Here is a 72089-nt window from a genome sequence, read left to right on the forward strand (position 1 = left end):
ATAGTCACCAATCCACTCTTAATCAAGCCTAGAAGCCTCGGTGTCTGTCGAGCAATTAGCCACACCAGGTAGGAAGTTATTATGAACACTTTCTCCTCCTTTTGGTCTTTTGATTGAACCAAATATGCCTACAATGTCCTGAGTCAGCCTCCAATTGAGCATAAAATGAGCGCAGCCCAGTTGAACTAAGTGGCCTATATGGTAATGCCAACTATAAAATCTCCCCAGAGAATGGAGAGGGTCATATTTCTATTCTCCTTCCTGGGCTTCTTTAGCCAAATTACATTGATAAGTGCCCTGACCTTGCCCTTGAGGGCTATGAATTGCTTCCTCGGTTTACCAGAAGTCGAGATCTAAGCGTTAAGTACATCTACACATTGAAAGCATTGAGTTCTTGTCACCCTATCCGTGGTCACAAAGGGATCACCTAAGACCCTAGTAACAATTTTCCTTGCTTGACCAAACCATTGTGAGTACAGTATCATCATCTCAAGGAACTCGACTACGTAAGGGAAGAACTTGGCTTGCAGAATACCACTAGCAAAAATCATCATGGTTATTGTCTCCCACTACCTCTCTCTTTCTACCAAGTCATCATGGAGTGCCTGGAAATCCTTCCATTCCCCGACATATGTGGTTGTGAAATATTTTACAAAGGTGTCCACCTTGGAGGGATGTAAACCCGTGTTGTCCTGATACTAGAGAACCTATCACAACTTTTCAAACACTTCATCTGCCTTGGTCTTGCTAGATGAGGAATGACCCAAATCTTGCATGCCTACAAACTCATTAGCGAATTGATGCATTGTTTTTCCTATAAGCACCTTACGCACATTAGTTATTTATCCTTATAATCATGCACATTAATTAACTAGGTTAAGGATTGGCCTTCCTTCCTCCAGGTTCCAAGATCACCCCCTTTATGTGTCTTTGTTGATGATATTGGGGAAGACCTTGAAACTTGAAACCCAAAATAATGCATTATCGCTTTGTCCAAAGTGGGATTTGGAAAGATAATACCTTATAGGAGAATTATCTCTAATGGAAGGGCAAAATAAGTAGCCCACACAAATCCAAGGACTTGTAGCATGATAACCAATCACTACAAGGTGATCCTACCTCATGAAACCAATCCCTATTGTCAAAATCAAAAACATGTACCACCAGTAAAAGAAACATGGTAGTACAAATCACTATGCTAGCTTGTACAATCAACAAGGAAAGATAAGTATTTAGTGTCTGCGTGTGTCATAGGTAAGATTGTGACACAATGTGTTCTAGTTCATCAAAAGGACACAATGCGTTCTAGTTCATCAAAAGGACACAATGTGAATCATTTCAATTCTTTTGAGCAACATGTTTGAAGTGGTGTTGTGAGATGCTCCACCAAAGGGAGAGCAACTACAAAATTGGTAGAATTAAAGGGGAAATCCTCACTCATTACCAATACCAACAAGAAACTTTGGAAAATGCCACCAAACCATCACTTCTTCGCCAAAGTTAAGGCCCATATTAGAGGAAGTTCAAAACATTTTCCCTAACCCTAAGAGAATTGAACCCTTATAGTGATGAAACCATACCCATGAAATCACACAAAGGTAGTGTTTACAATTTCGAACATTATAACGCGGGTGAAAACCACATAATTGCTCAAACTTTACTCACGTAAAGTCAAACAGTGCAAGTAAAAGAACGAGGGTGTATGAAAACACGCCTACAACAAGGACAAAACAAAACCAAGCCAAAAAGCCAGCACAATGCAAAAAGGAAAGGGAAAAAAAATACCAAATAAGGGGAATTATCCTCTCCTGGGCATGTAACCAGGTACATACTTTTAGCTCCAAGAACCCACAAAACAACACTTATTTAATGTCTGAAAAAAAAGGGGAAGATTCCACTCACCCTCCTACAAAATGAAATCAACACAAAAAGGGAGTTGAGCTTCGGCAAGACAAATGAAAGACCACACAAAAGGGCACAACACAACCACACCAGATAGAAAGACTAAAATTAGAAAACAAAAACAAAAGAGCCAACGAAGAACAAAGAAAACCACCAACCTAAAAGAAACAACACCAAGCCGAATGCACTACACAAATGACCACACTACCTCGTGAGCTTGCTTTACTGGAAGCAAATGAACCAAACAAACAAGGATATCACAGCATCTTGAGAATACAAAATTTGTCAAGAATTGCTTGTAAAGCACATTTTTAATCGCATGGTAAAGGTAAAAATGAGTTGTTTTAGTGTCTTAAAAAGCCCAGTAATTATTACATTTAGGGTGTATTAGTTACCCTTTACCTTTTGGGTGAGGTTTTTCCACATACCCTCCTAAGGTACTCTAGAAATCCCTCTCGCCATGTTAAAGAACATGAGGAGAGGGAAACTTTCAGATCCTATACTCTAGCCTACTTTTAATTAATTATTATCTTTATCCTTCACACAAGTGGGTGATCTCTGGCAACTACAACACAAGAGGATCCCATTTCTTCAACGAAGGAAGAGGAAACCCAAGAACAGAGACTGAAAGGCCAACAAAGGGGACCCCAATCGAGGCGCTAAAAAGTGGAAAGAGGGGACCCAACTTTTTCCTCACAAAAAAGTAGGGATGTGTGTGCAGGGCATAACAAGACCGAGCAATGTGAGCACGAAGTTTTACTTTCAAGCTAGCTAGTCAAACATAGTGAATAAAGCCACATCCAGCACTATCCAATTAAAGAAGATAGAGAAAGAAGAGAAGAAAGAAGAGAAAAAGAAAAATGAACAAGCAAAGAATGATTAAATGGGTGCCCAACCATCATAGCCACAAGAAAAAAAAAGGCCTACAGTTGAGGAGAGATAGATAGTAGTTGTTCAGACACCTGCTAAGGCAACAAATACTTCACCAGCAAGTACATCAAAGTCACCTCCTAAAGCACTTCTTACAAGTCTGATACAAGATGTTACCAAGATGCTTGATGGTAACATGGACATTCAGAAATACATTTAGCTAACAACATTTTCAATTGGAAAAATGGCTAAAGAATCCGGAAAGTTGAGCAAGAGAACATTAGGCACACTTTTTAAAATGACAAAGAAAATGTAGAATACTATTCAAGTACAGATCAATGAGCCTAATGTAGAAAAGAGAGTTGAGAAAACAATGGAGGAATTTGATAAGAAGTTCTCTACATTAGTGGAAGTTGCAGCAATAAAAGCCCAAACCTCACATGATGCACAATCATTCAACATTGTATGCAACAATGTCACCAGTGATTTATCAGTTCTTGATACTTGTATCAAGGAATTAAGGAGATGTCTACAAGAAGTAAAGGATCTACATGGAAAGTGTGAACTATCTTTTGCATACACTCAAAGCATTCAGAAAGAGATAAAGGACAAAGAAACGAAATTGAAAAGCATTGTCAATGAGTTGACAAATCCAAATGCACAGATCACTGATCTGGAAAGAAGAATAAACAATGTTCATGATGTGTTAAGGCTACTAGAACTGCAAAGCGAGAGAACCATGAAGAATTTTTCATTTTTAAGGTATCTCCTTACACTAAAAATTGATCAAGTAAATAGGCAGCTCCAGGAATGCATAGATGCAAAAGAATCTTATGGAAAAGTCGTATATTGTAATCTTAATGTAGTAGAAGTTCCATCGTATGGCTTATGTGCATTAATCAACATATCTAAGGCAATCAAGGATACATGGGAGAAAGAATTCACCTACTAGAGAAAGAAGACTAAGAAAGAAGAAGAGATGAAAGAAGAGGAAAATAGAGATGAAGAAAATGCAAAGAATGATCAGATGGATGCCCAACCATCCCAACCACAAGAAAAATAGAGGCCTACAAGTTGAGGTGAGACAAATAGCAATACAGACCCTTGCTAAGGCAGTACATACTTCACCAACAAGTACTTCAAAGTCACCTCTTGAAGCACTTTTTCAAGATTTTCCACAAGATGTTACCAAGATGTTTGATGGTAACATGGAAATTTAGAAATACATTCAACTAACAACATTTTCTATTGAGAAAGCAGTTGAAGAATCTAGAAAGATGAGAAAGATTGCATTAGGCAAACTTGATAGAATGGCTGAGAAAATACATGATACTATTCAAGTACATATCATGAGCCTGGTGTAGAAAAGAGAGCTGAGAAAACAATAGAGGCATTTGATAAGAAGTGGAAGTTGTAGTAGTAAAAGCCCAAACCCCACATGATGCAAAAATATTCAGCATTGTATGCAACAATATCACCAGTGACTTATCAATTCTTGATACTTGTATCAAGAAATTGAGGAGATGCCTACAAGAAAGCAAGGATCTATATGGCAAGTGTGCACTATTTTTTACTACACTCCAAGCATTCAGAAAGAGATCAAGTACAAGGAGACGGAATCAAAAAGCATTATAAATGAGTTGACAAATCCAAATGCACAGATCACTGATTTGGAAAGAAGAATCAGCAATGCTCATGACAACCTAAGGCTACTAGAACTACAAAAGGAGAGACCATGAAGAATTTTTCATTGTTGAGGGAACACCTTAGACTAAAAAAGTTGATCAAGTACACAGGCAACTCCAGGAATGCATAGATGCAAAAGAATCCTATGGAAAACTGGTATATTCTAACCTAATGTAGTAGAGGTTGCATCCTATGGCTTTTATGAATTAATCGGCTTATCTGAGGTAGTCAAGGATACATGGGAGAAAGGATTCACCAACTAGAGAAACAAGATAGAGACAAAAGAAGAGGGGAAAGAAGAGGAAAAGAAAGATGATGAACAAGAAAAGAATGATCAGATGGATGCCTAGCCACCACAGCCACAAGAAAAACAAAGGCCTGAAGTTTACGAGAGACAAATGGCAACTGTTCAAACACCTGCTCACACAGAACATACTTCACCAGCAAGTACTTCAAAGTCACCTCTTGAAGTACTTTTTACAAGTTTGCCACAAGTTGTTACCAAGATGTTTGATGGTAACATGGACATTTAGAAATACATTTAGCTAATAGCATTTTCTATTGGGCAAATAGTTGAAGAATCTCGAAAGATGACCAAGTGTGCATTAGGTATACTTGAAAGAATGACAAGAGAAAATGCAAAATGCCATACAACTACAAATCAATGAGCCTGGTGTAGAAAAGAGTTGGGAAAATAATGGAGGAATTTGATTAGTTCTCTACATAATGGAAGTTGCAACAGTGAAAGCCCAAACCCCACATGACGCAAAACTATTCAGCAAGGACAAGGAGATGGAATTAAAAAGCATTGTGAATGAGTTGACAAATCTAAATGCACATATCACTTATTTGGAAAGAGGAATCAACAATGCTCATAATGAGCTAAGGCTACTAGAACTATAAAAGGAGAGAACCATGAAGAAGTTTTCATTGTTAAGGGAAGACCTTACACTAAAAATTGATCAAATACACAAGCAGCTCCAAGAATACATAGATGCAACGAATCTTATGGAAAATTGGTATATTCTAATCTTGATGTAGTAGAAGTTACATCCTTTGGCTTATGTGCATTAATCAGTGTATCTGAGGCAATTAAGGATCCATGGGAGAAAGAATTCACCATCCTGAAGCAAAATTTTGGAGAGTGCATGGCACTCGTGAGCATTTGGCAAGCCTGAAGAAATGAAAGTAAAAACAATTTGACAATGCATATAGGTTTTGACTCACCTTTGCCATTGATGTCAAAGGGGTAGAGTATTGGAGAGGGAAATTGTTGTGTATACTTCATTGTAAGAAGTTACAAGTAGGATAAAGTATAGTCAAAAGGAGAGTATAGTATGAATACATTTTGAAGATGATCCACAATTTTGAAATTTTCACAAAGCCACAATTTTGAAGCCGTTTTGTAACTTAGCCAATTTTCTCATATGTTATCATCAATGCCAAAAGGGAAGATTGTCGAAAATTTGGCTAGGAGATGTATAAGGATGATCTAAAGTTGTCATTTATGGCAACATATACCTACCATGAAGAAGGAAAAATATACTAAGGAGTTTTAAATACTTGGACTTCAACAAAAGAGTGAACAATCTAAGTATATGATTTAGTGTGGTTTACGAGAAGCACTTGAGGCTATGTGGGGTTGAGGGAAAGTATTACAAGACGTATAGAGCACATAATTAAAAGCACACAAGAAGATTCAATGTACGGATAGAGTTATGAACATTTTTCTAGATACGGGTTATGACAGACAGAACAAAGCAAATAACAGAGTAAAAGTACTTTGGTTAAGGGATTGACTTAACAAGGTTGGGAAAATATTCTAGATGTTAACCCTCACTTAGCAAAAAGTAATTTCAAGTTTTCGGAAAAGTGCAAACTATTGAAGGTTGACTGGTGAAGCAGTCTTGTATAAAGGAAGACACTTTTGTTTGTTATAAGTGTAGCATTGTATTGTAATAATATAATGTTTGAATGCACACTTTACATTATCAGTATTGATGTGAGCTTAATTATAGTATAGTACAGTACAGATGTATGATCAATTTTGAGAAAGGAACTACGAAGGACACATCAAATATTGAAGATATTAGCACTGTAAAAAAGATTTCTGTATACCTTTTGTATGCAAATTGTAATCTTGTATATGCATGTTTGGGCAATGGGCTCAACTTGCTACTTATATTGTAATACCAACTTCTAACAGAGTTGAAGCTTCTAATAAGGCCTTGTCTTCTAATAAGGCCTTGTCTTCTAACAAGGACATATACACTATACGAATGTAATAGACTCCTAACAAGCTTAATATCTGTAGGAGATAATTTCCACAGCTAGTCAAATTGTGATATGAATATCAAGATTTAACTGTGTGATTTTTTAGTCAAACTCGATGGCCCATGTTTCATGAGTAGTGATTCAACATGAATCCATCTCTCATGAGAATAAATGGAACACTTAGCACTCATTGGATCTAGGTGATGCTCACAGGGGTGAAGCCCCGGTTGCAAGCTTTGGGTTTAACTAGGGAGGAAACTCTGTAGTTAAGCGCGCTCAGGCTAGAGTAGTACTGGGATGGGTGACCTCCCAAGAAGTCCCGGTGCTTCACCCCTGTGAGCATCACCTAGATCCAATGAGTGCTAAGTGTTCCATTTATTCTCATGAGAGATGGATTCGTGTTGAATCACTACTCATGGAACATGGGTCATCGAGTTTGACTCAAAAATCACACAATTAAATCCTTATATTCATATCACAAGCTTAATATCTTTCAAAAGATACTTTTGATTAGTCGATCATTGTCCATCGAGGATTTCCCGTGGCCAAGGTTTCCCTAGTTAACAAATAATGGTGTTGCGAGTTGCATTGTTTTATAGTCATATTTACTTTTCAATTTGATCATATATGAAAGTTTAACAATAGCCAAATATGGTCTTTCAGAGACCTTTTATGATTGATTTGTTAATAAAAAAAATTAATTAATATTATATTATACTGTACAATAAAGTAAAATATAGGGCCTAACATTATCATAACTCCACAATCCATTTCTAATGCAAGAATTATGTTTCTCATCATGATGATTGATCAGGAACTGTAATCCAAAATGCTAAAAATTTAAACTACATACACAATCAAATCCGAAAATAGAATTCTTTATTAAATAGAGCCTAGTCATGTCCACAATCAACAAAAAAGACCATTTAGTTATTACAATTCAAATTGAGCCAATACAGAAAGGGAATCAAATTGGAAATGTAAAATGCAGTAGCCATGATAGAAGTATTTCTTTTCTGTCTCATGAGAAACTCGAAGTGTAGTTGCAAACCCGCATATTTCTCCCACCTCTATCCTCTATATTATCACACTTTCTATTGTGTTCTGACAAAATTAAGCCCCTCTGAAACACTGTTTCTGAGATTATCAATTCATATACCAATAAATTTTGAACATTGAAATAGAACAGGCAATGCATAAACCAGCATTTCTCAAACATTTATAAGAAAAATATTATTGCCAAATCAAGGGCAGAACTCTATAACAAAACTAAAAAATTGCCCCTATAAGTAAAAAATCTGACCATCAGAGACTAAATTAATTCAGATAATGAACACCAATAAATTGGTATTGGCACTGCACAAAAATACTGACTGGAAGAGGACTAAACCTGTCATATCAGAATATTTAGATTCTAATTACCTTGACAATGTCCCTTCTGCAATACTGCTTACAGAAAGTCCAACACAGGTAAAGAATTCTGATCAGCATCAGCGAGCATGCACAGAAGCCCATGAATTTGATTCAACTGGCCTCCAACACAAGGACAAGTTCATCAAAGGAAATATAAATGTTACACACCTCTGCTCAATGCAAACACTCACAGCAGTTTCATCTTCTATTTTCTTTTGTAACTGTTAAAAGTATACAAAAGGTTTCTTTTCACGGACACATTTGCACTGCCACTGTATAGAATGCTTCTCCACATAATAATTAATATGTAATCCCGTAAATGGTTCGTATATAAGTTGAAGCACTCCATTTTGTTTTTATTTATGCAAATTAAGTTCCCACCATCCCCAAGTTGTCAAGTCAATCTTTTTAATTTATCTCCAAGTGGTGAGGGCAAACATAATCCTTGAGAATAGCAGTTTACTGTTTATTGAATAATTTACATTTAGATATAGGGATATAGGTCTTAATCGGTAGAGCATATAGCATGCCACTATAATTATGTACATATAACATCTATATATATATATATATATATATAAAGGCTGATAACAAATCTTGTGCTCATTGGAGCAACAACATGAGACTTACAATCTTATTTGAACTCCTTATGAGCAACCATACTAGATACAACAATGGGAAGACCAGAATCACAACTTACAATCCACCTTTTTACAATGAGACAAATACAACCAATGGAAGACCGTTAGTCATTACTTAGAATTCCACAAAGATGTCCCAATTGGGATTTCAACCAGAGTCTGCGCAGTGAGAACTCGCTTCAACCAAGCTAAACCCCTTGGACATACATATGACATCTAAAGATCATGTTTATTAAAATATTACTGAAATTTCAAAACCATTATAAAGAAGCTGGCATAAGAGCATGAAATGTTTTATTTAGCAGAACTTAAAATCAGTAAATGAACATTAACATCTAATGAAAATTTTCTTTAAGACAACTAGAGTATGACACGAAGTACCAATAATATTGATTCACTAGCATTCTTTCAAAATAAGAACTTGCATTTACTACATGTATAATTACTCTATTGGACGTGTCTGGTATTTTTACTGCTTGTGGATAACCGAAATTCACATGTTGCAGATGAAGATAAATCTGCTAGAAAGACATGATTCTCAAACTGTAAATATATCCTTAATTGACTGCTCTAAGCAGTGAAGCATTGCATTCTTGTGTAAGTAACAAATGTGACCTGACAGAATCACAAGCAATGTGTACTTGTAAACAATAAAAAAAAGTGTATACCACAAGCATAATAAAAAATGTATATATTAAGACCGTACATCATAACCAAAAAACCAAATGGAAGGCTTGTCTGTGAACCCTTGCAATGTTGAGAAGCAATGTATGAGCCTCACCATCATACACTCTAGCTCTTCCATATAGTTAGAAGATCTTCATCCAGATATGCATGCCATTCGCCATGTTCAAATTTATTGAACCTGTTAGTTTACATGTAGTTTATCCTGTAGATGCACATGTTGATTTTGCAAATCAAATATACGAGGGAATCACTGGGTTTAGTATCTATTTCTCAGGATTTATTATCTCCATATAAAGATCCCTTGTTATTGAATGTTATTGAATGTGTTAAGTCAAAGTAAGTCCTCTTTTGAGGAACGACCTCATGAGTAGCTGAAAGAATTAAAAGAATAACTGTGTTAAACTGATTTTTTATTTGTTGTAGCTCTGTGTTTCGTTCTTCTATGTTTGAGAATCTACAAATGGTATCAGAGCAGGCAAAGTCAAAGATTAACAAAAAATATTTGCAGGAGTGATTTGAATGGAGAATGTGTTGGCTTGCATTAGCAAGAAGAGAGACCGCTATTATTGCAGAGAGAGAAAAATGAATGAAAAATATTGCAAGAAAAAGATAAGAGAGATTGGTTGTTTTGAAGCAGCTGCCAAAATCTTTACTGTCAATGTTACAGCCAAAACAATTAGGATCTTTTTGTTTTTTAATCACTGCAAATAATTTTCCCAGTCAAGATCAAGGTGATTGAAGGGGGCTCAGGATTTCTAGGAACAAAGATCATAGCCTCTTCTATAGTATCTTCCACTTGAACAAAACAGTTCCTTCTGTGTAAGCAACATTTGGCACTGCCAAATCATACAATCTGAAGTCTGACTGTATAAAATAAATTTGAAAGAGGCACAAAAAGATGGGTCAACAGTCAAAGGTAAAAAGCAATACATAGATGGCTGTCCAATGAAGGTCAAACAATATATATTTAAGGTTATATTGCTGAGATCAGAGATATACAGAGATTAGAGAGTGTTCTAAAGGAGAAAAAGATGAATAGCTGATTTGTTTTACCACTATAAGAAGCCAAAATAAAATAAAATAAGCTGTTGAGATGATGTAATGATTGCACAGTAATTAAAATTGCCATCGTGTAAGGAAAGCTAAGGTAGGAGAAAAACTAAAGTGACAGTCTGGAAGAATGCAGCTGTAAAAAAAATCATCGGTTGAAGAACCAATTCGTGTGGCTTTAAGATTTACAACTGATGTGGCAATAGCTGTTAAAAGTGGAAATCAAAGGTTTGTTGGTGTTTAATTACAAGAGTTTGCAAAACTTGAAGAAATTATGAGAAGATTTTATTTATATATATATATATAGTATCTAAAACTAAGAAGTTATTGCAGATTCAAATAGCTAGATATTCAAAAGAGATCAAGAAGTTCCATGTTAAAAGCTTCAGGAGATATCCATAGATTCCATACACCTGATACAAATCTTCAGACAAACAAGTCGTGTGTATATGATGCTGCTGTCTATAGGATGCTGCTTATGTTCACTGCATTCATATTATTGTTTCTCTTCTGTGGTTGGGTCAAGCGAAAGACATTGGACACTTCAACTTTTATGACAAATAAAATGATATTTTTGTTGTGTGGTTGGGTTTTTTCCTTCATTCTAGCAGGGTTTTCCCAAGATATTTCTGGTGTTTATTGTTTCGGTTTTTGCTCTTTCTTATTGTTGTTTATTATCATTGATTTCTGGGCTCAAAATCCAACCTTATCAAGGTTGGGTCAGTGTTGGATGAAGAGTTTGCATCAGTAATAAAAGTGAGAAGACATATATTTGGGAGGGAAAAGCAAAGTCACTCGGTCGTATCTATTTCCGAATCACTGAATGATATCTAAGTGCCAGAATATCATTGTAAAAGCTGCTGGAAGCTGTTATAGTGAAGCTTTAATTTTTATTTTTATTTTTAATAATCAATTTTGTTACTTGCTCCTTATTGCTGAGAGTGAGGTATCGTATTGGTGTATCAATCCTACTGCTACGTCTGCTATGTGTGGGAAATATGAGGTTGGTGTTTCAAGCTCCAGTAGCTGTTGTTATGTTCTGCTTCCTCGGGGTTAGACTTAATCGAGACTGTTTTGGGTCATTCTGTCTCCATAGCCATCATGGTTGGAGGTTTGTTCCTATCATAAGAGGACACAAATATTGCTACCAATGATTATTCTTCAATATTGAGTCTGCAGCAAGGGTGCACTGAGCTTATTTATCTTTCAAACAGAGATCAAAGATGCATAAGAATGATGGGAGATTGCATTCAAGGGAGAAAGAACTTGATGCAGTCTATCAGGAAGTTATGCGGGCAGGAGAATAAGGACTCGAACTGTCATGTGATCAGTTTCTTATAAGACGAGGAGATCACATTCAGAGGGAGTTCAATTCCGAGAATTCAAGACATGAGTTAAGAAAATTAAAGATCTAAGCCTAATAGAGGGGAGTTCACATCGGAAAATTTCCTTGCAATCTCTAAGGTAGCAGGGATCAAGAGGGAGTTTGGTCAAGAAGTTAAGATTTTAGTTAAGACGGTTGCAGTGTTGCAGAGAAAATAATTGCACAGCAAATTTGGATTTGGCATTACTAGCTCCACAAACTTTCAGTATAGGACGATCTGTGATAAGGTCAAGGAGGACAGTACCACTCTTCTAGACTTCAGAGGTGTGTGTTAAATGCAGTTTTCTCTAATGCAAGCATTGCAAACAATATTTGAACAAGGAAGTCAGAAGGTTGATGTAAGTGCTTGAAGATTCAAAGGAAGCTTAAACGATAAATGGAGAATGCCAAGTGCTTTATAAAGGATCAACAAGCACATAAAGAAATGTGACCTTTGGTCAAAATTTTGAACCAACTGTAATTTATTGTAAAAATCAAAGCTCAAGCTCATAAAGAAAATTAGAGTTCTAAGTCTAATAGAGGGGAGTTCACATCCGGAAAATTTCCTTGCAATCTCTAAGGTAGCAGGGATCAAGAGGGAGTTTTGTGAAGAAGTTAAGATTTTAGTTAAGAAGGTTGCAGTGTTGCAGAGAAATAATTGCACAGCAAATTTGGATTTGACATTACTAGCTCCACAAACTTTCAGTATAGACCAATCTGCGATAAGGTCAAGGAGGACAGTTCCAGTCTTCTAGAGTTCAGAGGTGTGTGTTAAATGTAGTTTTCTCTATTGCAAGCATTGCAAACAATATTTGAACAAGGAAGTCAGAAGGTTGATGTAAGTGCTTGAAGATTCAAAGGAAGCTTAAATGACAAATGGAGAATGCCAAGTCCTTTGTAAAGGATCAACAAGCTCATAAAGAAATGTGACATTTGGTCGAAATTTTGAACCAACTGTAATTTATTGTAAAAATCAAAGCTCTGAGAATGTTGCCCCTACTGAGAGGGAGTCTCGGAATTATTGTTCTTACTATGTGCTATACTGCATTTTTCTCTCGGACAAAGTAATTTGAAGTGAAAACCCTTGTAATGCATTCTTCTCTGAGATGAAGAAATTTGAGGTGAAAGCCCTTGTTACTTTTTCCACTCATGGAATAAGCCATAGTGGATATCATGCTGAGAGACTCCATTAAAACATCATGTTGAGTGAGTCCCTGATGAGAGCTTGTGTTTATTCCGCTCATGGGAGTAGCCTTAGTGGATGTCATGTTGAAAGCCTCCATGACAACATCACCTTGAGTGACTTTGTGATAAGAGATTGTGTTTATTTCACTCATGGGAGTAGCCATGGTAAGCATCATGGTGAGTGAATCCATGGTGCTCTCACGTTGAGAGAATTCATGATAAAAAATTGTTTTTGAAACATATGGGTGCAGCCATTGTGTTTGTCATGTTGAGAGACTCCATGACATGAAAATCTGAAAATGATATGTCCTTTGCTAAGAGGGAGTGTTAAAGATTGTAGCTTCAAGATATATATATATATATATATATATATATATATATATATATATATGCCTGTTACAAATCTTCAGATGAACAGGTTGTGTGTATGTGATGCTATTATGGACAGGATGTTGCTTATGTTCACTGCTTTCATATTACTATTTCTTTTCTGTGGTTCCATATCATAATGGAAAATAAAGTGCTTCATGTTCAAGTTGTGAATTGGTTTATTATGGTAACAACAGGACTTGTTTATGGTTCATGAATTCTTTTTTGTCTTGGGGTTGTGGTCGATACACCTAGTGGCTCCCTTCAGTTCTTCATCATAACAGCAGCCAACTCATGTGCCAGTGTGTTAGTCTTGTGCCTATGTGTCTTGTGATATCTCATAATTGAGGCATTGAATGTTTGTGGAGATGAATTGGCACTTATTCAATAATTATCACCATCCATATTGAAGTTCAAGTATCATATTTTTTAAGCTTGTTTGGGATTACCGTGCATGCTGGAAAAGGCCTAGTTGAGAGTGTCTTCTATTATCATCAAAATTTGTTAATCTTGCAAGAGGTTCAATTAAGATAAGGACCATGTGGCAGATGGAACAAGGAATAATGTGGGTTGCAACTCCTGTCGAGCATTTAGCGTACATCAAGCATTGGTTTTTCAGATACCTTTGAGATAGATATTCTGGGTGATGTCTAGTTTCTCACAGAGCTTTTAGTGTGTGGTGTGAAGCAAAGTCTGGGTGACACAATATTGTATCTATAACTACAATTATTGTGTCTGTGAGTTACTGTAATATCTCCAACGATTTCTGTATCTGCTTCACAAATTTTGTGTATGATCTGTCCATAATCATTTGGTGTGTAAATAATTTTGTTTTCATTATCTGTGAGATACAAAAAGTGTAGTATGTATTGTAATTCCTAAGCAACTGTTGCTCTAACCGTTAAAAGGGAATATTTCCATTGATTGTTAAGAGTTCTCAATCCTTGATTAGAGTTATCAGCTTAATTAAGCCTGAGAGCATTGTTTGCAGATTGTGTGCTTCCAATAAAGGACTGAGTTTGGTGTGGCTGGGTTTTTCGCCATTAGGTAGAGATTTCTTCCAAGATAGATTTTGAGAATCTTGGAAAAGAGTTGGAGAAAGTTAAAAAGGAAAATTGAGAATTAATGGAAAATTTAATATCATTTGATGAAGTTTAAAAGAAAAGGTGAAGATTTAGAAGCATAACTCAAGCTGTTGGAAAAAGAAAATAAGCTTTTGAAATTAAAATCATTACTTTTTTGATGTCACATGTGGTACAAAAGATTTGTTTTTCTCTCCTGATCTCTCTGTTAATATGCATGGTGTGCCTAATGTTTCTTCAGATGAAGATGATGAAGCTCAAGGTAAAGATGTTTTTACATGTACAGGTGCAATTCATAATTCTGATAGCAAAAGTTGTTTCGGAAATAACATTGGTTTAAAGATCATGCAAAATATAGGATATGAAGCAAACATAGGACTAGGCAAACATAGGGAAGAAATAAGAAAGTCCTTCCAGTCACTTATGAAACCAAAATATGATGGTCTTAAATTTGGTGAGGGAGGAAGAAATGATGTCACATGTTGCAAGTTTAAACAAATCAACTAAAAGAATGTCATGTTCACATTGTTGCAGGAAAGTACAGTAATCTCCACCCTTGTTTAGTTTGTACATTGAAGGATCTTTGTGAAAAGTCGTGTTGGAATAGAGACTGTAGTGGACAATCTAAGAAACTTTGTATTTGTAAATTTTGTTGGCAAAGAATACCAAAGATGTTGAAAAGATTGTATAAACCTAAAAGCTTGCATGTGAAAGGGGATAACTCTCACCAAAAGTTCAGGTGTTTAAATCAAGTAGTTGATAACGACTTGCTATGATTGGTGCACTGAAAGATGTCACAAGTCTTCTCTATGTTAGGGAAAGGGCAAGAATACTAAGCCTTGTAGTCTCTCGTGAAGGAAAGAGATGAGGAAATGGGAACTAGACTTCTGCATGAAGTACTAAGAGGTTAGATATTGAATGGATGAAAATGTTGCACAGTGAGTTCCAAGGATTTGAAATTTGTCATATTAAGTTACCTTGTATAGGCAAGGTCACATCAAGTTCCAAAGCTCCAAATTTGAGTGCTTCAAGATCAAATTCTGAATCTTAGCATGGAGGGGTTGTTGTGAACTGTTGCATGAGCCTTACTGGCATACACTCTAGTACTTTGATGAAGTTAGGAGATCCTCATCCAATTATGCATGCTATTCACATGTCCAATTTTATTGGATAGTTAGTTTGCATGTAGTTTTTACTAATCTGCATATGTTGATTTTGGATAGGAGTCACTTTAGTTTACTATCTATTTTTAAGGGATTTTATTTCTATACAGAGATCACTTGTTATTTAATGTGTAAGTTAGAGTAAGTCCTCTTTCAAGGGACAATGTCATGAGAAGTTCAATAAATAAATAAACTGTTTTTGTGTTAAACTAATTTGTGCTTTGCTGTAGAGTAGCGGAACCAATACGTGTGCAGGGTCTAATACATGTTACAGTAGGTGGACCCTATGGTGACGCACTACAAATGTCTCATCAATGCATAATCCCAAAATTAATGCCTCTAAAGTTTAAAAAAATAACCACTCATGTAGGGTTACATGAACATGCCATTACACGACTTTGTCCACACCAATTGGTCTTATTACTTTTTAGGGCCTTCAAAAAAGGCATGCTGTTGTGACAGCATATTAACCATGTAGAATTGAAATTTGGTTTTTAAGTAGGGGACTTGACAATAAACTACTTTAAAAATTAAGAGTAATTTGAAATATCTACAAAAGATATCAAAAAGTGTTGAAACAGTAGCTTCGGTTGGATATGATAAGACAAGATTATCATATACATACATATATGTATATGTGTTGGATCTCTCTTACCAACCAACATTCTGTGATCAGATCGAACTGTATATATTCACCAAATCATTATATTCACCAAATATATTGTGATTGCTTGTCGTCGTATCGAAGACTGATGAAAACGATATTGCCACAGAATGGCACCTTGTATTAGACAAGTGACCATCATATGAGTGCCTGCCCATGGTTACTATCGGACTAGCAATCATATGACTGTTTCCATATGTTATCGGCATACATTATTATCATATGACAGTCCTCGGCATCACTGTCTGCATAAGACAGTTCACACACACACACACACACACACACACATATATATATCATGCTTAGTTCTGCCCAGGATTAATCATGCCGTAATACAATGTTGTTACAAAGTGACTAGCATAATGATCATGTCCATAGGGACATGTCTCTACAGACATAACTAAGTTATGTCCCGTAGAGACATGTCCCTACAGGCATGATCCTTCATTGATATATATATATATATATATATATATATATTATGATTTCATTTTGTGGAGAACAAATCAATCACACAATACATATTATTATCCACCAAGTGAAGTCCAGCAATTCTCATATCTAAATCTGCAGTCAAGCAAACAGTGAATATATTACTGTGATCAATAGCAGTAAAAAATATATATATATAGAGAGAGAGAGAGAGTATCACTACTATCAACAGTCCCTTCTTATATATATTGTTATTAAATCAAATTGGAATTACAAGATACACATCTGATCAAGTGAAATTGAAGTAAAATAAACTCTATCTCTGATCCTCGATTCCTTAACATGGTATCAGAGCCAGGTTGATAGAGAATAATTCAGACAGTGAAATTTTGAATCATAATATCAGACTTGCATTCAGAATTGAAGAAAGAGCATCATCATGAATAGTGTTCGAGTTGAGGATAGATTCGAAGGTACCTCCAACTTCGTTTCATATTGGGCACATACTTTCAGAAGGGAAAAATATTTACAATACAACTCTTAATATTGTTGTGAGGTTTTCACACCATTGCCCCAAAAATTTTGGGGACCCCCTTTTTCGAGCAAGCTTTGGCAATTTTCGCAGATTTTTGAAATTTTTTCAGTTGCCTTAGCAATAATTTTGGAAGTTGTCCAAAAATTTCCGATCATAGAAAATTTTACTTCTTGGACACCTTCGGGTCAAGAGGGAGGAGGTTAATTTTGTTTTTCACCCAGTTTTAAGCTTGATTTTTCAGAATGACTAATTTTATCCTTAGGCCGAACAAGTTTCAAAGAACAACACTTGGCAAGATAAAATTGTAAATTTTGTACTTAGACAAAAAAATTTTGAAAATTTGGATATAATTGTATAAACTTGAGTAGTTTTCAGAAATGAAATTTTTGTTCGATTTGGGTTTTTTGGAAAATCTTGAATTTTTTCAGTGAAAAAAAAAATAAAAAATTGTGATAGTGAAATCAAATTGCAAAATCGATTTTGGACTCTAGAGATGATTTATTTCTATTAAAAAATTAAAATTGCATAGCAAAATCGATTTAGATTAAATTGCAAAAATTGGCATTAAATGGATTAAATCTGCCTTGAAGATTTTAAAATATTTAAAGAAATTCATAATTTAAAAGTGAAAAAATCAATTTTGGCTTGCCAAATCCGATTTTTAATGATATATTGATTACTAAATCGTCATTAAATGAAAATGTTTAGCATCTCCAAGGCTTTGTTTATTTTATTTTTCTAATTTTGGTCTAAGTGGCAATTTAAAAATGCAAATTTCATTGTGGCAAAATTAATTTTTAGCTTATCATTTAATCCGGGTCAGAATTGTGCATTAATTAATGTTTTTTTTTCCCTCCTAGGTGCAAGTCAGCCAACTAGAGAAGGCAAGTGAATTGGGTATAAGAGGGATCTCCTTCCCCTTACCTCCTCATTCATTCCATCCTCCTCTTCCATGCTTGGGCAAATTTGGAGGAAGTCAACGAAAGGCTAGCTAGGTTCATTGCCTTAGCTAAAAGAACGAAAGAAAAAGAGAGATTTATATTAAAAGATCATTTGATGTAAGCCCAAGTGGCAATTTCTCTTTCTTCTAGGGTAGGACAAGTGTCTAATTCTGATTGGCCACCATTTTGATGCCTTCTCATTGGTTGCTACTTTTTCACTTTTTTCATTGGTCCATTGGCGAGGTGGCATCTTCTCATTCGCCGATGGGGTGGCAACCCTAATTAGGGTTTCTAGGATTCAATCTGGATCATCGGTTTTGCCTCTTTCTCTCTATCGTCGGTTGTACATTTTGGCCTTTATATAAGGCCATTTTGCTCTCATCTATGAGAGTTATATTGGAGAATTGTTGCCAAAATACTATCAAAATTGTTCTCTATTCATTGTTGTGGCTTGCATGGTGGATATACATGATCATTTTGGTGTATTACATGGTTCTTCTCATCTCTCAAATTAAAGTAGGATTTCATTTCATGTGGTTAGAGTAGAAGTAGATAGTTAATTGTATGGTGATGTTAGTGAACGTTTGATAGGGACCTATATACTACGCCACTAGCATCCTAGCAGCTTGTTGGGAAGCCTTGTGTGGTAAACTAGTGTTTTTTCCTTTGAATCATTGCATCTATGAGGGTGGAGCCGCTGGTAAACTTTCATTAGATTCAATCCCCATCCATTTGCTAATCTTTCCATTCATAGGAGTAGTAGAATAGTGAGTAGTTGATTAGTCGAGGTTTTGAAAAAGAAGATTAAGAAAGCATAAGCCATTCAAACACTCACCCTCCATCACACATTCACACCGAATCACCATCAACATTATCTGGCATTTACACCGAATCACCATCACCATCATTCCACCAAAGACCTAGTTATCTTCGAATGAATAACGTAAGCCCACCTACGTGATTACCAACAAATCACATTGATAACTGAGTTAGTATCCACAGGTATAAGGAATACTGGAGTTATTCTCATGTCTTCATGAGTGTTAACTTTTCAAGGGAGGAATTGAGGATTTGATATCCCATATAAAGTGTTCAATTGCTATATGTTATGTAGTGGTACAAAAACTGACATCAACAAATATGTTGGACATATCAATTGGCATTAACAATTATTATATTCTTCAAAAACAACAAGAAAGGCTGTCACGTTTTTCTTTCATAAATGGGGCCAAGTTGGTAACAATAAAATAGGTGGTCAGAAGCTGGAAAAGATGCCGAAATCTGATGCAGTTCATGAATTCAAAAAGTTATTCCTTGAAAAGAGAGGAAACACATGGGAAGCATAGTTAAGCAAGCAGTCTACAGCAACATTGAACACCATGGAAAAGATTGAATGGAATGTTTAGGAAAACAAAATCCAAAGGACATAGAAGGAAAGCATTGAACATAGATTATAAAAAAACGAATTAACAGATTTTCTTATTGCCAAGATCTAATGACTGTTCAGCTATCAACAAATATCTAAATATTACAATTGCGCTACTATCTGGTTATTGAATGCAAAGTCGATTCATAGAGCAGTGAGAATGAACGTGCTCACATTAAACTATCACCAAACACATTTTGCTAACTGACCATCTCAATACTATGTATATCAGCGTTAATGAAAAATGCAACTCAAAATGCCAAGTATCACAGCGGCTATGCACAAGTGGCAGAAATCAAAATATTAATAATTAATATGCTGGTTGGTAAACAAATATGTCTACCAGTATGAAGGACATTGATCCAACAAAGGCAAAAATGGAGACGTAAAGCAGTGATCTTTATCTGAAGATGATGGCGAACCTCATACTTATATATAGCAGTGACTCCAAGTGACATTTATGTTGATAGAATATATTTGTCATCATTGAAGGTGGTGATTAAACCAACAAACCAACACAAAGCCCAGTTACAATCATATTAAACAGTGATAAAAATAAATGTTTGAAGTCTATAACAATAACTATTAAGAAGATTAAAAGAGAAGCGATTGCAAAGGATGGTAAAACCTAAATGGGTCTGGAGTGTTCACAAAGTCAAAATAGATAGCAATTTTATATAGAAAAATAATTATATGTCACAGAAGTCTTAACTGCGGTAAAGTTTATATTAGAACAGACTACATTAAGAGTGGTGACTTCTTCAGCACTAAGTGACCATTTTAGAAGACAAGATCAAGATTAATTGAAATAAATACAGTTTGATTAACAATATGAAATAATGATTAATGAAAAGGGATAAGATTTGCAACACTCCAGTGTTGGCCTCACAAAACTTGCAACTGCCCTTTGAGGTTGAGACAGATGTAATTGAGTTACATATGTGCTACCTGCTACGCAATGTATGTGTAAAGTTCATTCCAGTCTTATCTTCCACAGCTACCCCTCTACATTAAATTGCTGTTTGGATAAAGCCATTTGTGGACAGCTCTGCGAAGTCAAAAAGCTGTATCATGGTCCACACAAACCACAACCATCTACAATACTTGTAAGTTCAAAAGAATTGCAACAAGTGCATCCTTACAAATGGCTGGCTTAAAGCAGTTTCACTTGTTATTCAAGTACAAATGTTGCAACATACATGTCTAAAAATACTGTTTGAAAACCCATATCAGCTCTTACTATTAATGTACACTTGGATCTATTTGCCCAGGAAGCCTATGAAAAAGAGTGCCAGACTTATATTTTAAAAGAGAGGTGACTTCTACCTCAAAGAAGGATTACTCTAGCACTAGGCAAGTTGTGTGTGCAAAGGCGTAGTATCTTCTGCTTATGAGGGAGGCACATAGCTCTAAAGTAGTGGCCACCTTGGCACTAGGAAAAAAATTGCCCACTTGCAAAAATATATGTATTGGCCTACAATGCAAGTATAAGAAGCAAAAGGTTACTCAAGGATGCAAGTTGTGTTCCATTTACAAATCAAATAAAAGAAATAAATAAAAGTCATAAAAGATGAGAAATAATTAAGAAGAGACCACATCAATATATTCATGGTTCAACTATTTATAATGGTACCAAGGAGTGAAATGAAGAAAGCATTGTAGAGCCTCTATCTTGAGGATTCTATCACGAGGATTTGTAGTAGGAGATACATTCATATCTAGTAATTGACGATTTGACTAATAGGAGCAACCATAGAAGAAATATGGAGGAAAGAAGTTTTCCATATTTGATATGATACAAAATTGTTCAACAATATCTAAATGGGAATTTGACATTGTGGGGGGAATAATGACCAATGTTCCATTCCCATTGACAAATATATAGAGGCATTTTCTGATTTGATGTTGCATATGGACCTTGATTAGAGAAACCTGTATCAAGGATATTGAAGTACAGATAAGTATTTTTAACCTTAAGTATTACATTTATCTACTTGTTGCAGTCTCTCTTATTTATAATTCTATCTACTATAAGAGTTATTTGCCTTAATCTTTTTGTTTATGTCTGAGGATGTTCTTGCAGGAAAAGAAGGTTGGTACTTTGCACATGCTACCAAATATTGTGCAGGCTCAATCTCTAAAAAAAAGTTGTGATCTAGAATTCATTAGTCTTCTGATGATTAGAGTAGCTAAAGTGAGGTCTTAAAGTGAATATCCTTGATGATTGAAGTTATGAGTATTCTTCCACTAAGAGGGAGTCTGACACTTCTTCAAAGACAACGTAGGAGCTTAGAAGATTGATATTCAAATGGAGTCTAAAAATACATGTGTGTGATTGCATGATTTTGATATCAGATTCAAAGGGACTGTGATAGTTTATCACAAGCATCTCCAAGACAAAGAGAGCCTCTAAGGGAGTAGCTAGAGGATTTGAATTCCCACGATCTTTGTTCAAAAAAAGAATTTGCAGGCGAAATTCCTTGTTAAAGAATTTTTCTCTATGAAAGAAAAGTTTGAAGTGAAATTCCTTGTAATACATTATTCTCTGTGAGAGAAAAGTTGAGGTGAAAGCCCTTGTTCAACCCTCTGAGTTGGTTCATGGTGGTTATTATGTTGCAATATTGCAGCTCCGGTTTATGTTATGAAAGTTGACGATCTTTCATATGTGTGAGGTCACTATGGTAAGGTGACAAACTTATCAATGGACTAACCATGTTATCATGATAAGACTTCATTAAAATTGTTGTCCCGAATTGTGCCAGAAATCATGGTAACTAAATTGTATCATGATTGACTACATTTATTTGTTGTCTCGGAATGTGCCAAAAATCATGATACTTTGGTGATTGTGTGCATTTTTTATCCATTGTCAATAACTTGTTGTTCCAAAAACAATGACAAATGAAAATCATGAGTAATTAATTTCAGTCCTGGGAAGAGCCAAAGATCATGATTCTTGATGAAGACTGACTATCTAATAAATTATGTTTTGTACCGGATTGTGTCGGAAATTAGATAGTCTATTGGTGAAATCTCAACTATGAGATTATTGAAAATTCTAATTTGATCATATCCTCCCTTACTAAGAGGGAGTGTTGAAATAATAGCTTCAATTCAATATGATAAGACAAGATTATCATATACATATACGTATGTATATGCATGCATATGTAGATACATATACATACATATATGTATATGTGTTGAATCTCTCTTACCAACCAACATTATGTGATCAGATCGAACAATAGTTCCAAGAATCACGATGATTCACGTGATTCATGCGATTCGGCGATTCGATTCAAGCCATACGATTTTTTGTGAATCTGTGAATCAAATCACCGATAAAGGGTTTATGGAATAAGTTACTAAATTTCAATGGCTTTTTTTAATTTGCCGATTCGTGGCCGATTCAATTCTGATTCATGGTCGATTCACAATTTGATTCGGCCTTGCCAATTCTAACTCTTGTTACTTTGGATCAAACCGTATATATTCACCAAATATATTTTGATTGCTTGTTGTCGTATCAAAGACTAATGAAAATGATCTTGCCACAAAATGGCACCTTGTATTAGACAAGTGAAAGTCATGAGTGTCGACCCATGGTTCTTATCAAGTTGACAATCATATGATTGTTTCCATATGTTATTGGCATACATTATTATCATATGTCAATCCTCAACATCACTGTCTGTATAAGAGAATCCACACGCGTGTGCACACACGCACACACACACATATATATCATGCTTAGTTCCGCCCAAGATTAATCAAGCCGTAATACAATGTTGTTACAAAGTGATTAGCATAATGATCATGTTCGTAGAGACATGTCTCTACGGGCATAACTAAGTTATGTCCCATAGGGACATAGGGACATGTCCCTATAGGCATGATCCTTCATATATATATATATATATATATATATATATATATATATATATATATATATATACGGGCATAACTAAGTTATGTCCCATAGGGACATAGGGACATGTCCCTATGGGCATGATCCTTCATTGATATATATATATATATAATGATTTCATTTTGTGGAGCACATATAAATCACACAATATATATTATTATCCACCAAGTGAAGTCCAACGATTCACATATCTAAATCTGCAGTCAAGCAAGTAAACAGTGTTAATATATTACTATGGTCAATAGCAGTAATATATATGCCAATATAAAGTATCATCAGTCCCTTCTTACTTATATTTTTATTGAATCAAATTAGAATTACAATATACATATCTGATCAACTGAAATTGAAGTAAAATAAACTCTATCTCTGATCCTAGATTCCTTAACAAAAAGCACAATGTTAGGCTAAGCATATATTGGCTTCCCTTCCCGAGCTCTTTGTGTTTCTAAATTGTGTGTTTGAGAACTTACAAACAAAACTCTACTCCACAAGTGAGAAATGGTCAATCCAGGGTCATTTAAAATAACTCAGAGTCAAAAACTACACTGACCATTGTTAAAGAGTACTAATTTGAATCCACATGTACAACATTAGCTAAGCCTCTAGGATCGGTTAAAAACCAGCGCATTGACTTTTTTGTGGAATTACTATAAATTCAAGTTCAAATGAAATGATAACAAAGTGGTTCAATTACGACACAATATCAAGCTATTGAAAGTTGAACAATTATCCCACTCCAATTTTAGTAATGAAAGCAATAGAAATCTCGCTTTACTAGTCTAACAATTGGTAAGCATACCTTGCTTGAAGAGGATTTCAACCAGCAAAAGACATTTCAGTAAAATTTGCATTGAGAAGGCTTGCTTGGCAGTTGTCTTTGCTTCCCAAAAGCTTAGACACTACATGTTGGCTCATTCTATCAAGCTAGTAGCAAAGACCAATCCATTAAAATATTTGTTGAGTAAAGCAACATTAACAGGGAAATTAGCTAAATGGGTTATGATCCTCAGTGCACATGACAATGAATATGTTGACCAGAAAGTTGTTAAAGGACAAGTCATTGCTGATCAGCTAGTAGAAGCACCATTGGACAATGATAAGGCCCTGAATATCAAGTTCCCTAATGAGTCTATAATGCATCTAATGCAACAAACATGGAAGATGTCCTTTGAAGGCTCTTTTACTAAGCAAGGACTGGAACTTTAGTTATCACCTCAACAGTACTCTCTACCCAAGGCGTACAAGATACTCTTTCCTTGTATTAACAACATCACGGAATATGAAGCCTTGATCAATGGTATGAAGATAGCCATCGAGATGAAGGTAGATGAGTTGCATATGTATGATGATTCCAATTAGTTATAAATTAAGTAAATGTTGTCTATCAAACAAAAGATTAAAAAAATACTGCCTTATAAGAGGATGGTAGACAATCAAGAAGTATTTTCTAATTGTGACTGTCCAACAAGTAGCCAAAGTTGATGCTATGGCAAGTTCACCTGGAGATGTTATTCTACCCTGCTTATGGTTCACCTAACACCCAAATGATCTATTCTATCATAGGACATGATTCAGCTCGCTACCATCATATCTATTCCTATCTACGTAACCAAATAATCACTAAAAAACTTACTCGAAATGAGAAACATTACCTTATCCAAAATGTTTCATGCTACATAAACATAGCAAACGACTTATACAGACAAGGTCTAGACGGTACCCTCCTTAGGTGTCTAGAACAAGATGAGTCTGAACGCACATCAATTGAGGTACATTAAGGAATTTGTGGATCTCATTCAAATGGCCAAACATTAGCTCGAAAACTAATTAAAGCTAGATATTATTAGCCTAACATGGAAAATGAAGCTATTAAATTCGCTAAATCTTGCAAGAAGTGCCAACCTCATGGTAATCTAATCCACGCTCCAACCCAAGAGCTCATACCATTTATCACAGAGTGGCCATTTTACCAATGGTCTTTTGATCTAGGACAGATTTACCCATCTTCATCTAGTGGACACAAGTTCATCATTACGACTATAGAGTACTCTAAACAGTGGGCAGAGGTAGTACCTCACTGAAGCCATAGAAAAAACTAGGCGTGTTCATCTTGAACTATATTATTTGTCGGTATGGCATTCCCTCATCTATCATCAAAAATAACAGGAAATAGTTCAAAAACAAAGATCTCAAGGAACTTTGTGCTAAGTTCAAGATTACACAACACTAGTCTTTCATTTACTATCCTCAAGCTAATGGACAAGAAGAGGCATCAAACAAGACCATACTGTAAATCCTACACCGCACAGTTAACAAATCTGGAAGGGACATAGTTAAGCGTGCTTGGTCCAGAGTAGAATTGAGATGGGTGACCTCTCGGGAAGTCCCAGTGTTGCACCCTTTTTTAGAGCCTCTAGCTGTGTCATTATATTTGAATTTCTATTTTAATTCTCAAAGCCCATTTTCAATCACACATCCCCCTTTTCTCCTGTTCCCCATTCTATCTCATACCTCAATTCAAGTCCATTTTGGGTCCCCGAGCCTACTTCTCGTCTCCTAGGTGTTAAGGAGATGATGTCCCAGCCTTGCAATAGCAAAAAGTCAACGACTCATTCCCAATGCAAGATAGGCACTTGTGTCTTTCTTCCTATTGACGCCTTTTGAGTGCTAGATGAGGTGCATTCTTAATGTCGTAGTGCTTTTAACTTGCTTTTTACTAGGCACCTTAAACTAAATCCAACTTTATGGGCTTATTGAACTAGTATAAGAACACACATTGGGGCAATGTCCTTTTCTATGATGTATGGAGCAGAAGTTATACTACCTATTGAGGTTGAGATCCCACTAAGGATTTCTCTAAGAGGTCTTATTACTAATGATGATTATGGAATATCTAGGCTACAAGAGCTTAAACTGTTGGATGAACATTGCCAAGTGGCAATCGATCACATGAGAGCTTATCAAAAGAGAATGTCTAAGAGACATAATAAAAAGGTGAAACCAAAGGAATTTCAAGTGGGTGATCTCGTGATCTCGTCTTGAGAGAGAACCCTAAAAACCAACAACACAGAGAACAAAAGGGTAAGTTTGAACCTAATTGGCTTGGTCCTTATGTTGCCACGACAATCTTTGAATAAGGCACATATCAACTTTCAACTACAAAAGGAGAACACCTCATGGAGCCTATTAATACCCTACATTTAAAAAAATTCTACAACCAATATTCTAATAAGCTCTTTTTGTATACGTCAAAATGTCAAAAAAAGAAATCCTTAAAAAAAGAAAAATCATGAAAAAAATATTATCCTAGTGAAAACCTAGCAATAGGTGCCTTGAAAATATCGGAAAAAATCAAAAGATCAAAAGGAACGAAAAAAATTGAAAACAACATTAAATAGAGAATTTGCATCAGTGAGAAAAGTGACAAGAATACAAATATTTGGAATGGAAAATGCAAAGTTACTCGTCATATCTATTTAGGAATCACTAAATGACATCCAAGTGGCATAACTTTGGGAAAATTGTTGGAAGTTGTTTTAATGAAGCCTTAATTTTATTTTTTAAGAATTAATTTCGCTACTTGCTCCTTACTGTTGTCCATGAGGTGTCATATTTGTGTATCAATCCTACTGCTACATCTGCATTGGTGTATCAATCCTACTACATCTGCTATGTGTAGGAAATATGAGTCTGTTGTTTCAAACTTCACTAGTTGTTGTTATGTTCTACTTCCTCAAGGTTGCAGACTTAATCGAGACTATTTTGGGTCATTTTCGAAGGTGTCTCTGTAGCCATTATGGTTGGAGGTTTGCTTCCTACTATAAGAGGACACAAATCATTGCTATTACTGATTATTCTTCAATATCTACTCCACAGCAAGGGCGTGCCGAGCTTATTTATCTGTCAAACTGACATAAAAGGTGCATAAGGATGTTGAGAGATTGCATTCAAGAAAGAAAAAACGTGATGCAGCCTATGAGGAAGTTATGCAGGCTGGAGAATGAAGACTCGAGCTGTCATGTGATCAGTTTCTTGTAAGAGGAGGAGATGACATTTAGAGGGAGTTCAATTCCGAGAACTCAAGACATAAGTTACGAAAACTAAAGTTCAAATTCTAATAGAGGGGAGTTCACTTCCGGCTAATTTCCTTGCAATCTCTAAGGCAACAGTGATAAAGAGGGAGTTTTGTGAATAAGTTAAGATATTAGTTAAGTGGGTTGCAGCGTTGCAAAGAATAAAATTGCACAGTACAATTAGATTTGACATTGGTAGCTCCACAAACTTTCAATAAAGGGCGATCTAAGATAAGGTCAAGGACATTCCTGGTCTTTAAAAGTTCAAGTGTGTGTTGAATACAGTTTCTCTATTGCAAGCATTGCAGACAATCTTTTAACAAGGAAGTCAGAAGGTTGATGTAAGTGCTTGAAGATTCAGAGGGAGCTTGAGACAAATGGAGAGTGCCAAGTCCTTTGCAAAGGATCAACAAGGTCGAAAAGGAATGTGACTATGGAAGTGAAATGTCCCCTTTGTGATTTTATATGATATTTAAAGTCTCTAATCAGATTTTTAAAATCAAACAACCAATATTTCAAAAATTCGCCAATTTCTCAAATAAACCCAAATCGGGTATGCCCAAAATAGTGCCATAAACTTCATAGCTTCACATATTATTAATAAATCTAAAAGTGGACATTTTTATAGAAATTTCACCAACATAACAGCCTACAAAATGACATTTCCAGATCTGAGTTTACAAAATAGCTCCCAAATGGAGGACAAAAACAATGCTCATCAAGCTCCCGGAAATAACACCAAATAGCCCGAAAACACCACTAAAACACTAATAATCTATCGCAGAAGTATAACCACGACCCAATACATATATTCAGCTCTATTTTAACCTCTAAATATATGTATTACAATAGCAACCCAAACTGATATGAAATACTCAACCGGAAACACCAAACTCTTACAAAAAACACACCCGAAAACCCACAAATCTGCACTGTTCAGCACAAGGGCAAACTCTGCATGAGCTTGCACATGGAATGGCTTTAAACTCCCATCCTTAGCCTTTCTGGAAACCTGCAAACTCTCGTCCTTGGGTCTCCTTCTCCACAGGTTTGGCAGCCTCTGAAGAACAACAAAGCAATGAGAAAAATCAAGTTCTAGAATGAGCCCAAAATGCCTCCAAATCCCTTAAAAGAGGGCATAACCCTAACTCACATCCAAGAGGGGTTAATAAAACATATTTTAATAATAATTTTCATTTATTAGTCCACTGGTTTCCAAAGATTAGCCCATTTTCCAAAACTTCACCTTTTGAGCCTACCTGCCTTAGCAAAGATTATTATTTTTTAATTATTTGAAAAGGGGACATGACAAGTCCTCCCCTCCCAAATATTGCTTGTCCTCAAGCAATGAAGGTTGGAATGCTCAAGAATATGTGCTCCTTTCCAAGTTGCATCCTCCAATGGTAATCCTTTCCATTTGACCAAATGCTCTATGATGCTCCTATTTCTCAATCTTTTCTCTCTTGTATCCAAAATCTCTTCTGGTATCAAAACTAATTTCCCTTTATCATCAAAAGGTGGTAATTCTGTAGATACTATGGTTTGCTGGCCTAGAACCTTCTTTAGGCAAGATACATGGAAAACAGTATGTATTTTGCTATTTGGTGGGAGCTCCAATTCATAAGCTACCTCTCCTACCTTCTTGGTAATCTTATAAGGCCCATAGAACCTTGGCTTGAGTTTCTCTACCCCACTCCTCTTCAAGGTGCATTGCTTATACGGCTGCAACCTGACAAATACCAAATCTCCCACCTCAAAAGATATTTCAATCCTTTTCCTATCAGCATACAACTTCTGTTGGTTCTGTGCATGTTGTAGATTATCCTTGAGGGACCTTATTATGTCTTGGCTTTGCTTGACGAAATCACTTGCTGCAGGTACTCTGCTATCTGAAAGTACTAGATTAACAAAAGAAAGGGTATCATAACCATAAAAAGCACGAAAAGGAGGCATACCAATAGACATGTGATGAGATGTATTGTAACAATACTCCCCTAGGTGCAACCATTTCACCCAAGCACGTTGTTGATTTGAAACATAGTTCCTCAAATATCCCTCTATCCATTTATTAACTATCTCTGTTTGTCCATCTGTTTGAGGGTGATAGCTAGTATTGGGAGTGAGTTCAATTCCTAACAAATGAAAGAGCTCCTTCCAAAAAGAGCTGAGGAATCCACTGTCTCGATCACTGACAATGTTTCTAGGCAAGCCATGTAATCTAAAAATTTCCTTGAAGAACAATTAGGCCACTTGTGATGCCTTGAAATCAGATGTGATAGGAAAGAAATGTGCATACTTAGTTTATCTACCACCACATATATGCAATCCTTACCTTGAACCTTCGGCAACCCAGTGATGAAGTCCATGGAAATACTTTCCCATTTTTGTTTAGAAATAGGATGTGGCTGCAACAACCCTGCAAGAAAATTTTGCTCACTCTTGCTTTGTTGGCATACCAGAGATTCCTTAATGTGTTTAAGGACATCCTCCTTCATACCCTTCCATGAAAACCGCTCACGAATTTGCCTGTATGTCTTAAGTATCTTTGATGACCAGCCAAAGGTGTGTCATGAAAGGCCCTCAATATCCTCTCCTTAGTTTTTGATCCTGGCACTAAGAAGATCCTGTTCTTGTAATAAATCAATTCATCAACAACCTTGTACCTGTTATCATCCACTAACTTATCCAAAATCTTGGTGGCAAAGGAAACTTTAGCATACTCTGAAATTATGGAGACTTTCCAATCAGCAGGGATAGATGTTAAGGAACACAGAGTGGGCTTTCTTGAGAGAGCATCAGCAACCACATTATTCTTTCCTTTCATGTATTCAATATCAAAATCATAAGTTTGCAATTTGCTTACCCATTTTTGTTGACGATTATTCAAATCCCTTTGGTTCAAGAAGAACCTGAGGCTATTATGGTCTGTCTTTACAATGAATCTCCCACATACCAAATATTGTCTAAACTTATGAAGTGCATGCATGATTGCCAACATTTCCTTATCATAGATGGAGTAACGTTTCTCTGATTGATTTAGTTTTCTACTCTCAAATGCTATTGGATGTCCCCTTTGAGTTAGGACAGCCCCTATACCTTCTCCAGAAGCATCACATTCAACAACAAAAGGTAAAGAGAAATCTGGAATTGCAAGCACAGGGTATGAACTCATTACCTCCTTAAGCTTATCAAATGTTTTTTGTGCCTCTTCTGTCCAAACAAAAGCTCCTTTCTTTGTCAAATCAGTCAAGGAGGCAGCAAGCTGAGAAAATCCCTTGGAAAATCTCCTATAGTAGCTACACAACCCGAAGAAACCTCTCAACTGTGTAAGATTAGTGGGTGGAGGCCAATCCAAAATTGCCTGAATTTTTTGTTGATCAACCTGTACTCCTTTAGAGCTTATAATATGTCCCAAATATAGGATCTCTGTCAAACCAAACTCACATTTAGACAGCTTAGCATAGAAAGATTGCTGCTCCAAGATTCCCAAAACAGTGTCTATGTGCTTTAGATGCTCTTCCCATGTTTTACTGTAAATCAAGATATCATCAAAAAATACCAAAACAAATTTTCGAAGAGGCTAGCTGAATACCTTATTCATACAAGATTGGAATGTTGTAGGTGCATTAGTGAGGCCAAATGGCATAACAAGAAATTCAAAGTGCCCATAGTGACATCTGAAAGCAATATTTTCCACATCTTCACTCCTCATTCGGATTTGATGGTACCCTGGCCTTACGTCAATTTTTTAGAAGTATACAGCACCATGTAACTCATCAATGAGTTCATCTATGCGTGGTATGGGATACTTATTTTTTATGGTCTTCTTGTTTAGAGCCCTATAGTCTATACACATTCTCATTGTACCATCCTTTTTCTTGACAAGTACCACAGATGATGCAAATGGACTAGAGTTAGGCCTTATGAATCCCATATCCAGGAGTTCCTTAATAGTTTTTTCAATTTTTTCCTTATAACCTCTTGGATGGCGATATGGGGTTGTTATAACTGGTTTGGCACCCTGTTCTAACTCTATAACATGCTCAAAACCTCTATCTAGTGGTAATCCTGAAGGCAAGTCATTGAAAACTATACTATGCTTATCAAGAATATTTTAAATTTCAAAATGGAAATTACCTTGATTCTTTGGAGAGCTTGTTGGATGAATTATGACTCCTGCTGCCCATGCTACTTGTCCTCTTCGGAAAGTCCTCTCCATCCTCTTTGCAGAGACCGCCTTAAGTGCTCCATTCGATAAGCCTCTCAATAAGACTTCTTTCCCATTGGAATGAAATTTAAACTCCATAGTTTGATGGTTCATCTAATAGCCTCCAATAGAGTGCAACCATTAAACACCCAATACAAGATCTGTCTCCCCAATGCCAACAACATAGAAGTCATCACATAACTCATAATCTCCTAGGGTCATCTTGAGTTGTTTCACCACCCGTGTGCAAGGCATAATGAATCCATCAGCTACAGTAACATTCAATCCCTCAAAATCTTCTACTTTAAGCCCTCTTTTCATGACAAATCCCTCATCAATAAAATTGTGAGTCGCCCCACTATCAAGAAGAACTGTCAACCTTTGCCCTGCTAGTACCCCTCGAATTCGAAAGGGATGGTATCTTGGGACTCCTGATAATGCTATTAAAGTGCCACCCTTGCTGCTTTCTTTTTCTTTCTCTTCTTCTTCCTCCTCCTTAGTGTCATGAAATTCCTCATGCTCATCTAAATCAGATTCTAAAGCAACTTCAATAGAGTGCACTTGACCTTTCCCCAAACATCTGTGTCCTGGAACCCATGGTTCTCTACAAGTGAAACAAAGCTTTTTCTTTCGTAATTCACTCCTAATATCTTCATCTACCTTCTTTTTTGCAACATTTATCACATCTTTTGGTGGTAGTGTTGGAAAAGTCTTTTTTTGAAAATTTCCCTTATGCTGCCAAAGATTTGGGGGTTTTTGATTAGTGACTGGTTTCATAGGCACGCAAGTTTCAAGTTGCAAGCTTCTTTTGATAGCTTCCTGTAAGGTTGAGGGTGAGAAAGCCTTAACCAAACCCTTACCAAAATCTTCCAAACCATCAAGAAAAAGATAAACAATCCTCTTTTCACTCATATCAAGTACCATAACAGCCACTTTTTGAAACTCTTCTATATACTCATTAACTGATTTGGCTTGCTTCAACTTTGACAATTCTTTAAAATACTCTTCATCATCCTTGAGGTCAAATCTATCTATCACTTTTTGACTGAAATCATCAAATGTAGTTACCTGATCATGACCTTGAGTAGTCATTCCATGATACCACCAATCATAGGCTACATCTTCCAAGTGTAGACTTGCAAATTGAACAGCATCACTCTCCTTCGTGGGGTTAAGTGTGAAGAAGTGCTGTAATTTTTGTATCCATGCTCTAGCTGAAATTTTATTTGTTCCATCAAAAGTAGGTGCTGCAAACTTGCTTATTTTATTTTTGAGCTCTCTTCCACTTATGTCATGTTCCCTCCTGTACTCTTTCTTGGGCATCAAAGTGTTCATCATATCCACATATTCTCTAAAAGGAACTGAACTGCGAAAGTCATCATCTAAGCCATTGTAAGTAGCTCTTAATGCAATCAAGTTACCTGTAACCTCTTCCACGGGATTAAGGGCTGGATTTGGTACTGGTAGCTCATCTACAGGTAGGAAAATAGTTTTTGTTGATTTAGAGGGTGTGGGTTTCAAATTTTTTGGCTCCTCTAAAGTGCTCCCTTTCTCATTAGTAGACGCAACTCCCTGCAGTTTTTCTGTCAATATTCGCAAAGCCTCTCTAGTTTCTGCCAGACTATCCACTATTTGCTTCTGAGTATTCTAGATGTCTTGGAAGAATTTCTTTGCCATCTCATCTGGGTCAGCCATACTTTTTTCTTCCTTGGATTTTGTACTTTTACTTTTAACTGGAGGTTTGATCAAAATTTCTTTATTCTTTTCTCGCTGCAAATATCTCTTTTCTCTTTCACTTAGTTGCATGCAAACTTCTACAAACCCTCAGGCTGGCAAGATCATAGCTCTTATACCACTGAAATGTGCCCTTTGTGATTTTATATGATTTTAAAGTCTCTAATCAGATTTTTAAAATCAAACAACCAATATTTCAAAAATCCACCAATTTCTCAAATAAACCCAAATCGGGTATGCCCGAAATAGTGCCATAAACTTCACAGCTTCACATATTATTAATAAATCTAAAAGTGGACATTTTTATAGAAATTTCACCAACATAACAGCTTACAAAATGACATTTCCAGATCTGTATAGAGTTTGCAAAATAGCTCCCAAATGGAGGACAAAAACAATGCTCATCGGGCTTCCGAAAATAACACCAAATAGCCCGGAAACACTACAAAAACACTAATAATCTATCACAGAAGTATAACCACAACCCAATACATATATTCAGCTCTATTTTAACATCTAAATATCTAAAATACAGCAGCAACCCAAACTGATATGAAATACTCAACCGGAAACACCAAACTCTTACAAAAAACACACCCGAAAACCTACAAATCTGCACTGTTCAGCACAAGGGCAAACTCTACATGAGCTTGCACATGAAATGGCTTTAAACTCTCATCCTTAGCCTTCCTGGAAATCTGCAAACTCCCGTCCTTGGGTCTCTTTCTCCACAGGTTTGGCAGCCTCTGAAGAACAACAAAGCAATGAGCAAAATCAAGTTCTAGAATGAGCCCAAAATGCCTCCAAATCCCTTAAAAGAGGGCATAACCTTAACTCACGTCCAAGAGGGGTTAATAAAACATATTTTAATAATAATTTTCATTTATTAGTGCATTGGTTTCCAAAGATTAACCCATTTTCCAAAACTTCACCTTTTGAGCCTGCCTACCTTACCAAAGATTATTATTTTTTAATTATTTGAAAAGGGGACATGACAAGAAGCTCCTTGTTTGGTCAAAATTTTAAACCAGAGTCTCAGCATTCTATTGTTCTTAACATGTGCTATAATGCATTTTTCTCTTAGACAGAAATTTGAGGTAAAAGCAGAAACAGACCAGAGATATCAAGTTATGCAAAGCTCACACTTCAAATGCATATTGCAGCTCCAAAGTATTCATAAATCTGCAAATGAGCTAATGATAATGAATGCATGGTAAATATTTGGGCATCCAGTTATGCACTCATGCAACTATGGTATTAAAACACAAAGAATGCATTGCACATGCATATACCATACAGCAGTAAAAAGCCCTTTTTATATTCATCAAATGCTGTAAAGTACAATGTAAAAGATTAAACCCTCATATGCATACAACAGAGACTACAGAAAAGGTCGATGCCCAGGGAGCAAGCAAACTCATAAAGCATGAGCTTTCAATTTTTTCTGCGATTTGAAGAAAGGAAATGACAAGTAATAGAAAAACATGCAGACTGCAATATTTTTCAAACACAACAAGATGCAACATCATATTGAAAATGATGCCCTAGCTCATGCAATGAGGTTGCGGGCTATAAACATTCAAAGCCCTCATTCATGTACATTCAGTAAAATGACAGAAATAACCACATTCATCCTTTCTGAAGCATGCAGCATGGGCAAATACTCATGCACCCACGGCCTACACAGCTATCAGATTCAAGAAACAATAGGAGCAATAAAGAATGTTCATGAAAATGAAAGCATGAAGAGCGAAATGCAGATTGAACCTTAGTGGAAAACCTTAAAAAAATGTTCATATGAAAACATGAATCGCAGAAAGCTTACCTTATGCATTAATCTGTTGTTTCCCAAATGAGTGCTACAGGAAGCCGATTCAAACATTTCAGCCATGGAAACTTTCCAATAGCCCTCCCCAGTTCAAACTAGGAAGCATTTTTTATTTTCCCCGTCTTTTGCAATTGGTCTTTTTCTGGGAATTTAATATTACTAAAATGGATGCCTTTTTATGAGGGGGTTTATTTTAATAATTAAAGGATGGATTAATATGTTGAAAAGGGGATGTGTGAAGTTATAAAATCTAACGTTTTAGAGTGGGGAAGTATTTTTGCAAGAGGGGTATTTTAGAATGCGCGTCTATGGGGAGATCTTTTATTTAATGTGAGAGAGTTGTCTCTATGGTTCTAAGGGCCTTGTATTTAGGAGAAAGCGGGAAATGTATGTGTGAAGATACAACATATACTGAGCCTCTAGAGCAGGTTAAACCTGTGCATTGACTTTTTTGTGGAATTACCATAAACACAAGTTCAAACGAAATGATACATGTTTTACGAAGTGTTTCAGCTACGATACAATATCAAGTTACTGAAAGCTAAACAATTATCCCACGCCAATTTTAGTAATGAAAGGAATAGAAATCTCGCTTTACGAGTCTAACGATTGCCAAGCATACCTTGCTTGAAGAGGATTTCAACCAGCGGAACCCATTTTTCGCAAAAATTGCACTGAGAAACAGGTGTTGTGAGGAAAATACATCCAAGTGAATCCGTGCCATCTCAATGTTCGCAGCCAGGTCGAGGGCTCTTCTTGTTCAATCACAAGAGATAATCAAATACTGCACACGTCTTTCCTGAGATCCGTATCGAAATCTAGTTGGCCAAATGCTCAGAAGACAAGTTTCCTTAAGATCCGTGTGTCGGTGCTGCTACTCGGAGCGTTAGCAAGCTCCTTTTGATAAATAGCAAACAATGTTGCAGCTTCAGGGTGCCCATTCAAAACCTTGGTAATAAACTCTGCCTCCCGTAAATCCGTGATTGTTCTAAACGACTTGATCTTAAGATTCTCAAACCCGTTCATGGATTTCATTTTTCTCCAAACGAAAAACCTGGGCTTTATGACCTTGTACAAATTTTTGAACAGTATATACCGATACTCTATCACAGAGTTAGGAGGAAGCTCCATGTTCTTAACCACAAAATCCATCTTTGCTCGAATATTTTCTTCACTTAGACCACAGAGGAAAGGTGAAAGCCTAATTAATTCCATAGTTTTCTCGTACGAGAGTCCACACTGTTGAAAATTACGAATTTTGGACTCAAGTGTTGCCATGCTAGCAGCGGCCACAAAGATGAGAACATGCTTGTACATTTTACTCCCTTTTTCAATACCTATTTTCTGAATGAGATCGAGTTGCGCAGTCGTGAAAGAAGTGCAACCCAGAATGCTCGGCCTTAAGCTCAAAAGTTTGATAAGCTCCCCTCCCCGAAAGCCGCAGCCCTCCCAAAAGGCAATAGAGGGTTTCAAGGTCTTCTCCGCGCTCAATTTCAGTATTGATATATATCTTAATACAGATTTGATAAACAAATCCTGAGACTGATATAGATTTAGCAGGAACGTGACCGTGGGAATAAGCCTCTGCTCGAGGCTTAACGACAATATGTCTGGCCTAGTCGTCAGGAGTTTCACCAAATGCTCCCCACAAATGCCGGAATCTTTCAGCAGTTGAAGCTTATTCCTCATTCGGTCACAACTCCTGGTCACCATATTCGGCCTGCTCCTCATGATCCTCGCAATTTGTTCTTGCGTGAAGCCGTTTTCTCCTAAGATGCCAACAAATTTCTCAACCTTCTCGAGGGTTTGGAGCCTCTGCAAGTTTGGGGCTATTTGGAACATCCGAGTGATTTCCACAGAAGAGATATTATATTTAGTGGACGCGTACTGCGCAAAGGGGTTTTGTAAATGACTGACGAGACCTCCATTGTTCTCTGCAAGTGTGGACAATGCAAAGACTGATTGGCAAGTGTTCAAAATGGATAGAGATCCAAATGCAAGATTGAGACCACGCAGAGGGAAGAAGAACCCTTGTCTCTTCATTACTTTTCCTACTATTACCATCGCTTCTACCTCTGCTAGGGTTTCAGTTGTGCCGCTGCTCGGCGTCTCCTTTTCAGAAATATACGCTCGCCTCTTGGCTTAGCTTGTTGATTAAGGAGAACCTGTACAACTATGATTTTGGGAGCAAAGAACGTCTTTTCGAGTAGTTGATCGTTCTTATAATTAGAGAATCCAAATTGAGGGTTCCATTTTGATGAAACGATGCCTTGATTCGAGTTCATTCACACTAAGTAAAGAAGAGTTCATTCTCTTCTTTTGTATGCATCCTGATGATGGATCACGGAGTGTGATCCGAAACGATGATGTAAAAAATTGGTCACGCAATCAAATCCAGATAGCAAATCTCAGCAAAGAAGAATCTTTCAAAAACTTTCTTACAATTCATTTTAAATTATCACTTTATTTATATTTTTAATCCATGTTTTTTAAAGGCGGGATTATAGTTTTCATGTCACTAGTTGCAATTGGCCTCTACGGTGTAACTTGTATGCACGGTTTTTTCAAATATATTTGAGTGCTTTATAATAGACTTCAGACTATTTAACATTGCTACGGGTACATATAAGTTGTCCTATAGCCGATAAACCTTTCCTCATAAGATGTGAAAATGGGAATACATTCCTACAAGATTACGCTGCATTCATTATTTTCTATGAAATGCAAATTTTTACTTGTAATTTTTTAATTGTTCATTGATGGAGGGCTTTTTTCCCAGTGGTATAGAGATTGGGAGGTACTTCATTGTGTCTTCTTGCATGATATTCAATTGGCATATAATAGACATTGCATATGGCATCTGCCTCTCCCACATGTTCTATACATGGAGTGGGACTAAAAGCTAGGTACTCTAATTTAGTTGATAAGGCTATTACTCAGATAAATGTTGGCCTAAAAAGGATGCGGCTATCATCCCTACAAACTGTACAGTTGACCAATTTTCAAAATATCGAAAACATCATGGATTTTTCCAAATGATCTGCATAGTTTGTAGTTGAAAACAACAACAAAATCACACTACATTTTCATGAATCTAGAAAAAAAATTGACTTTGTTTTGTCTTTAATGCATTTTGTCTGGAGATTAGCCTGTCCCACCTAAAAATGGAATGGTCACATTGTCATCGTCAATAGTCTGTTGCTAGAATAGTTCAAGCCAGAGGTTTTGGGAGGAATGTGATGAACACAAAGGATTATTTCTTATGCATTTAATTCTAATTGCTACTTTGAAACAAAATAAACTGTACTAGTTGCCCAACATATTGCCTATACCACTTGTTTCCAATGGGACACCTTTTATTATTATTTTTCAGGTCTTTGGGTTACCTTTTGCGTAGTAGTCCTTTGGTCTCAAATTTTTTGATCAAAATCTAATCTGTACAAGATGACTAAGTCAAAATTCTAAAATTGATAATTTTGTAATTCTCAAACGAGGCCTTTGAGAATTTCATCCTTGGTTGTTTATGAGATTTATTTGTATCATGTAAAGCATAGTACAATTTGACTGTTTTAATGTGATTTATAGTCAAATGCAGCTAATAGTGGCTTGCTAGATTGAACTCTATTATAGAAAGTTGGGGATTTCTTATTTCCATGTGCAATTTTGTTGAAGTAATTTTAGTGATTGGGCTATTCTATTTAAGATGGGTGGTGAAATGATTATTTCTCATTCTTCATGTAAAGCATGATTGACAATTGGTTAGTAAAACCCTTTCTTGGATCTCTACAAGCATTCATCAGTGAATAAAATCCTAGCTTTAGTCTAATTCTTCCTTTATTTTATCTTCTAAAAGACCCTATGGTTTTTTTGATTCCTATGCTATGTTTCAGGGGTAGATAAGGAAGACGTGAAGTTGAGATACAAAAAGTGTTGATGGAAATCAGGGCAAAATATGCCAAGGAGAGGAAGGGTGTGACATGGCACACCATGGAACGTCTAGTTCATCTTTCGAAAGGGTTATGTGTTAGGCGCATGGTGCTCCCCAAGGATGCCAATGTGGATGAGCTGAAGGCCTCAATCTCTCATCATGGTGTGCCCACTATAAACATTTCAAAGGAGCTTGTGTGGAGTTCAAAGATGTGAATAAGGAAGAAATCAAGCAAAAGATTGTCAAGTCTCGTGAAGGAAAAATGGCACCTACCAAATCCAATCGAAGCTCTTGGTTTTAATTTGTTTTTGTTTGTCCTTTGGACTATGGCTACTTTTTCATTGTTTTTGAGCTTGTAAAATTGTAAGAAATAGAAAAAAGATGTGGTGGCATACAGGTGAAGAGGCAGATTTGCTTTCTGTTGTTATTTATTTTTAATAGTGAGTTTTTTAATCTTAATGTTCACATGTGAGGAAAAAGGAGTTGCTATGTGATTCAAATTGTCAAGATTTTATTCTTATATTGATCGGACACATTATTTTTAAAATGGCCCTTGGTTTAAATTATTTTGGGGGATTTTGATTATGTCTTGTAGGGATTAGGTGTGACATTTTTCACCTCCATTTTTCTTCAATCCTCGCCTTACTTAAAGCCATGATGTTATCATAATCAAGAAGTGCATTATACACTAGAAGGTTTTTTTAAGAGTACTTTAGAAGTTAGAATCAAAACATCATAAGGTGGGAAGCTAAATGAAGATAAAATACAACCGCAACTATGTAAACCATTTAAAATACTCAAACATAGAAATCTATAAATCCTATTACAGTAATACTTACCACTAATATAGACATCGTTCATGGAGCTTACTTACCACTAATATAGACATTGTTCATGGAGCTTAGGTCTAAAAAGATTGATGTTTTACAGCTTAAGTGGTACTGCCTTCAACTGATCTTGGCAGAGCTTAAGCCTTAAATGCTTTAGAAGGAGGCATTGCCACACTATAGACCCGACTTCCTAGCTAATATTTTTGGGTTAATGCCTCATGCTAGTACAATCCCTATCATGGGAAAGGCTTACTTCCAAATGATGGGCTTTTTTTATATGTGACAACCAAATAGATAACTCTCTAGACATTCTAACATTTACTCAACAACTCAAAGTGCCCAAACATTGAAAAAAAAAAAAACTTCCCAGATATATTCTAACATTTTCTCAGCAACTCAAAGTACCTAAATATTCTAACATTTTCTCAACAAATCATAGTGTAGAAACATTAAATTACAAATTAAAAGATAACTTTCTAGATATTCTAACATTTTCTCAACAAGTCAAAGTGCCAAAACATAAAATTAGAAAGTAAAAATAGACACGAAGACAAGTGATAAAGAATCTTCAACTGGTTTTGCTAAAACCCAAATGCCTGAACTACCTAGAGGGACACTATCAAATTTGGCACACTGCCATCTAAAAACATAATCTATCATAGAAGGATGGGTTTGCATGAAGGATATCTGGTGGTTGTACTGCTAGATGCCTCTACAGTAAAAAAAAACCAAAACTGGTGTTAAAACATTTTTCAATATTACTAATTATTTCAAGTATACAAGTCCATTCCTAATTCTTTTGAATATACTAGTTCATGCACATATATAATGTTTGCTCCTACCCTACCTTGGGCAAGGATTCCAGCTGCACACAGCTCTTGTTTATAAATTGAATGTATGTTGTTATTATATGGATATTATTAAAGGAGAATAGTTGTTATACAGGTTGTTTATTGATGTAACTCTTGATATAGTCATAATTGTTATCTCTTCTCATTCTATTTTTCCTCTATCAATTATTGAGCAAGAATTATGTATGGTGCTCAACCATGCCATATTAATTGTTACTTGTCGATTATTCCCTAAAGATATTCATAAAGTTATAGAGGAGTTACTTCTTTCTAGTTACACACATCTCCTACAAATTCAATTAGAATTGCTTCTCTTCTTGACTTATCATTAGATATTGTACATGCTTCTACCATTGACTTATTTTACTTCTGAAGTTTCTTGTTGTAGAGGACATCTCTACAATTTTCATTTTTGTTGAGAATACATGACATATGGCTTTTGACCCAACCAATAATTCCTTTAATTTTTTATTTTGTCTTCTTCTCATATAAGTTAGTAAAAAGAATGAAAGATAGACCTTGTAATTTCTAATGAATAGGAAATTGTCTTTAGAACCTTCCAAGTCCTTAGTTCATCATATCATGGTTACATGTTCTTATAATTGTTCATGAAATTACTAGTCATTCTTATATTACCAAATTTTGTTACATCTAACCTAAATATACTAGAAATGATCAGATTTAGCTTGATTTTTATTCAAGTTATCTTCATTTTTTTTCTATGGTTATTCTAGAAACTATTATATGACCAAGTTACACACCCATTTGACAAATATTATTGGTGTGTTGGATGGTTTTTTCATGGGAGGCACTTACCTATGAAGTATTTTCATTTATCTGTTGCAGGATATTAGCACGAATATTCACAACCTTTATATGAATAAAAATAAGTTGTGTTACGACTATGTTATTGTCATCAATACAATTTATAGTTGTTTCAAAATTGTCAATCTTGTTGGAAATAATCTCCAAAATTGAATTTCCTTTTAGAACATATGTTTGAACACTTTGCACTATACCACTTATGATGGATGTTCTTAATTTTTAACTTTCTACCAATCCTAGTCTAATTCTTCTTTGAATTTCCCATCAACACAAACACACATAGAAAACTCTTAACAAAAGTGTTGAAAACAATGAATTTTATTGAAAACAACTAGAGAGATTCTTCAACATCATCTAAGATTTGTTTGAAAGATGTTTTATCTTTACTCGATTAACAATACTTCTCCATCATCCTAAATAAAGAGCAAATAGAACAAAACTAAATTAAATAGACTAAGAGAGATGCTTCAACAATATTCAAATTTTGTTTAAGAGAAATTATTTGGGTTAATAGATTGAGAATAACTACTTTTGTATCATCTCAAAATGGAGTTTTCAAACAACAACAAAACACAATATGGTCAAACACAAAACCAAGAATAAGAAGTTTAGTTAAGGTGATAGATCAAAATACTTCAACAACAATTATAAATAGATGATAGCATTCAAAACTTTGCTACTAGAATCAACTAAATCGTGTTTTTAAACATGACGGTATATTTGAATAAATGTTGAGTAAATGCTCCATCGTGCATTTAAAAAATTAGAAATTTCAATTGACCAAAGTTAAGATATCAATCTCATGTTGCATAAGAAAAAGTATTGAGAAATAGAGGATTTATGGGATTTTTTTAATTGAAGGAAGACAACACATTATGTTCAAAAAAATTCCTTCACAATATTGATATGAATGATTTAAACCTAAAAGCACAAAAAGCATATTAAAATCTCAATAAATAAATGTTTTTAAACATGTCACAATTTCAATACCACAAACAACACAAGTTGTATGTGAAACAAAACTAACTAAGGTTAACCAAACAAAACAAAAAAATCATAACTGGGCTTCACTAATGGAAGCCCTTTGAGCATAGGATGTCTAACATGGATTTCTTCAGCCATCCCTATTCTGATAGCTTGCATTTTTGTTCCAACCAATAAAAATATGTTCAGAAGCAAGAATGTATGACGTTAAGGATGATTAGATGTATTTTAATCATTAATATAATAAAGGTGTATTAGTAGCATGCCAAAATTATCTACAGATTTTAAACAATCTTGAAATTAAAGGAAGGAAACATAGGCAAAAGTATGCATGTCATTGGACATAATTAAAAAACACCAAATGCAAAAATGTTACTGCAGTTTCTTACAATAGAAAAATGCATAAACACACATGTAATTAACCTGGAAAACTGGCCAACCTCCACATGAACAAAAAAGTTCATTTATATAAAATAAAAATTCTCTTCATCAAAACAATGAGAAGAGTTGCGGATATTTACCTACCACATTGATAAGCAAAAAGGTAATAGCAAAAACCTACTGGGGGTTGTTAAAAAGTGCATGAAAGAAGTTTCAATTAATACAAATAGTAATCTTTATTTATATTGGTTAGTGTATTTTCAAATTTTATTTCTCTAAAGGACCTTGTTTAGTATGTATTAATCATCATGTTATTATTAATGACTACTATCTCCTATTGGTATTTTTAACAATGAAGAATGAAAATGTGCTCTACTAGGGTTTGCATAGCTTTCATCTGAATCCTTGTTTGTTCACTCCCTATCATACTGCATTTACTGTCGGATTTTATTTTTGGTTATAATGGCTTCAACCTTCTGCAACCCAATAGTTGGTTATGGTGTTGGTAATGGAGTTGCTACTATTAGCGAGAATGGTTCTATCAAACAAACACCTGCACAAGTTCGTTCCCAATGTGTTTCACGAGGTGACTCCTCTCTTGATATTATTTTGAATGTCGAGGAATTTGATAGTGCATGTACTTTGCTAGAACAACAAACACTTATTGGGTATTTAATGGGAAACACTCCTTCTAAAAGCATGCTATGGGAATGGGTTTCCAAGGTCTTGACACCTCAGGGTATTTGCCTTGAAGGTGTTCAAATCCTTACTAAAGGATTTTTTTTCTTTTTCTCTTTAGCAACCCTAGCCAAGCTGAGCATGTGTTTTTTAGAGGGCCCTGGTCTATCAAGTTCCCTCTTCTAGTTTTTTAGTGTTGGTCGCATGATTTTGTTGTCTTTGATGACCGCAAACTTAAGGTCCCCATATGGGTGGAGTTCCCTAGGCTTCTCATTCCATGCTAGTCCTTCCCACAAGCCATTGTGCAAATTATTGGCATCATCATTTGCCTTGAGTCGGACAAGTTTTTTTAATGCTTGGCCCCAATGTAGGGTTTGTGTTGAGGTCAACCTTTTCCAGGGACCTCAAAGAATCAATGGAAATTTAGATAGGTGGTGTAGTGCCTACCCCTAGTCTACATTTTTCTAGTTACATTTCTGCTATCATTGCCAAACTCTTTAGGCCAAGTTTTATGTTTGATAATTAGTAGCATTATCTTGAGATTATTAGATATTGTTTCAGACTCAGTTGATATATGATGATTATTACAATGCTCTTAGATTATTGATGATGTGTAGTTAGATGGATTATGCTATGTCTTTTTTGATGGATACTTACCCCATATTGCATGTGTATGGTGTGCGTGTTTGTTTTCTTTATGTATGATGTTTATGAAATGGTTAAGGAAGGGAGTCGTAGTCACCTGCTAGTCGGGATCTACACGATGCACCACTTCCTGCCATTGCCTATTTAGCTTAGTATATATATTGTGTATGTACATGTGTGGATTTTATGCAGGTTGCAAGTACCAGGTATCGACTTCCCTGAATTGCCAGGATGAGCGTACCCTATCGCATTATCTCAATGGTAAGAGAGGGGAGATAAATTCTTAAGTCCAAATCCCAAACCTTTGAGTCATTCGTCCTAATTAACAATTAGGACAAGTATCTGAGTCTTCTACCTTTCGAATGCGTCGGATGACATTAATTCGTGATTTTGAACCCTTAGTTGAATTTTGTACGTGTTTAACTATGATGGGTTTTCGTATTTTTACTTTATGAGTTTTGGTGAATTTTCTGTTAATTAAGTCTAATTAAAAAGATTTAATTAATAATTTAATTTAATGGAAAATTATTTGTTATGTTAATATTTTATTTAATTAATTGAGTAATTAATTATATAAAAGAGTCATATAAAAAAAGAATTAAATTTGAGAATAAATCTATAAGTTTAAATTTGAACATGATAATATTTAATTAATTTAATAATTATATATATATATATATATTTGGAGTGCATTTTTAAATAAATGCTAAATAATAATATTATTAAAATTAATAGATAGTTATCAAAATTATTGTTCAAAAATAAATTTAGAAGTGGGAAAAGAAAATTAAATTATTAAAAGTTTTATGATTGCATAATGCATGCATGAGATTAAATTAAATAAATCAATTTAAAAGAGGTCAAGTAAAGATTAAATAAATAAATTTAATGGATTATTGTATGTGCATGGAAAAGATAAAAGAAAGATAAATGAAAGTTAATAAAGAGTTAAAAAGGTGTGAGCAAAGAGTTCTCTGAGGGGAATGCACAATTAGTGCCCCGATTTTAGGGAGAGAACTCCTTTATCACAATTGGGGGTTCATTTTTGAGGAGGCTGGAAATTTTGGAGGAGAAGAAGGAAAATTGCAGAGAAGGAGAAAGTTCTGAAAGGGGAATTGTTTTCTACAAATTTTTGGAGATAGCAAATTAGCATCAGTGTCCAGGTAGACGCTTGTGAAGATTTGCATAATTCAAATATGTTCTTTAATTCCTGTCTTCTTCATGTTTGCTAAATGATTGTTTGGATAAATTCTGGTAAAGAATATATATCATGCTTGTGAATTATGGATATTGGAGAATTATTCTGTACATGGAATGTTTTGATGGTTCAATATAATTTCTCCCCAATAGATTGTAAATGGTGAAAACTTATTGGAAAGGGTAGAAATCTTATTGGAAAATCTTCTTTAAAATATTGATAAGAAAATAAAGATTGGGTGCCAAGTATTTGTCTTTTAGATTCAATTCTGAATTCTGGCAAATATATATATATATATATATATATATATATATATATATATATATGTTAATTTTTAGAAATAATAATAAGAAAAAAAATAAAAAAATCATTCTTTTTAGTTTTGTTTAATAAACGATTTTAATATAGTTGTTATTTAAATTTAATTAATAAATATTAATTATTTAAAAATGAAAATAATAATGATAAATAAATAATAGTAAACTTGAAAAGCAATATAATAATATTTATTTTAGAGAATTGATCATGGGGTAAATATTCGTTTATACTTAAGTTAACATTGGAATTTACTAAGGAAAACGATGAAAGTATTCCATCACTTGTTAGTAAACTTGAAAATGGAAATTCAAACCCCACATTCAACTTAAAACTGAAAACATGTGCTTGTACCTTGTTTTTCCTTATACTCTATGCTATTTTGGGATTTTTGGGGTTGACTAGAGTGTTGACCAGTTATAGGACGTCTACCAGAGGCTTGGGGGTTTTTGAGTGTGGTATCATGTTGACTCGACCTTGATCATTATTGCTCAACCATGTATGCGATGGCATGTTTATGATGAGTATAGTTGTTTTGTTGAATATTATGTTTTTAGTGTCTTGGTGAAATAGTGGAATGTATGCTATGAGATACCTGAATAACCATTATGAGTCATTGATAAGTATTGTTGGATTATTGCCGATTGCTTGTTGAGAACCGATGAATACTTTGATTTATCTTGTTGCTTTCTAGTTGCTCGTAGAGAACTGATGTGATTACTATGATTATCTTTTTTGATGCTTTCCAGTCACTTGTATAGGACTGAGGTGATTTTGCTATGATTATGTGATTTGTGATTTCATGAGCTTAGGGTAGGTTATCTTTATGCAGTGTCGGGAAGTGGCTTGCAATGGGGGTCGGGGACCCTAAGTGGTCCTGGGGGTAACCCATTGTAAGTTGTTTAATAAGTGATAACTTTACACTTAATACTAAGTTAAATGAACCTAATAAGAGATAATTGTATGTTCTCGCCCATGCCATGAGTGTTATTACAAACTAGGATGGGAGTAGAGAGAACGCTTGGTTATGACCTTGCATTCCATAGTATGCCTTGTCAGTGCGAGAGGATACTAGTGGCCGTAGGGATCACTAGGGACCAGGGAGTCCTAAGGGACTGCTTGGGTAATTTCGAACGTGATTTGTGCGATGACACTTTCCCGCTTACATAGTAGATACCTACGTGTCTTTGTGGTGCCTCTGGGTTTAGATGTTGATCTATTTTAGGAACCTTTGAGTTAGCATACTTATAGGATTTCTTGGACTTAGAGAGTATTTATGTTATATGTTTTGTTATCCTATTTGGGACTTGAGACTATCTCCTCAGTGCGGTGGGAGTGGACCATTTAGGTTCCACGTGGTCGGGTGGTAGTGCTTTTTACTCTTACCATTGAGATCCGTCCGAGACACCGTGGCTGGAGTATTCCTGTTGGCATATACCTTCATTCTGTTCGTGGATCATTATGATAGATGGTTATATTATATGTTGGATGTTGTATCATTTTATGATGGATGTATATCTCTTGATGTATGGATTTATTATGTATGATGAATGGTTTCATTGATTTTATTGCACGTGTATCATGGATCCAAAGAGGATGATGTATATTTATCTTGCTTATGTATATTCTTTTAAGCCTTTCATACCCTGTGACATGTATAGTGGACGAATGAGCATTCCGAATTAATTTGCCAAGAGGCATTCAAAACAATTGTATATTTTATGGACATTGGACTTTTCATTATTCTTTCATGAGGATGTATTAAATGATGAACTTAGTTTTAAGATTAGATTTTAAATGTGATTCAACGTCATGGGATCTTTAAGGAATACAACCTGTTATGTATGTTATTGCTTCCGCTACTTTGTGTTTGATGTGTATGTTATATATATATATATATATATATATATAAAATGTTATCAAACTTAGTCAAACTTTAGGTTATTTCTTTTGGATCCCTTGGCGGGGCGTTACATCTGGTATTAGAGCCCGAGTTTCTACATTGGGAGCTCTGGGTATATTGGAACGCCACTAGTGTTAACTAGTTGAACAAGAGCGAAAACCTTAAACTATTATGTGTATCTCTTTCAAACTGAAACTTGAAACTAGTTGAACTGAAACATGATGTGAACTATTAGTTGCATTTTTTTTCATACTTCAACACTAAGACTTTAAACTGAAAATGACACTTTTACTGTTTGAAAAATGTGTGTCATTTATATATAGGATTTACAACCTTATGCATTATGGTTGTTATAGTATTTTGTATCTTGGATATTATTGAAGGATGGTATCTAGGACGAGATCTTCCGTTAGAGGCCGTAGCCTTGGCCATGGCAGAGGCCGTGGACGAGGCAGAGATATCAGTGTTCATGAGTTTATCCACGAGAGCCCCATTCAGGAAGAGAATCGGGAAGAGCATGTCAGTGAGCATCAGGAAGAGAACCACAGAGAGGATCATGCTGACTCTGAGGAAGTAGATCTGAGGCAAATGATGCAAACCATCATTGATCGCCTACCTCCTATTCATGAGTAGGACAAAGCACACCAGGAAGGACATGAGCATAGACACAGGTCTAGGAGCCCTCAGAGGGATCGACATAGATCCATTGTATCTTCTCAGATGAAGGACCTTCAGAGGTCCAAGATCAAGCCCTTTAATGGGCAAGGTTCTGGTTATGTAGCTGAGCAGTGGCTTATTGCCCTTGACAAAATTTTTGCTATGCAGGACTTTGACAGTAATGTCAAAGCGAGGTTTGCCATTACCAACCTGGAGTTATTTGGGGCCACCTGGTGGACTATTGAGGAAAAGAAGTTGGGCATTAACATGGGTAGTGTCACTTGGGAGATTCTCTTGGAAAGCTTTCATGAGCGATTCCTACCAGAGGAATGGAAGCAGCATAGAGCAGATGAGTTCCATAACCTGAGGCAGTACGCTATGACTGTTGTAGAGTATGAGCGCAAGTTCTATGAGCTCATACCCTTTTCGGGATTCAGTGACAACCCAACACAATCGGCACAACATTTCATTCGAGGCTTGAACAACCGTTTTGTTGGGGGTGTTAAGGTATTTGAGCCTAAAACCCTCAAGGATGTGATACATCGAGCTATCCTTGTAGAGCAGAGTGTCAACCTTGGACAGGGGGGTTTTGTGGGAGCGCCTACTACAACAAGATCTAAGGGCAACCACAAATCTAGTGGAAATAGGAAGCCTCCCTTCCCTAAGGGGAATCAGTCTCAGAAGCAGTCTCAGCAGCAGAAGGGATCTCACCCTCAGGCACAGAGTGGTGTTGGTGGTTCTAACTCTAGGAACAATCGCAATGCTCAACGTAATAAACGGAATCAACAGGCTCAACCTGCACAGAGCAGCCAGTCTTTTGCTAGCAGGGATAACCACCAGCAGTCGAATGCACCACCTATAGGGAGAGGATTTGGTAGGGGCACCGAATGTTAATTGTGTGGACAGATTGGTCACATTGTAGCGTACTGTCCACAGCGAGCATCTCAGTATTCAGGACCTAGGCCAGCAGCATCTGAGCCTACAGTCGGAGATGCAGGTAGATCTCATAGAGTATTTGCAACGGTGGATCACCGTCAGGAAGACCATTAGGGGATAGTAGTTGAGACTACAGGAGCTATCTGAGGTACATCTCTCTCTGTATTATTTGATTCAAGTGCTACAAATTCTTTTATTTCTTCATCTCTAGTTGTTAAGTGTAAGCTGGAGTCGGTTAAGCAAGATCATGGTTGGCAAGTGGAACTAGCCTCAGGCACTAAAGTTTCCACAGATTCTGTAGTTCATAAGTGTGGACTTAGCATCGGAGGGTTTGAGACTTCAATTGACCTTCGAGTTATTCCTCTTGGCTCCTACGATGTGGTCTTAGGTATGGATTGGCTTGGCTCTCATAGGGCTAGTATAGACTGCAGACAGAAGACCATTATGTGTCAAGATGACCAAGGGAAGGATGTCGAGATTGTGGGGATACCGAGACCTATATCTCTATGGATGATCTCTGCTATGCAATTAAAGCATAGCTTTCGTAAGGGATGTCAGGTATTTTCTGTTACGGTAAATGAGCTAGATGAAGAAGACTCTACGAGGAAGATCCTAGATCACCCTATTTTACAAGAGTATGCAGATGTCTTTCCGAGTGAGATTCCAGGCATGCCTCCGAAGAGAGACATTGATTTTAGCATTGAGCTCACTCCAGGAGCGGAACCTATCTCTAGAGCTCCTTACCGTATGACCACTCAGGAGTTAAGTGAGTTGCGTTTGCAGTTAGAGGAACTTTTGGCCAAGGGTAGTATTCGACCTAGTGTATCACCATGGGGAGCTCCAGTGCTCTTCGTGAAGAAGAAGGATGGTTCTTTGCGCCTTTGCATTGATTACAAATAGTTGAACAAGGTGACAATAAAGAACAAGTATCCTTTACCAAGAATTGATGATTTATTTGATTAGATCAAGGGAGCTACAGTGTTCTCCAAGATTGACCTTAAGTCAGGATACCATCAACTTCGCATCAGGGAAGCTGATATTCATAAGACCGCCTTTCGAACTTGCCATGGACATTATGAGTTCATAGTGGTACCCTTTGGGCTGACGAATGCTCCATTAGTTTTCATGTGCTTGATGAATGGGGTGCTCTGTTCTTATCTTGATAGATTTGTTCTTGTGTTCCTCGATGATATACTGATATATTCTGAGTCCCAGAAGGAACATGAGGAACATTTGAGTTTGGTTTTACAGTGCTTGAGAGATAATCAACTTTATGCCAATGCAGCAAAGTGTGATTTCTTTTAATCAGAGATATAATATTTAGGACATGTTATTTCAGGTGAAGGTATCTCTGTAGACCTGCGAACATCCAGGCAATAGTAGATTGGCCTGCACCCACTACTGTGTCGGAGATTCGTAGTTTCATGGGTCTAGCTGGTTATTATTATAGATTTGTCCAAAACTTCTCCAGAATAGCACATCCTATTACCTCCCTTCAAAGGAAAGGAAAGAAGTTTCTTTGGACAGAAAAATTCTAAGAAGCATTTCAGAAGCTCAAAGAGCTTCTGACCAGTGCACCGATCTTAGCAGTACCTGATCCAGAAGGTGATTTCATGGTGTGTAAAGATGCTTCCCTTGAGGGGATTGGAGCAGTTCTGATGCAGAATGGTCGAGTGATTGCTTATGAATCACGCAAACTCAAGGATCATGAGTTGAATTATCCTACACATGACCTTGAGTTAGCAGCAGTAGTTCATGCCTTAGTGAGATGGAGACATTTCTTGTTGGGACACAGATTTGAACTACATAGTGATCATCGTAGTCTTCAGTACATATTCACGCAGCCTAATCTGAATGCTAGGCAAAGGCATTGGATGGAGTTTTTATGCGAGTATGACTTTGAGGTGAAGTATATCCAAGGGAAGGAGAACGTAGTAGCTGATGCTCTGAGTCGCAGGAGACATGTGATATCATCTATGACTCTTAGTGTTGATTTGAGGTGTCAGATACTTCAGGCACTCCCCACTGATTCATGGTATCAGGAGGTGTGCAGAGAGATAGATTCAAGGAGACCTTTGGAGGGTAAGTTTTCAGGCTATGTCCTAGAGTCAGATGGCCTTTTGAGACACTCAGGAAGGATCTATGTGCCGCTACTGGATGAGCTTCGCATATTGATCCTATCAGAGGCCCATCGTGCACCTTACTCAGCACATCCAGGTGTCAAGAAGATGCATGTAGACTTGCGACATTTATTCTATTGGTCCGAGATGAAGTGCGACATTGTTGATTTTGTGGCTAGATGTCTTGAGTGTCAGAGAGCCAAGGCAGAACACCAGCATCCGGCAGGACTTTTGCAACCGAATCTCATTCCTTCATGGAAGTGGGACATCATCTCTATGGACTTCATAGTAGGATTACCTATGAATTCTCATTGTCATGATGCTGTCATGGTCACCGTTGATCGGTTGACTAAGGTGGCACATTTTTCACCAATCAGGTCTTCCTACACTGTAGCTTCTGTAGCTAATGTCTTCATGCGCAACATCGTGAGACTACATGGTATTTCCTGAAAGATCATTTCGGATAGGGATCACGTTTTCACTTCCGCATTTTGGACATCACTACAGCATGATCTTGGAGCGCAGTTGAATTTCAGTTCAGCATATCACCCAGAGACAGATGGACAGAGAGAGAGAGTGAATCAGGTTCTTGAAGATATGTTGAGGATGTACGTGATGGATAGGCAGACTCATTGGAAGGACTATCTCTACCTAGTGGAGTTTGTTTACAACAACGGGTATCACAGTTCTATTGGCATGGAACCTTTCCAAGCCTTATATGGACGTCCTTGTCGTACACCTTTGAGTTGGGATAGTCTTGAGGATCGCATCTTGTTGGGTCTTGAGATGCTTCGTGACATGGAGCATCAGGTTGTGCATATCTGAGAGCACTCGACAAAGACACAAGATAGGCAGAAAAAGTATGCTAATGCACATAGGAAAGATAAGTAGTTTGTTGTGGGAGAGAAGGTTTTCTTGAGAGTACGTCCGTGGAAGAGTCTGATCCGTTATGGAAAGGGCTCGAAGCTAGCACCTCGCTTTGTGGGACCATTCAATATTCTTGAGAGGATTGGTCTAGTTGCCTATCGTCTTGCTTTACCGCCCAGCCTTGCTCGCATTCACGATGTTTTCCATGTTTCAGTACTTAGATAGTATATCCTTGATGTTGTACATATTCTTGATTGGAATGCATTGCAGGTAGAGGACGAGCAGCTGGCTTTGGAGCCAGTTCGTATTCTGGAGCAGCGGGAGTTGACCCTCAGGGGTTGAACCATAGAGCAGGTAAGGGTCCAATGGGACCCTACTGATGACTCTTCAGCTACTTGGGAGGATGCATCTAGATTACGAGATTTATATCCCTATTTGTTTGTAGGCTTCCAGGAGTAAGCCTAAGTCTAGGGGGGGTGGATATAGTGCCTGCCCCTAGTCTACATTTTTCTAATTACATTTATGCTATCATTGCCAAACTCTTTAGGCCAAGTTTTATGTTTGATAATTAGTAGCATTATCTTGAGATTATTAGATATTGTTTCAGACTCAGTTGATATATGATGATTATTACAATGCTCTTAAATTATTGATGGTGTGTAGTTAGATGGATTATCCTATGTCTTTTCTGATGGATACTTACCCCATACTGCATGTGTATGGTGTGCGTGTTTGTTTTCTTTATGTATGATGTTTATGATATGGTTAAGGAAGGGAGTCGTAGTCACCTACTAGTCGGGATCTACACGATGCACCACTTCTTACCATTGCCTATTTAGCTTAGTATATATATTGTGTATGTTCATGCATGGATTTTATGCAGGTTACAGGTACCGGGTATCGACTTCCTTGAATTGCCAGGATGAGCATACCCTATCGCATTATCTCAATGGTAAGAGAGGGGAGATAAATTCTTAAGTCCAAATCCCAAACCTTTGAGCCATTCGTCCTAATTAACAATTAGGACAAGTATCTGAGTCTTGTACCTTTCGAATGCGTCGGATGACGTTAATTCATGATTTTAAACCCTTAGTTGAATTTTGTATGTGTTCAACTATGATGGGTTTTCGTATTTTTACTTTATGAGTTTTGGTAAATTTTTTGTTAATTAAGTCTAATTAAAAAGATTTAATTAATAATTTAATTTAATGGAAAATTATTTGTTATGTTAATATTTTATTTAATTAATTGAGAAATTAATTATATAAAAGAGTCCTATAAAAAAAGAATTAAATTTGAGAATAAATCTATAAGTTTAAATTTGAACATGATAATATTTAATTAATTTAATAATTATATATATATATATATATATATATATATATATATATATATATATATATATATATATATTTGGGGTGCATTTTTAAATAAATGCTAAATAATATTATTATTAAAATTAATAGATAGTTATCAAAATTATTGTTCAAAAATAAATTTAGAAGTGGGAAAAGAAAATTAAATTATTAAAAGTTTTATGATTGCATAATGCGTGCATGAGATTAAATTAAATAAATCAATTTAAAAGAGGTCAAGTAAAGATTAAATAAATTAATTTAATGGATTATTGTATGTGCATGGAAAAGATAAAAGAAAGATAAATGAAAGTTAATAAAGAGTTAAAAAGGTGTGAGCAAAGAGTTCTCTGAGGGGAATGCACAATTAGTGCCCCGATTTTAGGGAGAGAACTCCTTTATCACAATTGGGGGTTCATTTTTGAGGAGGCTGGAAATTTTGGAGGAGAAGAAGGAAAATTGCAGAGAAGGAGAAAGTTCTGAAAGGGGAATTGTTTTCTACAGATTTCTGGAGATAGCAAATTAGCATCAGTGTCCAGGTAGACGTTTGTAAAGATTTGCATAATTCAAATACGTTCTTTAATTCCTGTCTTCTTCGTGTTTGCTAAATGATTGTTTGGATAAATTCTGGTAAAGAATATATATCATGCTTGTGAATTCTATATATTGGAGAATTATTCTGTACATGGAATGTTTTGATGGTTCAATATAATTTCTCCCCAATAGATTGTAAATGGTGAAAACTTATCGGAAAGGGTAGAAATCTTATTGGAAAATCTTCTTAAAAATATTGATAAGAAAATAAAGATTGGGTGCCAAGTATTTGTCTTTCAGATTCAATTCTGAATTCTGGCAAAAAAAAAAAATTAAAAAAATAAATAAATAAATAAATAAATAAATTAAAAAAAAAAAATATATATATATATATATATATAAAATTAAAACCCAATTCATCATATTGGAAGAAAGATTTTTTTTAGTTTTGCAAAAAAAAGAATGAATCATTTTTAAATTATAATATGGGGAGGGGCGGATTAAACCACCCCTGCCCCTGTCACGTCCTGCGTGACCCTACTGCGGTAGGCGACTGCTGGCGCAATCGTACCTGCTAACGCAGGCCGACTGTGACAGCAATCCCTGCGTCGCAGAGGGCCGTAGGCCTTAAAAAAAAGGGCCGGCGTTTTATTAAAAAACGCGAATCACGATTTAATTAATTGTTTTTTTGCGGTTAGTTTGTAATAAGAAAGGGAAATGGTTATATATATATATATATATATATATATATATATATATATATATATATGTTAATTTTTAGAAATAATAATAAGAAAAATAAAAATAAAAATCATTCTTTTTAGTTTTGTTTAATAAACGATTTTAATATAGTTGTTATTTAAATTTAATTAATAAATATTAATTATTTAAAAATGAAAATAATAATGATAAATAAATAATAGTAAACTTGAAAAGCAATATAATAATATTTATTTTAGAGAATTGATCATGGGGTAAATATTCGTTTATACTTAAGTTAATATTGGAATTTACTAAGGAAAACGATGAAAGTATTCCATCACTTGTTAGTAAACTCGAAAATGGAAACTGAAACCCCACATTCAACTTAAAACTGAAAACATGTGCTTGTACCTTGTTTTTCCTTATACTCTATGCTATTTTGAGATTTTTGGGGTTGATTAGAGTGTTGACCAGTTATAGGACGTCTACCAGAGGCTTGGGGTTTTTTGAGTGTGGTATCATGTTGACTCGACCTTGATCATTATTGCTCAACCATGTATGCGATGGCATGTTTATGATGAGTATAGTTGTTTTGTTGAATATTATGTTTTCAGTGTCTTGGTGAAATAGCGGAATGTATGCTATGAGATACTTGAATAACCATTATGAGTCATTGATAAGTATTGTTGGATTATTGCCGATTGCTTGTTGAGAACCGATGAATACTTTGATTTATCTTGTTGCTTTCCAGTAGCTCGTAGAGAACTGATGTGATTACTATGATTATCTTTTTTGATGCTTTCCAGTCACTTGTATAGGATTGAGGTGATTTTGCTATGATTATGTGATTTGTGATTTCATGAGCTTAGGGTAGGTTATCTTTATGTAGTGTCGGGAAGTGCCTTGCAATGGGGGCCGAGGACACTAAGTGGTCCTGGGGGTAACCCATTGTAAGTTGTTTAATAAGTGATAACTTTACACTTAATACTAACTTAAATGAACCTAATAAGAGATAATTGTATGTTCTCGCCCATGACATGAGTGCTATTATAGACTAGGATGGGAGTAGAGAGAACGCTTGGTTATGACCTTGCATTTCATAGTATGCCTTGTCAGTGTGAGAGGATACTAGTGGTCGCAGGGATTACTAGGGACCCAGGAGTCCTAAGGGACTGCTCGGGTAATTTCGAACGTGATTTGTCGATGACACTTTCCCACTTACATAGTAGATACCTATGTGTCTTTGTGGTGCCTCTGGGTTTAAATGTCGATCTATTTTAGGAACCTTTGAGTTAGCATACTTATAGGATTTCTTGGACTTAGAGAGTATTTATGTTATATGTTTTGTTATCCTATTTGGGACTTGAGACTATCTCCTCAACGCGGTGGGAGTGGACCATTTAGGTTCCACATGGTCGGGTGGTAGTGCTTTTTACTCTTACCATTGCGATCCGTCCGAGACACCGTGGCTGGAGTATTCCTGTTGGCATATACCTTCATTCTGTTCATGGATCATTATGATAGATGGTTATATTATATGTTGGATGTTGTATCATTTTATGATGGATATATATCTCTTGATGTATGGATTTATTATGTATGATGAATGGTTTCATTGATTTTATTGCACGTGTATCATGGATCCAAAGAGGATGATGTATATTTATCTTTCTTATGTATATTCTTTTAAGCCTTTCATACCCTGTGACATGTACAGTGGATGAATGAGCATTCTGAATTAATTTGCGAAGAGGCATTCAGAACAATTGTATATTTTATGGACATTGGACTTTTCATTATTCTTTCATGAGGATGTATTAAATGATGAACTTAGTTTTAAGATTAGATTTTAAATGTGATTCAACGTCGTGGGATCTTTAAGGAATACAACCTGTTATGTATGTTATTGCTTCTACTACTTTGTGTTTGATGTGTATGTTATATTTTCTTTAAAAAAAAAAAAAAATGCTATCAAACTTAGTCAAACTTTAGGTTATTTCTTTTGGATCCCTTGGTGAGGCGTTACAGGTGGTACCACCCTCACTTAAAGGTTCTTTACTTGAATCTCCATAATACTTGTTATAGGTGTTAGTCTGCGAAACACAAATTAAGGATTGTCCCTTGCTAGAATGCAATGGTCCACTAGTCTTAGAAGCCAAACTAGCTCCAACCGCAAAAAAAGACGAATGGACTAGTGTTGTGAAGAAAGTAAAAGGATCCACTATGACTAAGGCATGCTCTTTGCCTTAGGATAATGGACAACCTAGTTCAAGTCTGGCACCACAAGACTCTTCACTTCCTTTTCCCATGCCTCTGCCTATTTCAAACCCTAGTGCTCAAGGGATGATGGGCGTTCATAGCCCCAAATATCACCCCTCATGTATTTGAGCACCACAAGTACTTTTGATGATTTCATCCCAATCCCTTTATCATTCTCATAGCCTAGAAGGCTGTGACAAGGTATCTAATAATGGGGAGAAGATATAATGGGTCATCTCTATTAGAAACCCCTCATTTGATGCCTCCAGAATTTTGCATAACAACTTATCCTCTCTTGGGGACTAGGAAGACATGAAAGTTGTGTTACAATGAATTGTCTCTCATTGAATCTATGGGGGCTAATAGAGCTCCCTAGAAAATATTATGTTTGTGATACTAGGCATAAGCTTAGTAATCTTGATGTTTTGTGTCTTTAAGAAGTTAAAGTTGTCAGGTATCTTCTCAACTCAGCCTATCGTGTTATTTGGTCGGACAGTGCCTTATACGCTTCCCAGCATGAGGTTAGACAAGGTGGTGGTCACTCTTCTCTCTCCTTAATTACTTTCTTCAATTATTTCACATGGCCCTAACCCCATGCAAAGGATTGTTTGGATTTTGTTGTCTTTTTAGAATCATTCCTTTGGTATTGTCAACATTTATGGCCCCAATGATGTTGCTAAGTGTTCACACTTGTGGCATTGGTTGGTAGATCATTTGCCACTTGTCACTTGGTTTTTCTGTGGGGACTTCATTATGGTTGAGTTGGCCATTGATAAGGAAGGGCTTTTTCCTTTTCGATGGGCAGCTAGCGAAAGAGAAGCCTAGTTCTACATGCATAACAAGATGGGCCTTTTTGATCCCACTATCGCCAGTTTGGTGGGGTTTGGCATACTTTGTCCAACTTTCAAGCTAGGTTTGATAAGGTATTAAAGAGATTGGATAGGGCTATGCTTATGACTCAGCCCTTTTTTTTTCTTTTCACATGAGTGTGCTTTATCTGTCACCTCTTTATCAAATGTGACTTTGTTAGATCATTTCCCCATCATTTTTTCTATCACCTGGCACATAACTCAGCCCCATCCTTGCAAAACTAAGTTCTTTCTCAATAATTCCTCATTGTCCCATCTACCCACTATAACCCATATTTTTTGAGTCTAGAACCTTGAACCTAGGCCCCTTAACTTTTTTGGGTGGGTTCAATGTTGGAATGATGCCATCCTTCATACTGCATGATTTTTTCACATTTGTAGTGGGCAGTTAGCCACGTACCAAAAGATCTTATGAAGCCACCACTAAAGATCTTTGCATGACCTTAAAATCTCTCATGACCTTGAAATCTCTCACCATGAATCTATTTGATACAAAATTGCAAGTCTGACTTGCCAATCTTTGACACTAGAAACAAATGGCAAACAATTATGCTACTAGGGGAGCTCATATCAAAGCTTGTCTCTATTGGTTGGAGGTTGGCGATCAGGCCTCTAGGGAAATTTCCAATTCTTTGTGGGCTTTCCACCCTGTGATGGGCATCAAATGTCTTGGGGAAGACTAGTAGGTTCTTTCTAAGCTACCTAGCATCCTCCAGACTTTTGTGTGCCATTATGAGAAAATTTTCACTGCATAGGGTCCCTTTGTTGCTCGTGACCATGCTTTACAAGCATGTGTTGCCACCAATCCCAATAGGCTTGCTCTAGAACAATATGCTTTCTGCAAGCAGAAGCTCACACTTGTTGATCTCAAGGAAGTTGTCTTCTCCATGGCTGATGATAAAGCCCTTGACTGTGATGGCTTTCCTTGTGAATTTTATAAAGCCTTATGGGAGGACATTGACCTTGATATGCTTCAAGTCCATTAAGAAGCATCTAATACTCATTCCTTAGGCAACATAATTAATAAGGGTAATATAAAATTCATACCTAAAGCCGACGATCCCAAAGACATATACAATTGGAGGCCCATTACTCTGTTGAACATCTCCTATAAGATTATTGCCAAGGCTCTCTCCCTTAAAATCCAACATATGTTTTGGTAGATTGTTCATCCTGAAAAAATTGGTTTCATCAAATCTAGATATATTCTAGATAATAATATTATTTTTTGGGAAGGTATGGAGTGGGCTCATCATCCCAAATAATAGGCCTTGGTTTATAACATTGACTTTGCCAAAGCCTATGACTGGATTGAATGGCTTTTCATTTTGGCCATGCTTCAAGCCTTGGGGTTTGCACCTGTTTTCCTGCAATCAGTTCGAATGTTTTTTGGAGATGCATCTGCTTGCATTGTTATAAATGGACAACAATATGAACCTTCAAACTTTACAAATATATTCATCATTGTTGTCCTTTAGTGCCTTCTCTTTATATTTTGGTTGCTGAAGTGTTTGGTTATCTTCTTGTCGATGCCATCTCTTGGGGCCTTGTGTGTGGCATAGCACTCCCTAATTCCACTATGCAACTTGTGAATGACCATTTTGCAAATGATTCCTCTCTCACCCTTCTAGAAGATGAAGGCAATATTGCTAATGCCTTGCAATGCTTGGATACTTTATGCCTTGGTTATGGGTCTTCTACTCAATAGCATAAGACCCTTTGTTATAGACAATCTTTCTTGCTAGGACCTTAATGGCTTCAACACTACAGGTAGAAATGGGTGCAACATGGAGAATTTTTTCATTTTTTGGGAATTCCCTTTGCTTTTCAAGCTTCTTCTATGGAATGTTATCTTGGATCAGATTGAGAAGAAGCTAGATTATTGGATCACCAAACCTCTCTCCCTTGTCGATTTTTTATAGATTTGTTCTAAAGTGTTGGATGCTACACATGTCTACTACTCCTCTTGTTGGGCCCATTCCATAGCTTCATACCTCAAGCTTGAACGAATCTTAAGGGACTTCCTCTAATCCTCTGATGTTGTGCATGTCATGACTTTCATAAAGTGGCCTGGGATTTTTATTGTCTCCCCAAAGACTCTGGTGGTCTTTTGATTTTCTTTCCACTCACTAGCAAGGGATTTCCCTTTGTGCTAAGTGAGCTATTCAAGCTCTCACTGGTAATGAGCCATGGTAAATTTTGTTGTGACACTTCATTTCTTCAGGCTTTCTGGTTCACTGACTAGCCTTGAAGGGGATTGACTTTCAAACCCTTCTTGTGACCACTAAACTAGTGCAAATTAAGTGAACCTGTATTTCTAAAATAATTTGGAAAGCCTAGGAAGCCATCAAGCCTTGGCTTCGTTGGGCAGGAAATGGGTTTGGAGATGGGCTCTCCATGTACTATCAAAACTTGTGGTGGTCTCCTTGTTTGTTGTTCAAGGTGTTTCCTCGGCTAAAATTCAAGGAGCTAGCACACTGCACTTATTTAGAAGGGTCATCAAGACATCCAAAGATCTCCTTTCCAAAATTACCATGAGCCTTCACTCGTGGGATGACCTACAGGTGCAATTCAAGCTTATCTATCCAGATAGACAAACATTTGATCTTCTAGTTTCTATGGTGCCTCTCCATATGTTGCACAAGCTTGGTATTTATTCATCTCACCCATGGTGGAAGGACTGGAAGAGGTATCCTACCACTCCTTTGACCAGTTATAAACCCAAGTTGGGTTATCGGTGGTTGGTTCCCCACCTTCAGATAGTTGAGACTCTCAACTAGTGTTAGCATTTGCAACCCTCTCACAAGACTTGGAGTCTTAGATTTGCCACGGTTGGCAAGCTACCATGGAGCCAAAAATAACTCACTTTGTCTAGTATTTCCTTTTCCAGGGGCTATCATTGGGCCCTCGACTCCAACATTTGGGTGTCCCAGACCCTAGATGTCCATTTTGTGGCCAACCAAAAAGTTTCTTGTATATATTTTGGTTCTGCAAGAAAGCTTAGAATTACTAGCTTTGGATTCATGATTTTTTTAAGTCTTTACACCTAGAGGTCTTTTCCTGGCATATGGTTGTGCTTGGATATTCAACTAGACTCCCTTTTAAGTACTCTCAGATATGACATGCTTTTAGAATGGAGATTTTGTTTACTATCTGGAAAGATCGCAATGTTATTTGATTCTCTCAGAGCTTTCTTGATATACATGTTGTTATGTATGATAAGGCATGTATTTGTAATAATGTCATAATGTAGATTCAAGTACAGACAAATAAGGTGGTGTTGGAGGTCGCTCACCTACAAGAGCATTTAGCTCATTGGGGTAATGCCCCTTATATGCTCGCCTGGGTACCACTAAATACTTTATTCAGTGATCTTACTCCTCTACGTGGTTGTCAGGGAGCCCAGAGTAGTTCAACACACTACTCACATACTCTAAGGTCGCAACCTTCTCGTTGCTCTCCTAGTGGCGATCGGTGCTCAGCCTCGCGTCTGCAAATGATGGGTTTGGGTTGGTCCCCAGTGGCTCCTCCTGCTACCCTTGATGTAGTCTAGCCCTCTATGTATAGAGACTCTAAATGGGCTTTCCCTCGGCTAGATTTAATTATCTCTCTGCCTAGGCCAGAGGAAGAAAAAGAAAAAGATGATGTTGCTACCGCTCCTACTGATGGTTGGGCTCCCCTTGAGACATATGCCAACCCCATAAACTTTTGGGGTGCTGATGATAAAGACCCTCCTTTGGATGACATTGCTCTTGTAACCTGAGGGCTCTCTTTTTACGATTTTTTTTTTTTTTTGATGAATAGTTGTGTTAACTGGCTATGTACCAAGTAAACTTGCGGGGTGATCTTGTATCCCCCAACCCTTTTTTATGGATATGTATATTTAATATTTAATTAATAGAAAAGGTCTATTCATAAAAAAATACTATCTCCTATTACTAATCAAGAAAAAAAAAAAAAAATATATATATAGTCCTTACAAATCAGTGTTAATGACATGCATTTAATAAAATGGATCATGTTAGGCAATGTAAAAAAATAGTATAGGATGAGACAAATATTATAAATTGTCTATGAATTTTTCAATAAATAATGTAAAATAAAATAATTTATAAAAGTATTTTGAATTTGTACTCAAAATCTCAAAAATTACAAAGCTTACATCATCTTTTAACTCCTAAGAGTAGTTCAAACAATTTCACCCTCAACTCTAATATCCACAAATGAGTGTTTTGAATACCTACAATTAACAATTTTTGTTTGAAAAAAAAAATAGAACTATCAAATTAAATAAACTGGCAATTAATTTTTTTGAAATCTACAAGAAATATTTTGAATAAACAAACTTATTTCTTTTTCGATTTTAAAGTCTTGTATTTAATATTATGAGTGAAAAAAAAATAGCAAGCACAAACGAGAATGGGATTTTTTCCCTTAGACCTAGTTGGTGCTAATATATATTAGATATTGCTTATTAATTAACATGGCACTAAAATTGGTGCTTGACTATGGTAATAACAAATTATCATAACATCATGCCTCTAACTTATTTTGGTTATTTTTGTAGTTTAAAGGTACTTTTTTTGGTTGAGGGTTAGTTGGGGGTTGTGCTTGAGAAGAGGGTGGTGGATCTACAAGGGTATCTTTTGTAAGTCAAGGAGTCTCAATTATCATAGATTCAGCTAGCAAGGCTTCAATGGGAGGGGCTTCTGCAGATGCTAGAGTAGTTTGGGCCTTCGTTAAGGGTTTCTATACTGTTGGTTGTCTACAAAAGGAGCATCTATAGGAGGAGGTTTTGTAGAAGGGATTTTGTGGGGTTGTTGGAGATCTCAAATCTATATCAAAATACAATATGGATTTTATATCAATTTATAGAACTCACAAAAACAATTATCTCACAAACATCTACATATACATTATCAACTTTATTTAATCATTTTGGAATTTCCACTGATATCCTCAATCATAAAATTCCTTCCTAACATATGACTATTTTTATATATGTAATGTTGCACAAGGTGGAATGAAGGCATAAGATTTTATACCTGTATCAAATTTATTTATTATTGCATTCATAATGACAATATGAAGAAAGAAGTTTCAATTAATACAAATAGTAATCTTTTTTTACATTGGTTAGTGTATTTTCAAATTTTATTTCTTTAAAGGACCTTGTTTAGTATGTATTAATCATCATGTTATTAGTAATGAATACTATCTCCTTTTACTAATCAAGAAAAAAAAATATAGTCCTTACAAATTAGTGTTAATGACATGCATTTAATAAAATGGATCATGTTAGGCAATGTACAAAATAGTACAGGATGCAATAAATATAATAAATTATCTATGAATGTATTAATAAGCATTGCAAAATAAAATAACTTAAAAAAATATTTTGAATTTGCACTCAAAATCTTAAAAATCACAAAGCTTGCATCATCTTTTAACTCTAAGAGTAGTTCAAACAATTTCACCCTCAACCCTAATATCCACAAATGAGTGTTTTGATTACCTACAATCAACAATTTTTGTTTGAGAAATAAAATAGAACTATCAAATTACATAAGATGACAATTAATTTTTTTGAAACCTACAAGAAATATTTTCAATAAACAAACTAATTTCTTTTTTCATTCCAAAGTCTCGTGGTTATTATTACGAGTGAAAAAAAGAAAAAGAAATAACAAGCACAAATGAGAATGGAATAATTTTCCTTAGACCTAGTTGGTGCTAATATATATTAGTTATCGCTTATTAATTAACATGTCACTAAAATTGGTGCTTGACTATAGTAATAACAAAATATCATAACATCATGCCTCTAACTTATTTTGGCTTGTTTTGTATTGTAAAGGTACTTTTGCTAGTTGAGGGTTAATTGGGGGTTGCGCTTGAGAAGAGGGTGGTGGATCTACAAGGGTAGCTTTTGTAAGTCAAGGAGTCTGAACTATCTCAAATCCAACAAGCAAGGCTTCAATAGGAGGGGCTTCTGGATATGCTAGACTAGTTTGGGCCTTTGTTAGGGGTTTCTCTACCAGGGATTGTTTGCAAAAGGAGCATCTATAGAAGGAGGTTTTGTAGAAGGGATTTTGTGGGGTTGTTGGAGATCTCAAATCTATATCAAAATATAATATGGATTTATATCAATTTAAAGAACTCACAAAAACAACAATCTCACAAACTTCTACATAGACATTATCAACTTTATTTAATCATTTTGGAATTTCCACTGATATCCTCACAATAAAAAAGAAAAAAAGAAAAAGAAATAACAAGCACAAACGAGAATGGAATAATTTTCCTTAGACCTAGTTGGTGCTAATATATATTAGTTATCGCTTATTAATTAACATGTCACTAAAATTGGTGCTTGACTATAGTAATAACAAAATATCATAACATCATGCCTCTGACTTATTTTGGCTTGTTTTGTATTGTAAAGGTACTTTTGCTAGTTGAGGGTTAATTGGGGGTTGCGCTTGAGAAGAGGGTGGTGGATCTACAAGGGTAGCTTTTGTAAGTCAAGGAGTCTGAACTATCTCAAATCCAACAAGCAAGGCTTCAATAGGAGGGGCTTCTGGATATGCTAGACTAGTTTGGGCCTTTGTTAGGGGTTTCTCTACCAGGGATTGTTTGCAAAAGGAGCATCTATAGAAGGAGGTTTTGTAGAAGGGATTTTGTGGGGTTGTTGGAGATCTCAAATCTATATCAAAATATAATATGGATTTATATCAATTTAAAGAACTCACAAAAACAACAATCTCACAAACTTCTACATAGACATTATCAACTTTATTTAATCATTTTGGAATTTCCACTGATATCCTCACAATCATAAAATGCCTTCCTAACATATGACTATTTTTATCTATGTAATGTTGCATAAGGTGGAATGAAGGCATAAGATTTTATACCTGTATCAAAATTATTTAAAATCATTTTCATCTAAGATAGTTCAAAGTGCAAAAACCAACTCATTAGATAATGGCTATATTAAATTTTCCCCAAATTCAAGTAATCAATATAATAAAAATTTAATATTTCCAACTTTCATTAGTTCACAATAGATATCAACCATTTAAATAAGATCTATATACACTCAAATACCAATTCCTTTTTCAGATTACCCTAACTCATGAGTCATTTAATATTCAAATAAGTCCTTCCAAGTAGAAGTAGTTTTCTAAAGAGATGCAACATAAAGATACAAATAAATAAGGAAGTTCAAGCCATATTTCAAACTGATACAAGTCCTTGGACAAGGTTAACAAAAGGTAAACAAACGAATGTGTTGAGAAAGTGAACGAAGAACCTTCAAATTGATCAAGCATACATGTATAAGGATAAATGCAAGATTTATAGTTTACATAAGACAATTGTTGACCTAACTTCAAGTTTAAAAGCTATGCCAAAATGAGTTAGGTAGTATAATGTTGGGAAACAACTTACGACTTTCAAAGATCAACTTTGTTACACCGGAGATGTTTCATATATGAGATGTAAGAGCTTAATTTAAATGTCAGTGGTCCAAAATTGACAATAACCAATGCAAGACTATTGAAGTTGATGAAAGATCAACTCCACAACTCCCAAGAATCAACTGCATGCAAACACCTATCACAAAAGAGAGAAGCAAAAAACTCTGGAGGCAGGAATTGCCAAATCCATAGATGAGACATTCTTGATGAGCAAAAAAGAGATTGCTATTATCAAAAGCAAGTTAATCTCAATGAATGTTTACAATGAGAGATTGTCCTTATAAAGGAGATCGAAACCCTAAAAAGGTCTAACCTAGGTTGCATTATAATGATTAATAAAGAATTAATTATTAGATGCCTAAAGTTTAGCTTAATCAACTAGAGTTAATTAGGAAATATCTAATTACTCTAACACCTCCCCTTAAGATTGAAATATCTAATTAGGAATTTACAATTGGGAAGAATACTTCTTGTGGGGGTGGGGGGGTGGTGAATTGGAAGTATTAAACTTTTAACTGAAATCATTACATGCATGTAACATTTCTAATTAACATGAAAGACATACATGGAAATAGATAACGCAATATTTGATCACCTAGAAACCCTCCAAAATGAGAAGGTAAAACTGGGACCTAGGGCTGACACCCACAACTTATCACTACAGTAATATGTAACTTCTTAGTTGTGTTTTCTGGGTAGATTGTGTTACAATCTACCCAGAAAACACAGCTAAGAATTCTAATGGATTGTGGAAAACTACTATCTACAATATGTAACTTGTCAAGGTTACAAAGTTTGACCATCAACAATGGTCTACCCTATGAGAGACCTGCCCTGTTAAAGGCTCCAATACCCTGTTAAAAGTGTACCTTTCTAAAGGATCTACAAAACATTCACTTGGAATGTCACCTTGTTAAAGGATTTACAAAATGACTATTAAACCAACCTATCTTCATAGGATTTTCATTCTCCTAATACAATTGCTAGAAAGTATAGTACAATGTGTTAACCTGATCACTTACAATCTTCAATTGCTTATTTCATATTGATGTTCAGTCCATTCTGATCTTATCCTCTTTGATATGATATGATTCTATATAAAGTGTCGATACTATGTTCTGTTGTTAACTAATCTAACAATTCCCATATTTTACTAAGTCACCTTGAATGTACTCTTCACCCTGTTAGAAATATTCAAGATATGACAAGTTACTGAGAGGGGAGGGGTGAATCAGTAACCTCAAAACTTTAATACAATTTAGCACTTTAATCATATATACTATTCACCATTCATTCATCTAATCTACTGTATGTATGAGAGATCAAACATTCATAACACATGTACACAATGATTTGGTGACCCAGAAACCTTCCAAATAGAAAGTAAAATTGGGATGGGGATGATACCCACAAAAATTTAATACTAAAGTATAAAGTTGGCCTATTAAGGCTTACATTGACCACTTTTAGTGATTTGCCCTGTTAGGAGCACAAAGGACTGCTAGGTCCACCTTGTTAGAGGATTTATAAACATACAATGAAGTATGCACTCGGTTAAGAGATTTACAAAAGACTGTTAAGTCTACCTTGTTAAAGGATTTAGAAACTGGTTCACTTGTTAGGATGAAACAATAGATTTGACTTACAACTTGATTGCTGATTAGATCCTTGAAGTATAGATCACCTTTTGTGATTGATGAATCTTTACTATTCCTTGTTGACCTTGCTGAGTATTCTACTCTGCTGCTAATTCGCATTTACACTTCTCAAAACATTACATGTCTATTTCTTGATACTCTCATTCATGTATTGTAAATGATATAATACATTACATATATATCATTCCAATAATTATAATTTCAAGCTCGGCTAAAACACAAGTGAACAAAACATTACTGAGTCGGCCCAATAGTAAATAACTCGGGTCCACTAAATTGACTTGGTGACCTTCTAATACTCGATGTTCACTGCATTACTTGGCATCATCATGCACTCGGTAGAAGTGAAGGCTTGGTCCATACTAATCACTCGACGTAGTTTTAAACTCGGTGACCACTGGTGACTCGGTAGATGTAGTGTTACTCGGTAGATACTCCACGTTGAGTTTACCTTGCTTTACTTAGTAAACATTATAACTTCCATGCTCGATTTACACTAAATTCTCATGACACAATCTGACTGCTCGGTAGACATTAAGATGCTCGGTGGATATTAAGATGCTCGGTGTAAACTGTTGAACACTTCTAAGCTCGATGAGTGTAGGAAACTGAGTGCTGAGCTTGGTAGCTATACTGATATAGATAAGTATTGTCACTAATGGAAATAGTAACTTAATGCCAACAATATCCCCCTTTGGCATTAGTGACAAAACACTTATAAGCCAAAACATATGTACATAACCCGACTCAATGAATTTTGGTTTTTCAAAATTGATCTTTATAGAAATCTTTGTAGGACTGTTGCATATACATTTCTACATATATCTTCTTGATGATGTATATACAAAGATACTTATGTACACATGCTAATTCTATTGAGTGCTAACTCCCCCTTTCAATTATATTGATAACTCTCCTCATTTATTATGTTGAATCTCTCCCCCTTTTGACAATAATGCCAAAGGACTACATATATAGTTTATATGGCTACACCAAAGTGAGATAGAAAATCTTGATGTACCTTAAGGATGGTGGCAAAAGTATTACCCCAAGTCTGTTGCAAAATTTGACTGGTGGAGAGAGCAATTTGAACTTCTGCTGATAATTGGATTATGTGATCAACCACTGAGAAGTTTTGATCTTGGACCAATGTTTTGCAATGAGCAATATGTTTCTGCATTGTATCCATGATAGGAAGGATCATGTTCTAGAAGTCTATTAGTGTAGACCGGATCCTTGCTTCCTCTCTCAATAGTTTTGCCTACACATCTGCCAGATACCTGATTTTGGTGTGAAGGGAGGTTGTGAAGGAGGAGTCCACCTTTAGCTTGGATGCACTTGATTGCATATCAATGTCAATCTTATTTAGCTTATCCTTTATTTCTTTAGTAAAACCAGAAACATCACAAAGTTTGGCAAAAAGTGATGTTGCATTATTAAAAGAATTTTCAAAATTACCCAAAAGTGTGGACAATTCAACTTGCTTGATTGCTATCTGTTGAGCAATATACTCTAGCACCTTGTCATCAAATTTCCTTACAGCCTTTTCAATTATTTTCTCTTGTCCGGAAGGATCTTCATTAAATTTTTGTACTACCTCTTTTAACTGAATCAAAATGTGTTGAGTGGAATCTACTTCAACACCTATAGCTTCTATAATTATATCTTTGGCATTCTCAATTATTCTGTACTCCTTATCCCTTTCAGACCTTAACTGCTTCTGCATAGCTTTTATCTCTATGAGTTGACTGGCTAACCTCATCTCTTCAATGGTAGCAATGTTAAAGTCAATCTTTGGTATCACTATCTCTGTGTCTAAGTTAATTTCTTCTTCAATTTCCTTTCCAGTGATCAGAATTTTTAATGGATGCTTTTGTTTGACTTCTGTGATTACTGGTTTGACCTTTGGAATAGACACCGTAGTGGAGATAGAAGGGCTAGTAGTGAAAAATGGGATAGGACTCGAGGATTGAATGCCAATAGAAGTGCTAATCAGATAAAAAATTGAAACACTTCTCAAAAATGGTGTCACACTCGGTAGAGTACCCATAGTAGTGTTTGAACTGATTGGAGTTGAAGTGGATACAGATAATGCTAACAAAAAAAAAACTGTAGAACTTACTGGAATAGATGGAGACAAAATTGTAGAACTTACTATTACACTAACTGATGGTGAAGGAGCTAAGGTAGCTAACTTGGTAACTGAAGAAGTGATAGGCAGCTCGGTAGATAAAGTGCTTGACACTTTTGGTTTAGATACCTGGAGCTAGGATGTGGCTAGTGAAGATTGAGCAATTGAAGTGACTGTTGTTGTGCTCACAATTTCACTTGCAGAAGCTATCTGCATAGTAGATTTACCGGTCTTTGGTGGAGAGTGAGGAAGGGAAGCAATAACTGCTACTATAATTCTTTTCGGGTCATCTTCATCTTTTGCTTCCTCAAGTGCTTCTTCCTCCTTGTCTTCTTCCTCTTTTTCTTTCATAAGTGCATACAACTCTCCTAGTGTAACTATGATAGATGGAGTGTTATCAAAATTACCATTGTCACTGCTACCATCATCCTTAATTTCAACAGGATCATCTGATGGCTTCTTGAGATGATATGCATCATTTCAAATATTTGTAGCATTTTTGACAACTAATTCAATGTCTTTTAATAATATAAGACAAGTATTGAATCTCTTATTCATTCTTCCTTCATGATCTTTCAATGTCTTTTTGACTTTTGCATCTGTCAGACTGGGTACTAATTCCTTCAGTTTTTGTTCAAATATATCTTTGACAATTTGTACCGTGTTCTCCCATTTGACTTTTATTTTGTCAAGAAGTACTGCTAGAATTTGAGATGCAAATTGATTAGGAGAGAATTTCCAAGTTCCTAACTTTTCCATTACCAAGTCTTCAATCTCCTTTTGTTCTGTAGGAGTTTGAGTTTCATATTTGAGAGCTTTAAAATTGCTAATACCTACTCCAATCCTTAACTATTTTAGTCTTTCCTCAAATGTGAGTGGAGGCCTGACAAGTACAATTTCTTGCTTCCCTTCCCTAGTTCTCCTAGTGAATACTGCAGTTGGCTTCTTCTGAGGTTTGGTGATAGACACCTTCCTTTCTTCTTTGGCGGTTCCTCTTCTTTTTTAGATTCACATTTTTTGCCTTCTTCATCTTCTCCTTTACCTTCAATAAGCATGAGAGGGCCAATTGCAATTTTCAGTTTTGTTATCTTCCTCTTGCCTTTTCTTATAGCTTGGGGTAGCTTGATTTCAAGCTCAATTCTAGCCTTTGCTTCATCATAAGTGCCAAAGGTAGGAAGCTTAGGATATACAGGCTCATTCACCAGTGCTTCAATAATATCTCTATTTTTGTCAATATTGACCTCATAAGAAAGAGATTTTACCCATGCAACTCAGGGTCTGACTGCCTGAATGTATACTCTATCACAGTCAACCATGAAGCACACATCATCTTTGTAGTCTACAACCAATTTTAGTGGAATTCGGAACCTGTTGTTCCATTCTTTCCTTGAAGTCTTCAAAGTAATTATCCATAACCTTCTCAAAGTTTTCACCCATGTCAGCAATAAACTCATTAATTTGATATAGAATTGGGATGTCTTTTCTCCATACAACTGAGCCCTTTGATGGAAAAAAAATTTGAACATAGAAAAATAAACAAGCTAACAGGGAGCCAAATTTATAGGGATTATTCTTTGAGGTCCTTATGCTATCCATATTCTTGTTCAATTGTTTCAACAATAATTCTGACAAATCAAATTCTAGATTTTTCTTCACAATCTCGAATGCCAAATCCACGGCCTCATAGGGCACACTATTCAAATGACTAGAGCTATAAATCTTGTGAGCAATGATGTGAATGCCAAACCTTAATTCAACATTAGAGATAGTGCTAACCTTCAAACCTTTACCATCCCATTCAACTAGGGTTTTCTTTTGAAGTTTGTCCCAGCCTAGGGTTTTGGTAGTTTTGGCTTTGCTGAGTATGGGGAGACTAGTAATCTTATGAATCATCTTTTTGGTGATTAATACTGGTTGCTCTAACCATAGTTGACCATTGTGAACATGATTGATTATGTACCTAATCCACTTAATCTGGAAACTTCTTGGCATATGTGAGATATGGGTTAATCCTTTGGTCTCTAGATGCTTATGCTTGGGTTTCAAAGAGCCATCAACACTCATTTCTCCTAGGGAATTGTCCATTTCTAGGTTTCCAATCTCTTGAACAGAACATTTAAAATGTGTACAAATATCGTTTATGAGGAGTACCTTTGGTGGAATTTGGGATTGATCTCCATTAGGGTCAAGTGACTCTGCAATGGTCGAAACAATTTTGAAGTTAGGCGCTTTCCATTCTACACCCTTTACCAGCATCTCCAAACCCTTCTTTGCCTTGCTACTACTGCTACTCTTGGATGCCATCGCTGCTTGGTAGGTGTAAGAATTTTTTTTGAACAAATTCTTCGCTAGAAAATCGCTTGGAATTGCTTGGAATTTGCTTGAGTGCACTTGAAAATCTCTTAGTTCTAAAATCACAGTGAAGAATGAAATCAAATTCTGCCCTTTTGATGAAAATTTTGTCATAAATGCTTGGTGCAAAGGTAGTTGAGATGACATAGTGCTTGACAGGCTGTCATTCAT

At 35.9% G+C, this 72089-nt stretch overlaps 2 protein-coding genes across 5 annotated transcripts; both read right to left on the minus strand.

Moving 5' to 3' along the window:
• Positions 1 to 9338: 9338 nt before the first annotated feature.
• On the minus strand, positions 9339 to 37726 carry LOC149553831 (transcription termination factor MTERF8, chloroplastic-like). Of its 3 annotated transcripts, XM_089789182.1 has the most exons (3): positions 36082 to 37726; positions 21010 to 21157; positions 20336 to 20731 (listed from the first exon to the last, which is right to left on the minus strand). In XM_089789182.1, exon 1 carries the CDS (start codon positions 37521 to 37523, stop codon positions 36294 to 36296), a length of 1230 nt encoding a protein of 409 aa, XP_089645308.1. In that variant the 5' UTR covers positions 37524 to 37726; the 3' UTR covers positions 20336 to 20731; positions 21010 to 21157; positions 36082 to 36293. The 3 variants fall into 3 exon arrangements, with proteins under 3 accessions (XP_089645307.1, XP_089645308.1, XP_089645306.1); XM_089789181.1 differs by lacking the exons at positions 20336 to 20731; positions 21010 to 21157 and adding an exon at positions 9339 to 9675; XM_089789180.1 differs by lacking the exon at positions 21010 to 21157.
• Positions 30980 to 36086, minus strand: LOC149553832 (uncharacterized). Of its 2 annotated transcripts, none has more exons than XM_089789183.1 (2): positions 35457 to 36086; positions 30980 to 34377 (listed from the first exon to the last, which is right to left on the minus strand). In XM_089789183.1, exon 2 carries the CDS (start codon positions 33233 to 33235, stop codon positions 32039 to 32041), a length of 1197 nt encoding a protein of 398 aa, XP_089645309.1. In that variant the 5' UTR covers positions 33236 to 34377; positions 35457 to 36086; the 3' UTR covers positions 30980 to 32038. The 2 variants fall into 2 exon arrangements, with proteins under 2 accessions (XP_089645309.1, XP_089645310.1); XM_089789184.1 differs by having other exon boundaries at positions 33878 to 34377.
• Positions 37727 to 72089: the final 34363 nt, after the last annotated feature.

This window comes from Cupressus sempervirens, chromosome 6, assembly GCF_028749045.1.
Source record: "Cupressus sempervirens isolate cs-2001-9-10 chromosome 6, ASM2874904v1, whole genome shotgun sequence".
In the NCBI taxonomy this organism is placed as follows: Eukaryota; Viridiplantae; Streptophyta; class Pinopsida; order Cupressales; family Cupressaceae; genus Cupressus; species Cupressus sempervirens.

Bases quoted from the DNA above. Each gene is read 5' to 3' on its own strand.
- LOC149553831 (XM_089789181.1), bottom strand. From the start codon at position 37,523: ATGGTAATAGTAGGAAAAGTAATGAAGAGACAAGGGTTCTTCTTCCCT.
- LOC149553832 (XM_089789183.1), bottom strand. From the start codon at position 33,235: ATGATGAACACTTTGATGCCCAAGAAAGAGTACAGGAGGGAACATGAC.